The sequence below is a fragment of the Chenopodium album genome, chromosome 22 (genome assembly GCF_948465745.1).
Source record: "Chenopodium album chromosome 22, dcCheAlbu1.1, whole genome shotgun sequence".
Classification (NCBI taxonomy): Eukaryota; Viridiplantae; Streptophyta; class Magnoliopsida; order Caryophyllales; family Amaranthaceae; genus Chenopodium; species Chenopodium album.
In genome coordinates this window covers 25419965-25492053 of record NC_137855.1, presented here as the reverse complement: position 1 = coordinate 25492053, position 72089 = coordinate 25419965, and the positions used below count along the sequence as shown (strand labels likewise).

The 72089-nt window shown below is 35.1% G+C and overlaps 2 protein-coding genes across 4 annotated transcripts; both read left to right on the top strand.

Annotated features, from left to right (window-relative positions):
- Positions 1-9223: 9223 nt before the first annotated feature.
- LOC145604106 (uncharacterized) lies at positions 9224-9712 on the top strand. Its single transcript, XM_081660053.1, has one exon. It carries the CDS (start codon positions 9224-9226, stop codon positions 9710-9712), a length of 489 nt encoding a protein of 162 aa, XP_081516179.1.
- A 29752-nt stretch (positions 9713-39464) lies between these two features.
- Positions 39465-69200, top strand: LOC145603605 (glycosyltransferase BC10-like). 3 transcript variants are annotated; one of them, XM_081659546.1, is made up of 11 exons: positions 39467-39943; positions 40242-40358; positions 46054-46154; positions 46350-46421; positions 48691-48772; positions 48933-49013; positions 51632-51670; positions 57830-57895; positions 67797-67946; positions 68695-68823; positions 68954-69200. In XM_081659546.1, the coding sequence occupies exons 1-11, from the start codon at positions 39695-39697 to the stop codon at positions 68969-68971; spliced, it is 1104 nt and encodes a 367-aa protein (XP_081515672.1). In that variant the 5' UTR covers positions 39467-39694; the 3' UTR covers positions 68972-69200. The 3 variants fall into 3 exon arrangements, with proteins under 3 accessions (XP_081515673.1, XP_081515672.1, XP_081515674.1); XM_081659547.1 differs by lacking the exon at positions 48933-49013 and having other exon boundaries at positions 39465-39943; positions 46330-46421; positions 57817-57895; XM_081659548.1 differs by lacking the exon at positions 48933-49013 and having other exon boundaries at positions 39468-39943.
- Positions 69201-72089: the final 2889 nt, after the last annotated feature.

Below are 72089 nucleotides of genomic sequence, written 5' to 3'. Positions count from 1 at the left end.
GTTTGATTTCAATTGTTTTGTTGATTGTTCAAGTTTGTTAATAGTTTGATTGATTTAGTTTGATTTCAATTGATAAATATGAATTTGTTGGTTAGATTAGCTTTGATTTTGATGTTCTTAATGGATTATGAGTAGTTTGATTGCTACAGTAATGGTGAAGCATGTATGAGTAATGGATTTAAGTTAATTGGGGAAAATTGATTGAGTTGATGATGTGATTAAATTGGTTAATCAATTTTGTGCATGTGTGTGTTTGATTTAGGCTTGATCATCCTAGTTATTCACACTAGATTGCTTTGCAAGTTTGCATTGATACGGACAATTGATTTGTGGCTTGCATTTACAGTGATGTTTCCTAGCTAGAGTTTATCGTAGTTGACGCTAGTTAGACCTCTATAAAAATAGCTTAATATACTCTATTGGTTGCTGTAGGCGTCACTCGAAGTGCGCCTACGTTTAAGCATGTTGTGAATATACTTGGCACTCATAGGAAGTGGGAATTGACATATACGATTAGGGACAAGGAAAGTAGGGAGCCGCCAACAAGTTTTTAAGGAACTTGTAAACCGTTCACAGATCATTTAAGGCAACCACGATTAAGGGACAACGATAGGCAACAACGATTAACCCGTGAAGGTTACACCCATTCATAATCCATGAGGTTACTAACTCCATATGGTTCGAAACCACGAAAGGAGGATCGGGGATGATGGTACGAAGTGAGTCATGGAGTCACATTCGCCTGTATTGGCCTCTACTCGATTCTTATAATGAAAAGTATTCCTGTGATCTCAAAGGCAAACAAACAAAATATTCAATTTGCTCCAAATTATTATAAAGCTAAATTGGTTAAAGATTAATGCAACATATAATTCTAATTATTAGTGATCACTTGATTAAATAACAAGATTAAAGGAACCTAAACCAGTTGTCCGAATTATCTTATTAGGCGTGATATTCAATTACATATTCCCTTTAAACATGCAATATGGTGATCATAAATAATAATAATAAAATCATCATTAATATTGGAAGCAATATAACAATAATAGCGTTAGTCCAAATCAAATAATAATCCTCATCATGATATTAGCAATAAGAAATAATAATGAGAGTAATTAAGTGATTAATTACTCACTTTCCGCGATTCCTTGAAATTGCTACATCATGAATAAATTGTTAGTAACTTCAATAAAAATAAATCAAATGGAAATTAAATTAAATAAATAGTAGAGTTGATTTGGTCCAAACCCTCAGTTAATTCTACCTTTCACGCCTTGGTTTAAGAATAGAACTTCGGGTATTGTATGGACTCCTTAGAGTGCTTAAGGGATATAAAATGAGTGAATAGGGTGGCTAGAATTTAGGCAAGAGAAAGAGGAAAGAATATTTTGGTGTAAAAAGAGAGGATATTTTTGGTGTAGAAGAGAGGAAGAGAGAATGATTTGGTGATCAAGCTTGTTGATGATTGAAAAAGGGGAGATATGACCTCTATTTATAGGGAAAAAAGAGGGCGAATCAAGATAAGATAAGAATTCGAATCGGATAAAACTCTTGCGATAGACAGCAGTTTTTGCGGTTTTTGTTTTTATCATATCTTTTGATCCAGAAATCGGAATAAGATGAATAAGATATCGTTGGAAAGCTCATTAAGTATACTTTCTAAACCAATTTGAATCAGATTAAAATATTATTTTGAATATAAGACATGGCCGAAATAGTGGGACGGTGTCAGTTTTGGATAGAGTTTAGTATTTCTTTTATATCTTTTTCGTTATAGCTCGGAATTAATATTATAATATATCATTGGAAAGATAATTTCAAGAGCTATCCAACCATATAAGAATCAGGTAAAAACTTTGAAGCACGAAAATAATATCAGACAATCTTTGAACGTCTTTCAATTCGAATAGAATTAGGACTTTCAAAAAGAAAAATTTTATTCAATTGCAAACTCTTTAATCTTATCTTTTCAAAAATGATAATTAAGATCTTTTAGAAGCTTATACAAGCTTCCAATTAATCCTAATTGGATTAGGAATGGGATTTAAGCCTTTGGACCCTCCACATGATCATTGGGTCGTAGGTAAGGTGGGCTTTTGTTCGGTTTGAGCTCAGTTTAGTATTTTGGCCATAACTTATTCGTTATAACTCGGATTTGGGCTTATAATATAACGTTGGAAAGCTCTTTTAAAGCCCCATCCAAATATTTAACAATTGGACCCAGATTATGGACCAAAATAAACTGATCTAAACGTTTTTATAAAAAAGGACACGAAATGAATGATTTTAATGGACACGAACTGAATTATTTTGGGTTTAAAGGCACGAAAAAGAGGAAAATAAGTTATGGTTTGGTGAAATGGGTTAGGAATTGGGTTGGTTTATGAAATATATTGGGAATGAACATGGATTTAAGCACTCTAAATATTACATACTCAACCCGACCAATAATGGCGATGAAAGGCTGTTCATCATCGGGTTTGGTTTTGGGGAGACATTTTTAGGTGTTTGTAGAAACGACAGTTTCGAAAACGATAGTCAAAGTAGTCAATTGGGAAGGAGAATGATTTAAGACGTTCTGCGGTCCTAAATCACTCTGTATACGCCGATACCTGCAGAAGAATGTTAGTTCCACAAATAAAAGAGTAAAGGGATAGAATGCATATCTGACACCAGTGTATCTGTGACAAATGAGTTTGGTAGCTTCCTATGCTTGAAGGAATCCACCGGATGATACTTTCCATGCTTGAGGAAAGTCGACATATGATGTTGGCAGTTTTCTATGCTTGAAGAAACCCACCAGTTGAGATTTTCCATGCTTGAGGAAAGTCGAGAGATGACAATTTCCCATGCTTGAGGAAAACTTGTTTGATGATGAAATTGCAAGTCTCTGTGTATCGAGAACCTTGCGCCGTGAATCATCTTCGCTTGGGAGATGATCACTAAAATGATGATGGTTCGATTGTCCCCAAACGTGGGTTGTAGTTGGTTTGATTTTCCCCGAACGTGGGTTGTAAAAGGTTCGCTTGTCCCCGAAGGTGGGATGTAATTGGTTCGCTTGTCCCCGAACGTGGGCTGTAGATGATCCGCTTGTCCCCGGACGTGGGCTGTAGTTGGTCCGCTTGTCCCCGGACGTGGGCTGTAAATGGTCCGCTTGTCCCTGGTCGTGGACTGTAATTGGTCCGCTTGTCCCCGGACGTGGGCTGTAGATGGTCCGCTTGTCCCCGAACGTGGGGTGTAAATGGTCCGCTTGTCCCCAGACGTGGGCTGTAAATGGTCCGCTTGTCCCCGAACGTGGGCTTTAGATGAGACCTGCAAAATAAAATTTGCCAACGGACTCATATAGACTATGATTGACTCGACCAACTGATTTGACCAAGTTTGACTTGACACGACATGACATGTGTTTGACTTGTGATTGTGTGTGTATAAGTATGATTTAAATGTATGAGCAAACACAAGCAATCAACAATGCAAAAAGCAAAAATTTTCCGTCATTTTTGTCATGAAATGAGTGGAGGGTACCGACTTTCTCCCGAAAAAGAAAGACGTGAAAAAAAAAAGTTTTGTTTTTGAACTTCCCTCGATGAGAAAATTTTGAAAAAGTTTTTGAACTTCCCCAAAAGAAAAATATGAAAAAGGGAAGAAGTTTTGAACTTCCTCCTTGAGCAAGACGAAATGAATCGTATGGAATGAATTGCTTGTCCTGAAAATAATGTATGCATGATGCATGTTCTTAGGCCAGGAGGCTAAGGACAATTACATCATGTGACACGATAGATGAATTAACTTAGGTCATGTATCTAAGCATCATATACGGTGTAAAGAAATGATCTCGAACGTCGCTTAGGTCTAGAAGCTAAGCACGTATATAGATAAAGTGATTATTGCATAATGAACGTTGCTTAGGTCAAGGAGCTAACCACGATATGCTTTGTATGATTAAAAATCATTGACATATAAATGTTGCTCAACGCATTATGCGATGCGTGAAACAATGAACATTGTTCAGGTCAGGAAGCTAGGCAAGTAAACAATGTTTCTTCTAAAGAATGTTGTCTTGAAAGATGATGACATACACAGTGTTGAAACAAGATTTCATGATAGAGGATTCCTAAAGGGAAGATGATACGGCTATGTATGTGTGAATGAAGTGTGTAAAAGTGATACTAAGGCTAGCTGAAAAGGTTATGGTGATGGAAATAGATATGAGAAGAGTCTAGATGGTGACTCTTTGAGCTAGGTAGGCTAAATGATGTGGGTTCAAGCCCCCAAGTCTAGCTCTAAATGGGTAAGGATAAACATTGGATATTCTTTGACTCGATCATGCATAAATATGTATGTGGCCGCACCTCAATGTGAGGTTGCCTACGTATCCGTTAGGAATCAGGCCAACGTAGCTCTAACCGAACTTCGCACAAATACATGTACATCTCCAAGAGGTCTTTTGAGGGTTGTAATGTGGTTAAGCTGATGGTTTAAGGAAGAAAGGGGTAAAAAGGCTCAAGAGCCGAGAGAAGCCCCCAAGATATGCAATTGTGTATTTGAAAATTTTGAATTCGCAAGTTTTTTTTTTTTTGGTTTTTTTTTTGGGCATTTGAATCAACGTAGGCAATCCCGGATCATGCGGTTCATCACTCACTTAGCATTCATGTTTCTCAGGCACGGTACCAAGCACTCGATGAGAGACACAATTCGAGACGTGTTCATATCAAAGACATTGGAACACTTGCCTTTAGACATTGTTTTTTTTTTTATTACTTATTCTTTTTTTTTATTTGAACTTGATTTCTTACTGTTACACAAATTGCACATCTTTCCATACCTGGGTTAAGTGAATGTGGGTTGAAGAAATAAAGGCCAAACGTTAGACGAGGCTCAAAGTGGTTGATGAAGAAATGGATATGTAATTGAAATGGTTTAAGGGGAATGACAGGGTTGCAAAGGTGCCTCAAATCATTGGTGTACCTTGTGTTTAGTTCGGCAATTGATTTTTTTTTTTTTTTTTTGCGAAATGACATGATCAAGCAAAGGAAAGAAATGCTCATTGATGGAAAAGGTAAGAAACATGACACATAGACAATACACATGGATAAGGGGAACCTATGCCAAACTCATTAGGGGAAAGGGTTGAAACAAAAGAAGAAAAAAAGTATGAAATCTTGTATGGGAAACTTGTCTTTTGCTTCGTCTTCATGGATGCTTATGAATTACTTGTTATCGCCAAGAGGGACAAGAAATTTGTTATTGCTGATGCTTTGATTAGAAGAAAAGAAGGAAGGAATGACGTTCCCCTTATTCTTCCAACTCTTGCCTAGTGATTCTTGAACTCGAGTACTATATATGGAACAAAATGAGCTCACTTAATGCATTAACTCAATACTCGAATTGGAAAGGAAGAGTGTATGAAAGAATTTTCAAAACCAATGTGAAATACTCCACTCATTCCTATTACGACGGAAAACGACGCATGCATGGTCCTAGTATACGATCATAAACAATATAGTGCATTACTCGAAGACAAAGTGTATGCAACGACTCAACATGTATGATTAGGTGAGTTTATTATGACTCGTGGTATGATCGCATGGCTAGACATGAGGATGTTGTGAAAAACAAAGGACCTAAGGACCAAATAGCACGGAAGACTAAAAGACAAACTAACTTGATTAATTTTGTTCAATTTTAATGTTTATGCTATTTACTAGGTGAAAACGGTCCATTGGCAATCGTTAGTTGTAAATAAGATTAACCATAACCAAAGACAAAGAACACATGTTAAGGTTAGCACAATAATCACAAGAAACTAGGAAGACGAGTGGAATTCTAGAAGAGTTAGGAATCATGGGTATAAATAAATAAAAATCTATAATCCTATGTTATACGAGTTGACACGGATTTAAGGACTTGGCTAAGACTAGCTTGACACGAAAGAAAAAATAAAAATAAAAAGGTTGCACACTAAAAAGACACCTAAACTGGACAGGCTGTAGTATATCGGTTATATCTTTGTATCTGTGATTCTAATTGAGACGAAACCAACTCCCAATGACAGATAAAACTCGGGGCTACAGATCTATAGGTGGAACAACACGTAACTCTTTTAGAACTCCGGCTATGACCAAAACAAGTTTACTCTTATGCAGGATACGGGAATAAAAATCCGGGTTGACTCAAAATTAAAAAAATACTATGACTCGACTCTAATGAAAAAAAAAGAGAAAAAAATAAATAAAAATATGCACACATTAGCACATTGTCACGAATGATGCAATGAAGTTCGCAACCTAGAGTCAAGATCTATGTTCCACTAAGGTCAAGCTTATTTGGGTGTCAAAGGGTACCATGGTTAAGAGTTTGGACGCGTTAGCAAGGCAGCCTCCCTTGAGGGTGTATGCCAACGGGCGGCTCCACGAGTTCGTGATGAAATCAAACTCAACTCCATGGTTTGGGTGAATTTAAAAAACTCGGATGAACCCTTATTGCCATGAGCGTTTTTGGGTTGATAGAGTTTAAATCCCCCGAGCTAGCCACGTACGTAGAACACGTACTATTGTGGAAAAATAGGTAACCTAATATGCATATGCATATGTGACAATGTCAATTAAATCACAGGAATACAATTCAAGAATCTTTCAAGTCTCATCCACTCATCTCAATTAAATACCGATCACTCAAATCGATAAATAGCCAAGAATCCTCCCTCGTGGAGTCGCCAAATTGTAGGCGTCGCTCGAAGTCTGCCTACGTTAAAGCATGTTGTGAATATGCTTGGCACTCATAGGAAGTGGGAATTGAAATATACGATTAGGGACAAGGAAAGTAGGGAGCCGCCAACAAGTTTTTAAGGAACTTGTAAACCGTTCACGGATCATTTAAGGCAACCACGATTAAGGGACAACGATAGGCAACAACGATTGACCCGTGAAGGTTACACCCCATTCATAATCCATGAGATTACTAACTCCATATGGTTCGGAACCACGAAAGGAGGATCGGGGATGATGGTACGAAGTGAGTCATGGAGTCACATTCGCCCGTATTGGCCTCTACTCGATTCTTATAATGAAAAGTATTCCTGTGATCTCAAAGGCATACAAACGAAATATTCAATTTTCTCCAAACTATTATAAAGCTAAATTGGTTAAATATTAATGCAACATATAATTCTAATTATTAGTGATCACTTGATTAAATTACAAGATTAAAGGAACCTAAACCGGTTGTCCGAATTATCTTATTAGGCGTGATATTCAATTACATATTCCCTTTAAACATGCAATATGGTGATCATAAATAATAATAATAGAATCATCATTAATATTGGAAGCAATAATATAACAATAATAGCGTTAGTCCAAAACAAATAATAATCCTCATCATGATATTAGCAATAAGAAATAATAATGAGAGTAATTAAGTGATTCCTTGAAATTGCTACATTATGAATAAATTGTTAGTAACTGCAATAAAAATAAATCAAATGGAAATTAAATTAAATAAAAAGTAGAGTTGATTTGGTCCAAACCCTCAGTTAATTCTACCTTTCACGCCTTGGTTTAAGTATAGAACTTCGGGTATTGTATGGACTCCTTAGAGTGCTTAAGGGATATAAAATGAGAGAATAGGGTGGCTAGAATTTAGGCAAGAGAAAGAGGAAAGAATATTTTGGTGAAGGGAGAGAGGATATTTTTGGTGTAGAAGAGAGGAAGAGAGAATGATTTGGTGATCAAGCTTGTTGATGATTGAAAAAGGGGAGATATGACCTCTATTTATAGGGAAAAAAGAGGGGCGAATCAAGATAAGATAAGAATTCGAATCGGATAAAACTCTTGCGATAGACAGCAGTTTTTGCGGTTTTTGTTTTTATCAATCTTTTGATCCAGAAATCGGAATAAGATGAATAAGATATTGTTGGAAAGCTCTTGAAGTCTACTGTCTAACCCAATTTGAATCAGATTAAAATATTTTGTAGAATAAAAGATATGGCCGAAATAGTGGGACAGTGTCAGTTTTGGATAGAGTTTAGTATTTCTTTAATATCTTTTTCGTTATAGCTCGGAATTAATATTATAATATATCATTGGAAAGATAATTTCAAGAGCTATCCAACCATATAAAAATCAGATAAAAAATATGAAGCACGAAAATAATATCTGACAATCTTTGAACGTCTTTCAATTTGAATAGAATTAGGACTTTCAAAAAGAAAAGTTTTATTCAATTTCAAACTCTTTAATCTTATCTTTTCAAAAAGGATAATTAAGATCTTTTAGAAGCTTATAGAAGCTTCCAATTAATCCTAATTGGATTAGGAATGGGATTTAAGCCTTTGGACCCTCCACATGATCATTGGGTCGTAGGTAAGGTGGGCTTATGTTCGGTTGAGCTCAGTTTAGTATTTTGGCCATAACTTATTCGTTATAACTCGGATTTGGGCTTATAATATATCGTTGGAAAGCTCTTTTAAATCCCCATACAAATATTTAACAATTGGACCCAGATTATGGACCAAAATAAACTGATCTAAACGTTTTTATAAAAAAGGAGACGAAATGAATGATTTTAATGGAGACGAAATGAATTATTTTGGGTTTAAAGGCACGAAAAAGAGGAAAATAAGTTATAGTTTGGTGAAATGGGTTAGGAATTGGGTTGTTTTATGAAATGTATTGGGAATGAACATGGATTTAAGCACTCTAAATATTACATACTCAACCCGACCAATAATGGCGGTGAAAGGTTGTTCATCATCGGGTTTTGTTTTGGGGAGACATTTTTAGGTGTCTACAGTTGCAAATTTGACTTTCCCTCACATTGCTTGACTTAATCAATTGACTTCCCAATTGATTGAATTCATTATGATTACATGTGGATCCCAAACCCTAGCACCTTATACATTTGATTTCTTCAAGTTTATTTGTCGTGTTTGTCCTAGTTTTGAATTCACAACCCTACCTATAGACTTCGGAATAGCTTGACTTTAGACGATAGACAATAGCCCACCATTCCTTTGGGTTCGACCCTTGACTTACCATATACTTGTATAAGGTTGGTTAAGTGTTTATATTTGTTTGACCGTTGGGGAGGGTAGATAACGACCTACAGTTTCCATCGATCAGTATTTCCGTAGAGGGAGATTTGGGGGTGTTACAGTTTGAAAGTAGGCTGACTACTGATTTGCAGCTAAAGCTATGTGGACAAGTGTTTGAAACCTTAGATGAAAGAAATTCAAGTTAAAATTCAAGCGGCGAAATATCGCCAAAAGAGTTACGCGGATTTGAAGCATAGAGAGGAAGGGTTTGAGGTTGGTGACAAGGTATTGTTGAAGCTGTCACCAATGAAAGGTGTAATGAGGTTTGGGAAGAAAAGAAAGCTTAGCCCAAAATATATTGGTTTATATGAAATATTGCAAAGGATAGACAAAGTTGCTTATATGTTGGTTTTACCTATGGAGCTAAGTAAAGTACATGATGTATTTCATGTATTTCAGTTAAGAAGGTATATCCATGATAAGTCACATGTGCTACAACCTGAAACAATCGAGTTAGATCAAATCTTAACTTATGAAGAAAGACCTGTCAAGATCCATGACAATAAAGGGCATAGTACACACAATAAGGAAGTTAAGATTGTCAACGTGCTATGGTTTAACCAAGAGTATGAGGAAGCAACTTGGGAAGCTAAGGATGAAATGAAAAAGAAATAACCCGAGTTGTTTAAGGTATGTTGAGTTACAAGGACCTAACTCGTTTTCTTTAAGGGGGGTAGAATGCGGTAGAATTTTGCGCTTTTTCCCTATATTTTCCGTTTTTTGTGCTTTTTGCACATTTTTTACGGTTATTTCAAGTAATTTTGATTTCAAGGAAACATTAAAGGCAAAAGTATGACAAAAAAGTACAACAATATTATACAAAGTGAGGATAAAAGCTTGAATTTCGTTATCCATGTTTCGGGACGAAACTTCTTTTAAAGGGGGGTAGACTGTAATACCCCGTATTTTTATATGTATTTTAATTTTAAATTGGTATTGCATAACGTATTTGTAATACCCCGTATTTTAAAGTATTTTATAAATTATTTATTTGTTTATAAAATATATTTTGGTCAATAAGTATTTAATTTAATGTAGCCCATCTTCATAATAACCCAATCATCCTATTTTTTTTTATTTGGGCCAACTTTTTCATCATCCAAGTCTATAATTTTTATAAGCCCAAAATTTACCCTACTCTACTCTCTACACTATAAATACTCCTTTAATCCCCAAAAATTTCTCATACTAAAAGTCAATGGGGCAAGGTAATTATTTTCTCCCTTATTTCTCCTTTTCTTTTCTTTCTTTTTCATTTTCTTTCTTTTCTTATTTTTCCCTTCCTTTTTGCTTGTTCATTCACGTACAACCTATGAGCTCCAATTGTCGATGATGCTGCTGCTGCCGCCACCTCACACCACCGCTGCCACGTCACCACCGACGGCACCCGCCTCCGGCGATCACCCACCAGCTGTCGGCCACCACCCATGGTGGTTCCCTCTCTCTCCTCTTGTTTTAAATTTATTTTTATGTAGTATGTATTTTGAGTTTTGATTTTAATTATTGAAATATTATTAGTATGTTTTATAATTGTGTTTTAATGTTTGAAGAGTATGAATTTCATATTATAAAGAGTTTTAATTTCAGATTTTATAAAGTATTAAAAGTTAGGGTTCAAATTTATTCAAGACTTGATTTTTAGGGTTCTTGTATAAATTAATCTGGGGCTTTTATATATTCAATGTTTCTATGGATAATTTAAGTATAAAGACGTATTTTGATGAAGTTTTATAGGGTTTTTGATTAGTTTAAAGTGCTGGAATTTTATTTAAAAGTAGTATAATTGCGAATTTAATGAAAGGGTTTAATTACCAATTATAAAATAGACTAATTAGGAGTTTTTAAATAATTTTCTGATTATTATAAGTGCCTTAAAGTGAGTTTAAGTTGCTGAAAATTGTGTATACAAGGGTAATTAATATAGTATTGTTGTCCCTTTATGTAGAAGACTTAGTTCCGGAATTATTGTAGTGTATTCAGCTACTTTAGGGGCTTATTTGAGGTACGTACTGTAGGAGTTTATAGCTACTACGCAGCGGAAATAACATGAATCATATTCAATCAAGTACCTAAACCAAGGATCATTGCATAACACATAAAGAACACATAATTATACCTTTGAAGCGTGATTCCACGTGCGATCGAGCAAGAACAATGGGAGATAAAGAACCCCAAGCGTGATTCCTCTACTTGGTCCATGGGCACAAGTTAAACCTCCACTAATGCTAGTTAATCCTGATTGAACGCTTCAATCAACCTTCAACGGAGAAGAGACACAAGTTAACCACGAACCACACCATGAGCCACCATGAGGGGCGCCGCACGTACGGACGTGAAGGGGAGAGGGTAGGGCCGTGAGGAGAGGAGAGTATTTAGGGTTTTGGGATTGGTTGCCTTGATGTCAAAATCTATTGTAAGTTGATTATGACTGCTTACCTCCAACCCTAGGCATGAATCTTATTTATAGATCTCATCTCTAAATAAGAGCCCATGTCAAAAGCCCGCCAAAACCTAATTCCAATCTAACTATGCTAGCCCAATCCAATTCATGATTAGTTAATTGCTCATGAGGCCCATTAATGAGCCTCTTACTTGCATAACCCAATACCCTTGTGTGTGACCTCATAGGATCCATTCTAGAGGGCTTTGGACTATTTGAGTAATCCAAAGATCATCTCTCATAGTCTAGCAACAGAGGATGACACCCCAAAAGAACAAACTTATTATCTCCATAATAGTGATCCTTGATATATCTAGTAATTGCACTTATCGAAGACAAAACTCCTTCAATCTCCCAATTGTCTGAGACAAGTGCGCAATATTCAAATTCCTTAAGTCGATGTGTGTCGATTTGATAATATGATTGCATCTTATGTCGTGATCATATTAATCTACAAATCGTTTCTTGAAATCTGAGTTAGAATTACAAAACAAATGATTACTATGTAATCCATTTGAGCACGGCCATGCATTTTCTGAATTCTTCCTCCTCAAGGGGCCAAGACACATTCCTAATTAAATAGGTAGACTCTATCCAATCTTGTGGCAGCCAAAGTTCCCACTCAACTTTTGAAATAACCGGGAAACACCCTTTATAATCTCCAGTTACGGGCAGACGTTTGAATGTACCACAGTTATAACATCCATTGAATGAGATCAATGTTCCACTTATGTCAAATGAATCCACTAATATATCCGAAAGCTATATACCTGAACTTCAAAGTAGGTCTATTGTTCGATCATGCATCATTCATGCATATCCATGTGATTGACCGAACATCACTACGCTCCTATAGCCCATGAAACTGACTATCCAATCAATCTTAACATGCTAGTCCAATTTAAGAAATCATTTATGTCCGGTTTAATGATTCCGAACTAGGAACTTAAATAATATATGAATTTAGTTCACCTGTGGGGTTTCATTCAAAAGGTCATCAACCTAGTGAGCCCATCAATTCAAAATTATTTTGGACATTTTATTTAATCTTGAAACCACGATTAAATAAGATTGAAACTTTGTTTCAATTGATAAACATAATTCTGCAAATGAATATATTACACTTGTAATTTGTTTTTCTCCAAAAACAAATACATCTTCTTGTAGGAGTTTATAGGTACTACGCAGCGGAAATAAACATGAATCATATTCATACAGTACCTAATCCAAGGATCTAATGCATAACACATAAAGAACAAATAATTGTACCTTTGAAGCGTGATTCCACGTGCGATCGAGCAAGAACAAAGGGAGATAAAGAACCCCAAGCGTGATTCCTCTACTTGGTCCACGGGCACAAGTTAAACCTCCACTAATGCTAGTTAGTCGTGATTGAACGCTTCAATCAACCTTCAACGGAGAAGAGAGACACGAGCTAACCACAAACCACCACGACGAACACCACGAGCCACCATGAGGGGCGCCGCACGTACGGACGTGAAGGGGAGAGGGGAGGGCCGTGAGTGAGGAGAGTGTTTTAGGGTTTTGGGATTGGTTGCCTTGATGTCAAAATTCACAGTGTGTGAATTATGACTGCTTGCTACAAACCCTAGGCATGGATCTTATTTATAGATCACATCTCTAAATAAGAGCCCATGTCAAAAGCCCAAAACCCTTATCCTAAACACACTACTCTAGCCCAACACTCTACATGGTATGTCATAATCTCATGAGGCCCATTAATGGGCCTCTTACTTGTTTAACCTAATACCCTTGTTGTGTGACCTCATAGGATCCATTCTATAAGGCTTTGGGCTATATAACTAACCCAAAGATCAATTATCATATCTAGCACCAGATATTGACGACCCTATAGAATGAACTTATTATCTCCATAATAGTGATCCTCGATATATCTAGTAATTGCACTTATCGAAGACATAATTCCTTCAATCTCCCACTTGTCTGAGACAAGTGCGCAATATTCAAATTCCTTAAGTCAATATGTGTCGATTTGATAATATGATTGCATCTTATGTCGTGATCATATTAATCTACAAATCTTTCTTGAAATCTGAGTTAGAATTACAAAACAAATGGTTACAATGTAGTCCATTTGAGCACGACCATGCATTTTCTGAATTCTCCCTCTTCAAGGGGCCAAGACACATTCCTAATTAAATAGGTAGACTCAATCCAATCTTATGGCAACCAAAGCTCCCACTCAACTCATGAAGTAACCGGGAAACATCCTTTATAATCTCCAGTTACGGCCAGACGTTTGAATGTACCATAGTTAAAACAATCATTGAATGAGATCAATGTTCCACTCATGTCAAAGGAATCCACTAATATATCCGGAAGCTCTATACTTGAACTTCAAAGTAGGTCTGTAGTTCGATCATGCATCATTCATGCATATCCATGTGATTGACCGAGCATCACTACGCTCCTATAGCCCATGAAACTGCGCCATCCAATCAATCTTAACATGCTAGTCCATTATTGAAATCATTTATGTCCAGTTTAATGATTCCGAACTAGGAACTTAAATAATATATGAATTTAGTTCACCTGTGGGGTTTCATTCAAAAGGTCATCAACCTAGTGAGCCCATCAATTCATAATTATTTTGGACATTTTATTTAATCTTGAAACCATGATTAAATAAGATTGAAACTTTGTTTCAATTGATAAACATAATTCTGCAAGCTAATGTATTTACTTTTGTAATATGCTTTCTTAAAACATACACAACTAAAATTACATGACTTGCTTCAATCCAAGAACTTTAGTATGACTCTCATACCTTGGTCATGGAAGGGGTTTAGTAAGTAGAGTTCATGAGACATTCTCATAAACATGAATTTTGCAATTTCTAAATCTTATAATCATTTTCATCTCCATACACTAAGAAGTTTCCTTCGCCCTTTCGCAAAGAACTTAGGAATTTCTAATTTGTATTCCAATGTTACATTGGATTTCGATTGAAATCTGTCATCACTTGTTCTTTAAAACACGTGAATCAAATAGACGAGTATAGTCCATGACATGCATGTTGCATCCTTTGCAAATTGCATAAGGATCATCACTCAAAATCTTAATTTCATCAACCTTTCTTAAAGTATTAAATCATTAAGCAATGTGCCATGTTATATGGGATTGAAACTCCTTTCAATATAATGTTGAACCCTATAAGAATCTTATCAATATAAGCTTCTTAACCGAAACTCAAACATCCTTCGAGACCTATCTATGTAGATCTTGAATCCCAAATTTACTCATCTTCTTCTTCAAGATTTTCATATAAAATACATTACGCACCACTTGACTCTTCAAGCAATGAATAAATGATCTTTATACTAGACCAAGAAGACTTCATAGCTCCCACTAAACATCTTATACATACAAGACCTTTTCTTTATTTTACGAGAACATCAAACGATTTGATTAACTCACAAAATTAAGAACATTAACTCCCTGATGCTAACTTCAATCCATTATGGATCTTTTATGCATCCCTAGGATTATTGGATCTCTAAACTTTTGATTGTATCATATACAAATCTTATTTCATGAACAATTTCAAGAGAGTGTTTTGAAATCCATCTACCAAATCTTATAAGCTAGAAATCACTAAATATCTTTAATAGATCTTTGCAACATGACTAATGTAAAGGTTTCATCATAGTCATAGTCATACTAAGAATTTGTTGAATCCTTAACAAGTCTTTGCTTTAGTTAGAAAACATTTTTCTTTCTTGTCTGCTTTGCTTACAATGGGTTTCACCCAATTTAGGCAAATTATTCAAGTGTCATACACTTGCTTACAGACTTAGAATCTATTGCAGATTTCCTGGTTTTAACCACTTGGAGTTATAACTTGTCAAATCATCCTTATTACTTGCATAATCATCATGTTCCAAAATGAATATTTTAGAACTCTTAGTCAATATGAAATCATATTTCTTTGGCTAAGTTTTACATATGCTATTACATATGCTAGTCACCATTGTGGGTTTTTATGCAACAATTGAAACTCATACAACAACTTTGTTTAGTTTTCAATGAGAAACGACAATAGAGGATGTGCACTTGGAATGTACTACCTTCGACACATGGTTATTAATCCCATTACACTTAATGAGACCACGCGTTGTCATTTGTAACATGAGGTGAATCATGCTCATATTGTTGCTGTTACTCGATTACTTCTCGAATTTCTTCAAGATTTTCGAAATCACTTTTCTTGAACTCTTTCAAGGCTCTCGAACTTTTCGAGGTTCTTATACTCCCACTTACCTTTTGAGGAGGCATGTTTAGCATAGGGTGAACCAACCATGGTTTGAACCACGTTTGTTTGTTGCTTTTCTCAAACTCTTTTGAGATTTACACTACTCCCACTTGACCTTTTAGAACAATTTCCATAAGGGCACCAACTTGAGCAACAAACATTTTGTGCTAAGTGTGGTTTGTGTAGTAGTACCCCTTACTCTATATAGAAATCGAACGTGCATCAAACGATTTAATACATGTTTTATTCCTTGCTTTGTAGAAAGACTTAATAAGAATTTTTCTTATCCATATCACATATGAAGCCTTTGCTACATTTGATTTGACGTATGTAGTTTGTAGCTTTTCTTAAAAGTATATCCCTTGAACAATGGTTGGAAGATAGGTAATTTACATCCATTATCAAAGTATATCTCATATAGATCGATAGCTTCCTTCATAAACACTTCACAAGGTTTTTCGGAGTTTGTTGTCAAACATTTTCACAACTCTTGGATGTTTATCAAGGTCTTGGCTTAAATTCTCATTATTACAATCATATCGCAATATTTCGAATGTGTTGCCAAGTACATGTCTTGACTTTAAATTTTCACAATTACAATCATATTGTAATGTAATCATTTTCTTGTCAAGTTGATACTGAACTTCAAACTGAACATTTTGAACTTTTCAAAATCTTCACTCTTATTCTTCAACCAAGCACAAGTAGTGACCGTATCACAAATGAAGTTTCATTGTCGTCTCTAACCTTTGAACCTTTGGTTTTCTTACATCGATATGTATTTGACCTCGAGTTCACATCATCATTTCTCTAAATGGTGACTTAGTCATAATTTCAAATTAGAATGATAATTACATATATCAATAGATTCATAATCTAATGATATTGAAAGTCCATCCCTTTGGATCTTTCGCATGCAATTTTCATTTTCATTCGAATTAATTGACATATTAGAGACAATTTATATATATATAGAATTTGTTTAATTATCTTTATCATATAGAATTTTAAACCTATTAGCAATTCAAAACACATTATGACTCAAAGAAGCATGGAATAACATTTATTCCACGTTTTTGAATTTCGATGCTTAGTCATTACTAACATTGAATGGTGTTTTGATAATGGCAAGAATATATAACATTTATTTAACTCTAGCCAATTATTATTGGTGAAATACTGGTTGTACTTGTAAAGTTGCAACTTTTGCTTCCAGACTTGTAGATTCTACTTGTGAAGTTGCAACATTTGCTTCTAAACTTGTAGATTTATTCCTTCTTTAGCTAATTTCTTCCTTTAGTTCAACCAAATTGTGCAATGAGTGATCTAAACAAGACATCATATGTCCAAGAAGTAGCAATATGCTAAACCAATTTCTATAATATACTTCTTAGATTGGAACATTTCCATTATTTTACCTTCCAACTATATGAGGTAGTTTCTAATCAATTGGAATTGGTCCATTTAATTTGAAACATTTGTTGTTCATAACAACTTTTAGCACATAAGTAGTTCTAGGTTTGAGAAGTAGCAACTTGTTTGCATTTCGTGGCCTATAACTTCTTAATGCAATCCTCATATATTCCTAAACCTTTCCCTTTGAGCCACTTAGAACATTTCTCTTAGGTTCAAAATGATACTTTGCTCAACTACTTTAAGCTCTTTTCATGATTCTGCTAAGTCTATTCTATCATTATTTATATTTGAGTTTAATCAAGTATTAAACTCTATATAAAGTAGATGAAGAATACTGTTATTTGATCAACTTTTTGATCACAGTGATTTCCAATCACTTTCTTATATTCAATCATATTGAAGATAAGAGATTTTATTGGACTTGTACACTTGTCTTTTGAGGGATTGTACCTCTCATCTCATTATTTCCCTTGAAACATTTTTCAAAATGAAGATGTGTTGGTATTTTACTCAAACATTTTTGAATAAAACCAACCTTAGACATGTGACATGAATTTCTAAAACTTGCCTTTTAGAGCAATCTTAGCAAAATTGGAATATAGGTTTATGGATTATCTTTTAAATTTTTGAGAACGTTTCTCAACTTTATTTTCAATCGAGGAAATTATATATAATAATAAAATTAGAACGACATGTTACTTATAAGTAAACGCAAAATTCAATTATGTTTATTAAATTTAAAGTACCATAAGCGATTATTAAATTGGTAACTTTAAAACACTCTATTCAATTTAAGTGATCCCATCTTGAATTAAGTGATTCCAAGATCCTTTATTCGTGCAATAATTAACCAGAGTGAGGCTCTGCAATCAACCATTACATTTTCAAGGTGAGTAAACTCTTTACTGATTACAACTCTTGTAATTCTTGGTTGAATAATTAACCATCGCATGTTTAATTATTACTCTTAGCTTCAAGGTTCTAAACGCTTTAGGTAACCTTGTTGAATATAACCAATTAAAAGTGTAGATATGCGGTCCTACCCCCACTTCCCCAAGATATATTATGATGCTCTGCTGAGGGCTGACCCATCACAAACGATCAAGGTTTTCGTCGGGTTTTTAATTGGAAAAGCTGCATCAATATTACTGGGATCTAGATTTATTATGTTGTGATTAAATAGTGAACTCTAGCGCATCATCACAAAACATCAATAAAATCTAACATGCATAAAATACTGAATGCATAAATAAGACATAGCATGACCCCTAATCCTAAGAAAACTAATAAAGTAAATGCTCCCACTTGAATCATTATGGATCGTATCCACCTTGCTCCTTTGGGCCTTCACTTCATGGGCTTCTTGGATTAACTGCAACCTGTAATTCTACTCTATTCTATCTACTACTTAAATAAATAAAATAAAATTACAAAAATACTTTATCGGTTCGTAGACCGTACTAAGATTACAAAAATACATCACGATGCGCAGATCGTATTTAGCAATCTACTGGGCCATACTAGTCATTATATAGCAATAAACAACATCATATATTATAAAATTTCCACATAATAAATCACTCATCATGCTTTCCTAAACTACAACATCGAATGTTCACAATTAAGGAAACATGGCATCTAAATATCTCATATTTTAATTAAAGCAATTAGATAATATCATATATTATTCATGATCATCAATAAAATATCATATATTCTAAATTAGTCATGAGATAGAATCAAATCTTATTTTAATCTTAAAAGATAAATCATATTTATCCTCAAAGATTATCCTAACAAAGTTAGGAAATTCTATCCTAATTACTAGCCAATCACAATATTTTAAATCAATTATATCCAAAAATAATTATGGGATAATCACATTATTTAAATCAATTATTATCCTTTTGGAATATGCTCAGAATATCCTAACAAATCTTATCCAAAATTAACCACTTTAATTATGGATAATTACAAATTTAACAACTTAAATATGGATAATATCAAATATAACAACTTTTGAATATTTGATTTTATCCTAAAATAAAAGATCATATTTTTAAAATATTTTAACTTATCCAAAATAAAACTAATTTTATCCCAAAATAATTCATAATTATCTTGAAATAAATTTTCAAAAAACTGTTTTTTTTTTTTGAAAAACCGTGCGCCAGCCACCGTTGTGTGGCCAGCCGAAGCCAGCCACGGTGTACGCTGCACAGCAGCGACGCAAGGGCAGCAGCAGCACACGCAACACTTGCTCGGCACTGCTGTCGCTGCACCTGCTGTCCGAGCACCCTGCCCAGCCCCGCCCTCCCTCCTGGACCACCTGGTGCGGCAGTCGCCGTGGCAGCGCCACCCAGCCGCGACTGCCGTACCTTAAATCCTTCCTTTCCTTTTTTTTTGTTTTTTTTTTATGATTTTAATTAATTAAAACAAAACATTTTTGTTAAAATTAAATTAACTTAATGTGGTCCTTTTAATTTCAAAATTAAATCATATTCAATCTCAAAATTAGGGTTCTTCATGAATTTTAATCCCCAATTCAATTTAACTCTTAAATTAAATTATTTGATCATGAAAAATTCATAATTTATCATGAAAGCAAATAGATTAAAATCATTAATTATATAGTAAATGAATTAAATCAAAACCAAAACACAAAATTCATAATTTAGGGTTAGGGTTTCGAAAATTTTCGAAAAATTAGGGTTTGGGGGGTCGAAAAATACGAGTATAATAGGGCAAAATCGGATCTCTTCAAGGCTATTTTGAGCATTATTAAATCACATTTAATCAATTCCAAGAGTTAAATCACATTTAATATAATAATTGACCCATAATTAATTATTCTCCCTCCTAATTGAATTAAAATTGTGGATTATCAAAGAATTATTGGCAATATGCGTAAATGCAATAGGGTAACTGATACCACTGTAGGAGTTTATAGGTACTACGCAGCGGAAATAAACATGAATCATATTCATACAGTACCTAATCCAAGGATCTAATGCATAACACATAAAGAACAAATAATTGTACCTTTGAAGCGTGATTCCACGTGCGATCGAGCAAGAACAAAGGGAGATAAAGAACCCCAAGCGTGATTCCTCTACTTGGTCCACGGGCACAAGTTAAACCTCCACTAATGCTAGTTAGTCGTGATTGAACGCTTCAATCAACCTTCAACGGAGAAGAGAGACACGAGCTAACCACAAACCACCACGACGAACACCACGAGCCACCATGAGGGGCGCCGCACGTACGGACGTGAAGGGGAGAGGGGAGGGCCGTGAGTGAGGATAGTGTTTTAGGGTTTTGGGATTGGTTGCCTTGATGTCAAAATTCACAGTGTGTGAATTATGACTGCTTGCTACAAACCCTAGGCATGGATCTTATTTATAGATCACATCTCTAAATAAGAGCCCATGTCAAAAGCCCAAAACCCTTATCCTAAACACACTACTCTAGCCCAACACTCTACATGGTATGTCATAATCTCATGAGGCCCATTAATGGGCCTCTTACTTGTTTAACCCAATACCCTTGTTGTGTGACCTCATAGGATCCATTCTATAAGGCTTTGGGCTATATAACTAACCCAAAGATCAATTATCATATCTAGCACCAGATATTGACGACCCTATAGAATGAACTTATTATCTCCATAATAGTGATCCTCGATATATCTAGTAATTGCACTTATCGAAGACATAATTCCTTCACTTCTAATTACATCATTAGCCTCAATCCAGTTTCATTAGCATGTTTCTCATGCTTTGGAAATGGAAGGGGTTTAGTAAGTAGAGTTCATGAGACATTCTCATAAACATGAATTTTGCAATTTCTAAATCTTATAATCATTTTCATCTCCATACACTAAGAATTTTCCTTTGCCCTTTCGCAAGGAACTTTGGAATTTCTAATTTGTATTCCAACATCACATTTGATTTCGATTGAAATCTATTATCACTTGTTTTTAAAACATGTGAGTCAAATAGACGAGTATAGTCCATGACATGCATGATATATGCATCCTTTGCAAATTGCATAAGGATCATCATTCAAAATCTTAATTTCATCAACCTTTCTCAAAGTATTGAATCATTAAGTAATGTGCCATGTTACATGGGATTGAAACTCCTTTCAATATAGTGTTGAACTTTATAAGAATCTTATCAACATAAGCTTCTTAACCAAAACTCAAACATCCTTCGAGACCTATCTCTATAGATCTCGAATCCTAAATGTACTCATCTTCTTCTTCAAGGTTTTCATATAAAATGCATTAGCCATTACTTGATCCTTCAATAATTGCATTCTGTACTAGACCAAGAAGACTTCATAGCTCCCACTAAACATCTTGTACATACAAGACCTTTTCTTCATTTTACAAAAACATCAAACGATTTGATTAACTCGCAAAATTAAGAACATTAACTCCTTGATGCTAACTTCAATCCATTATGGATCTTTTATACATCCCTAGGATTATTGGATCTCCAAACTTTTGATTATATCATATGCAAATCTTATTTCATGAAAAATTTCAAGAAAGTGTTTTGAAATCCATCTACCAAATCTTATAAGGTAGAAATCACTAAAGTATCTTTAATAGATCTTTGCAACATGACTAATGTAAAGGTTTCATCGTAGTCATAATCATACTAAGAATCAGTTGAATCCTTTAACAAGTCTTTGGTTTAGTTAGAAAACATTTTTCTTTCTTGTCTGCTTTGCTTACAATGGGTTTCACCCAATTTAGGCAAATTATTCAAGTGTCATACACTTGCTTACAGACTTAGAATCTATTTCAGATTTCCTGGTTTAAAACCACTTGGAGTTATAACTTGTCAAATCATTTTTATTACTTGCATAATCATCATGTTCTAAAATAAATATTTTGGAACACTTAGTCAATATGAAATCATATTTCTTTGGCTAAGCTTTACGTATGCTAGTCATCATTGTGGGGTTTTATGCAACAATTGAAACTCATACAACAACTTTGTTTAATTTTAAATGAGAAACGACAATAGAGGATTTGTACTTGGAATGTACTACCTTCGACACATGGTTATTAATCCCATTACACTTAATGAGACCACGCGTTGTCATTTATAACATGAGGTAAATCATGCTCATATTGTTGTTTTTATTCGATAACTTCTCAAATTTCTTCGAGATTTTCGAAATCACTTTCTTGAACTCTTTTAAGTCTCTCGAACTTTTTAATATTCTTATACTCCCACTTGTCTTTTGAGGAGGCATATTTTGCATAGGGTGAACCAACCATGGTTTGAGCCATGTTTGTTTGTTGCTTTTCTCGAACTCTTTTGATATTCACACTACTCCCACTTAACCTTTTGGAACAATTTCCATAAGGGCACCTACTTGAGCAACAAACATTTTGTGCTAAGTATGGTTGTGTAGTAGTACCCTGTGCTCTATATAGGAATCGAATGTGCATTAAACCTTTAATACATGTTTTATTCCTTGCTTTGTAAAAAGACTTAATAAGAACTTTTCTTATCCATATCACATATGAAGCCTTTCCAACATTTGATTTGACGTATGTAGTTTGTTTAGTTTTGTAACTTATCTTAAAAGTATATCCCTTGAACAATGGTTGGAAGATAGGTAATTTACATCCATTATCAAAATATATCTCATATAGATTGATAGCTCCCTTCATAAACACTTCACAAGGTTTGCTTTCGGAGTTTGTGATGAGTGACATTTTTGGCACTCATTTGGTTCCTTTTTGGATGATTTTTATTCCATTTTATCTCTCCTTTCTTTAGTTTTCCTTAGTTTTATTCTTGTTTTCTTCATTTTATGCTTTTTGTAGTTAGTTTCTCTATTTTGTGCTTTTTCTAGTTTATTTGTTATTTTTCCCTTTTATTTGCTTTTTCTCCTTTGTTTGGAGGTTGTGATTGATTGTCCAAGGATTCCCGAGCTTCCTCTCCATGATCTTTCATTGTTTTCATGCCTTAAGCTTGTGCAAGAAGTTTCAAGTCAAAAGAGGGATCAAAGGGGCATGCTTCAAGGCCTTGTAAATGCCTTCCTCATGGCTCATTTTCTTCAAGAAATTCAAGGAAGTTGTTGCCTACCTTGTCCTCCATCATCATCATCTAGGATGCGTGCACCTCGTGAGCAAGGGCAAAGAAGAAAGGAGGAAACTGCAGATATGTGCGGGCGCACATCAGGAGTGTGCGGCCGCACATCTGTCGTGTGCGGCCGCACATCAGGTGTGTGCGGGCGCACATTCCTGGGTGTGCTCCCGTGCGCACCATTCTCTCTCCTTCGAGCGCCCGCACCTGCGTGGGTCTATTCTTGGGCGTCAAATCCGACCTTCTCCTTTGTATATATAGTTATTTCCTTCTATTTTTGGGGGAACAAGTGATAAGAGAATTAGATCATATTCTTAGCTTAGTTGAGAGCTTCTCTCTCTAGATTTAGGGGTTAGTTTTAGGAGTAGATTTTAGAGAGAGAAAGTGAAGAATTTCAATGGTGATTGAGAGATTGAAGATCCAATGGTGACAATTGTATTGGAGATCTACTCTATTATCAATGAGCATTTCTAAACTCTATCTCATTTATTGTTTTGTTTAGTATTCATGTGTTAGATTGTGTGATTTTGATTAGATTTTGATGATTGATGTTTGATTAGAGTAATTGTTCTTCTTTGATTGTTGATTTCTTTAGTTGTTGGTTGAATTGATGATGTTGCTAGAGTAGTTGTTTGGTTAGGGATTTGGTGAAGCTTGTATAATGTAATGAATTTATGTAGATTGGGGATTTTGATGGAGTTGATGATGTGATTAAATTGGTTAATTGATTATGTGCATGTGTGTGTTTGATTTAGGCTTGATCACCCTTGTTATTCACACTAGATTGCATTGTAAGTTCACATTGATACGGACCATTGATTTGTGGCTTGCATTTACACGATTGAGGTGTCTTGTGATGTTTCCTAGCTAGAGTTTATCGTAGTTGACGCTAGTTAGACCTCTAGGAGAATAGCTTGATATGCTCTTTTGGTTGCATAATTGATCTTCCCTCGCATTGCTTGACTTAGTCAACTTCCTAAACCAATTTGCATTGTTCATTGCTAATATAAGTGAATCCTAATCCCTAGCATTTTATTTGTTTGATTCCTTTGTCTTAGTAGTTGTTAGTGTCCTCTTTTACCTTTCACCTTCGACCTAGCTTAGGCACATAATTGGAAGCACTTAGACATTACCGTTCCTTTGGGTTCGACCCTTGACTTACCTCTATACTTGTATTTAGGTTTGTTGAGTGTTTATAAATTTTGTTTGGCTTAGGAGGATTAGTCCAACGACCTAATTTTCCCCACGTCAAAATGGCGCCGTTGCCGGGGAACGGTGTCTATGTTTGAGTGTTTTTGATTGCTTGAGTCTAGGTCTTTGTGTATACTTTTCTTTTATTTGATTTTTGCTTGTTTTGTATAAAATGGCATGTCTATCTTTTCCTCAATTTGACAATGAGCCTTTTTGTGAATATTTTAATAGACTAGAGGGATTTCTTGATTGTAATTGTAGTAGCCTTTGGGAGGCTTGTGAGATTTGTTATTTTGGTTTGAATGAGCAAACTAGGGATAAAGTTGAATGCATGCACAATGGTGAATTTAGAGCATTGTCAATTGATGATGCTTGGGATTTTTATGTTTGGTTTGCTATGGATGTTTATAATAGGGATAATCATGTTCCTAATATTGATGTGCAATGTCTTGATTCTTCTAATGTTAGCATGATTTCCCATGATTTGTCACATGATCCCATTAGTGAACCTAGAACACATGATTTCAACTCTATTTCCCCTTTTGTTCATGATAATGGAGTACATGCTCAAGTTGATGCTAATGGTGTGTTTCAATATTCTTCATTATTTACCATGCCTTCTTGTGATGTGCTTCGTTCCCTTGATAATGAATCTCATGTTCTTGATTTTGCCCCCACCCCCCAATGTGATGTACATGCTCATGATTTCAATGTTGATTCTTCCAATCTTGGTTGTACTTCTTCTTCTTTTGTTGAACCTCAATCTCCTACATCCTTTGAATCTCTTATTGCTACCATGGAAACTCGAATTAGGCATGTTGAGCTTAGTGATGATCTTGGGCCTAAAATGGAGTTTACTCTTAATTGTTTGAGAAGTCAATTGGAGATGATGAAAAAGAGTGAGGAGCGTTTTGAGGAGGAAAGAAGGAGAAATGAAGAGCTAAAAAGCCAATTGTCATCTTTGATGCTTGTGTGTGAAAATAACAAATCCAATGTGTGTGTTGAGGATGATGATGGTGATTTTGAGCAACCAAGAGTGTGTGAGGATACCTTTGGTGAGCATATGAGTGATGGTGAAGGAGTTGGGAGAGAAGAGAGTGTTGAATTTGAAAATCCCAACCCGCCCACCCATTGTGATGAGTCTCAAGTGTGTGAATGTGACTCTTCTATCCATGAGTATTTGGACTCGTTTGAGGTTATGTCAAATGTGTTTATTGAGTGCATAAGGAATAGCCATAACCTTTTAAACAAGTTGATTAAGAAAGCTTCATGGGAGAGAGATGATTTTGAGTTATATTTGCCTCCTTTCATGCATGGTTTTGAGACTTTAGGCTTTAAGGAAGTTGAGGGAGCTATTATTCATGAAGGTAATGGAGGAGATTATGTGGTTCCTCTTGGGAGTTGGATGTTTGAGGGAGATGGTGATCATGAGTGTTCTTCTTTTGAGGATTCTATGACTGATTTTCATGCCCTCATTGGCGATGTGAGACCTTGTGTTGAGGGAGTAGCTAACCCTTTGCCTTTTTCTCATACCCCTTTCTCTCAAAAGTTTAATCACATCCCTTATTGCCCTATTTTTCTCCCTTCCTTTGTTGGTAAGCCTATTGGGGACCCTTATGTCTATGAAGATTTGAATGTGGCTCATTTGTCTCCAATTTGGGAAAAGGGTGATGTTGCCACCCAAAAATATTTTGAGGAGAGTTTGCCTTCTTTTTCCTTTTCTTCTTCTTCTTCTTTTTCTTTTTCTTCTTATTTTGTTGAGTTTTCTTTTGATTCTTCTTCCTTCCCTTGGCATCTCTCTCCTCATAGGTGTGCACTATGCTTGTTGCATGCCTTATTTTTGTCATGTGCACACTTACTTTCCTATGAAATGTGTAGTAGTGCATTTGACAAGCTCTTGCGTGCGTTGAATTATTATTTTACTAGAGCGGTCAAGCTTGGACCTTAAGCAAGCCTTTCTCGGGAAGTAACCCGTGTTTTAGATTAGATTTTCCTTTTCTTTTTAGAATAGATTTTCTCTCATGGAAATGTTTGTGTGCCTTTTGCAAGGTACATGACTTGATATACTTTGGTGCTTCGATTTGGATCAAGAATCAAGGAAGGTTGACTCCTATTTTTACTAGCACATGGAAACAAGGTTCAATTCTTGAGAAATTAGCTATGAAAGGTTTAATTTGGTCATTTGCGGGTATTTGCACCCACCTCAAATCCGGTAATATCTTTCTTTGCTCTTTCTCTAGTGGATGATGACTTGTTGGACATATGTTGGTTTGTTGGATTGATCTCCTTGTTTTCCCCTCCCATGGATTATATGATTTATGTTTGAGTGTACTGTCTCATTCAAGCTTGGGGGAGGGTGTTCTATCATGTTTGGTGGGATTTTGATTCATATATGCTTTGCACCTTTGTATATGCTTTTCCATGTTTCTCTTATTTTGAAAAACTCCAAAAAGATTTTCCTTTCTATCAAGGCAAATTTGCAATGTGTTTTGTTTTGTTCTTGTTTTGGACATAATAACATTTGGACTTGTATAATTGAATGCTTTTCTTCCTAAATGGTAATGGTGTGCACGGTTTGAGAGTACGCTTGGTTGATTCTAGGATAAAGCATGCTAAGGTAGTTGGTTAGAACTAGTGGGAACATGAAGCCGGATTCTACTTGTTTGTGGCATGTTTGGTTGTTGCTTCCTATAGTCGATTTGACGCCAATAGTGAGTTTTTGCTACATCCGTGTGAGTTCTATGTCTTTCAAGCCTTCTACCTATACTTGTATGAGCGGCATGGATCCTTGATTTTTTGCAAACCTAATCTTGAAACTTGACTCATAGATCTTGAATCCGAGACCGAACCATTTAGGGAGGACAAAGGCACCTTTTTCGGGGTGGTATTTTTCTATTTTTAGGATAGTTTTATTCATTTTCTTTATTTTTGGGTTTACATTTGCCTCCTTGCAACCATTTGAGCCTTATCCCTTCTTTTCAAGCCACATCTTTAGATCTTTGGCCTTTTGTTTCATTTTTCTTTCTTTCTTGGTTTTTGTGAAGCAATTGATCATTCTTGATGGAGTTTGTGGTGGAGAAGTTGGAATGTTTGGTTCTTATGATAGCAAGATTGTGTTATGTCTTCTTTGTGAATAATGGCAAATGAGTATGAGTAAAAGCCGTCCTACATTATAAAAGGCATGGACAAATAAGTGCTAAGTCAAAAGAGCCGTCCAAAGTTAAAAGAGGCGAGGACAAAGCACTATTAAAAAAAAAGAAAAAAAAAGTGAAAAATGAAAAATTCAAAAATATTTTGTTGTGAGTTTTCTCCCTTTTTGAGCATTGAGGACAATGCTCCATTTAAGCTTGGGGGGAAGCGTTCTCACGCTTTTTGTGTATATGTTTGTGGTTTATAGCTTTGAATAAGCTTGGGGGTGTGAGTATTTTTGTTTGGATTGGTGTCTACTTGATTGTGATTCTAAGAAAGGGCCCGTTCTTTGCTTCACTTTTAGGAAAACCACCAAATTTCAAATTTTTAGCCTACCTTCACCCCTATTGCCTTAACGTTACAACCTTGGGGAAAGACCTTTTGACCTAAATGGTTGAGTCATTCATCGGTGGAGAGGAATGTGAGTTTTAGGAATAGGGAGAGGGAATGCAAAAGTCAAGATGTCGAGTAGCCTAAAAATTCTCTTTTTCCGGTTCCTTCGTGGAATCATTGGGATGCTCACTTGAGGTCGATTTGAAGCTATTAGGAAGAACGCGGTAAGATTGTTTGGGATGAAAGTGGATTGTGAAAGCTAGTTCCTATGCTTAGCATATTTATGTTTCAATCAACCTTGGGTATCTTGGAACGTGCACTCCCTTACTTGTTTAGAAAGATTTGCATCCACTTGTGCTTGTACATTTGCAAAAGTCCTTTCATGAACATTTGTTTTCTTTTCTTGTATTTTGTTTTCTTTTTCATGTTTTGCCTTGTTTTTATTATTATGAGAGTTATGGGTCAAACTCTTAGGATACCCTTACGAGACCTCACTCGTCCTCATAGGCGACTTTGGGGTTTAAAGGGCTTTTTGTAGCTAAAAACAACCGTGATTCCTACGACAGTGAGTCTTAGTGTATATTCTTATCTTGAGTCTTTCTTTTTCGTTTTCAATAAAATTTTCATCCTTTCTCTTTCTTGCTTTGTTTAGCTCGAGGACGAGCAAAAGTTTAGCTTGGGGGAATTTGATGAGTGACATTTTTGGCACTCATTTGGTTCCTTTTTGGATGATTTTTATTCCATTTTATCTCTCCTTTCTTTAGTTTTCCTTAGTTTTATTCTTGTTTTCTTCATTTTATGCTTTTTGTAGTTAGTTTCTCTATTTTGTGCTTTTTCTAGTTTATTTGTTATTTTTCCCTTTTATTTGCTTTTTCTCCTTTGTTTGGAGGTTGTGATTGATTGTCCAAGGATTCCCGAGCTTCCTCTCCATGATCTTTCATTGTTTTCATGCCTTAAGCTTGTGCAAGAAGTTTCAAGTCAAAAGAGGGATCAAAGGGGCATGCTTCAAGGCCTTGTAAATGCCTTCCTCATGGCTCATTTTCTTCAAGAAATTCAAGGAAGTTGTTGCCTACCTTGTCCTCCATCATCATCATCTAGGATGCGTGCACCTCGTGAGCAAGGGCAAAGAAGAAAGGAGGAAACTGCAGATATGTGCGGGCGCACATCAGGAGTGTGCGGCCGCACATCTGTCGTGTGCGGCCGCACATCAGGTGTGTGCGGGCGCACATTCCTGGGTGTGCTCCCGTGCGCACCATTCTCTCTCCTTCGAGCGCCCGCACCTGCGTGGGTCTATTCTTGGGCGTCAAATCCGACCTTCTCCTTTGTATATATAGTTATTTCCTTCTATTTTTGGGGGAACAAGTGATAAGAGAATTAGATCATATTCTTAGCTTAGTTGAGAGCTTCTCTCTCTAGATTTAGGGGTTAGTTTTAGGAGTAGATTTTAGAGAGAGAAAGTGAAGAATTTCAATGGTGATTGAGAGATTGAAGATCCAATGGTGACAATTGTATTGGAGATCTACTCTATTATCAATGAGCATTTCTAAACTCTATCTCATTTATTGTTTTGTTTAGTATTCATGTGTTAGATTGTGTGATTTTGATTAGATTTTGATGATTGATGTTTGATTAGAGTAATTGTTCTTCTTTGATTGTTGATTTCTTTAGTTGTTGGTTGAATTGATGATGTTGCTAGAGTAGTTGTTTGGTTAGGGATTTGGTGAAGCTTGTATAATGTAATGAATTTATGTAGATTGGGGATTTTGATGGAGTTGATGATGTGATTAAATTGGTTAATTGATTATGTGCATGTGTGTGTTTGATTTAGGCTTGATCACCCTTGTTATTCACACTAGATTGCATTGTAAGTTCACATTGATACGGACCATTGATTTGTGGCTTGCATTTACACGATTGAGGTGTCTTGTGATGTTTCCTAGCTAGAGTTTATCGTAGTTGACGCTAGTTAGACCTCTAGGAGAATAGCTTGATATGCTCTTTTGGTTGCATAATTGATCTTCCCTCGCATTGCTTGACTTAGTCAACTTCCTAAACCAATTTGCATTGTTCATTGCTAATATAAGTGAATCCTAATCCCTAGCATTTTATTTGTTTGATTCCTTTGTCTTAGTAGTTGTTAGTGTCCTCTTTTACCTTTCACCTTCGACCTAGCTTAGGCACATAATTGGAAGCACTTAGACATTACCGTTCCTTTGGGTTCGACCCTTGACTTACCTCTATACTTGTATTTAGGTTTGTTGAGTGTTTATAAATTTTGTTTGGCTTAGGAGGATTAGTCCAACGACCTAATTTTCCCACGTCAGTTTGTTGTAAAACGATTTTATAACTCTTGGATGTTTATCAATGTCTTGGCTTAAATTCTCATTATTACAATTATATCGTAATATTTCGAATGTGTTGCCAAGTACATGTCTTGACTTCAATTTTCACAATTACAATCATATTATAATGTAATCATTTTCTTGTCAAGTTGATACTGAACTTCATACTGAACATTTTGAATTTTTCAAAATTTGCACTCCTATGCTTCAACTAAGCATTGGTTTTCTTACATCGATATGTATTCGACCTTGAGTTCTCATCATCATTACTCTAAATGTTGACTTAGTCAAAATTTCAAATTAGAATGATATTTACATATATCAATAGATTTCACAATCTAATGATATTGAAAGTCCATCCCTTTGGATCTTTCGCATGCAATGTTCATTTTCATTCGAATTTATTGACATTTTAGAGACATTTTAGAAATAGTTTAATTAAATCTATCATATAGAACTTTAAACCTTTTTAGCAATTCAAAAACACATTATGACTCAATGAAACATAGAATAACATTTATTCTACATTTTTTAATCTTCGATGCTTAGTCATTACTAACATTGAATGATGTTTTGATAATGTCAAGAATGAATAACATTTATTTAATTCTAGCCAATTATTAGGTAAGGTGAAATACTGGTTCCACTTGTAAAGTTGCAACTTTTGCTTCTAAAGTTGTAGATTCTACTTGTGAAGTAGCAACATTTGCTTCTAAACTTGTAGATTTATTCCTCCTTTAGCTAAATTCTTCCTTTAGTTCAACCAGATTGTGCAATGAGTGATCTAAACAAGACATCAAATGTCCAAGAAATAGCAATATGCTAAATCAATTTCTATAATATACTTCTTAAATTGGAACATTTCCATTCTTTTACCTTCCAATTGTTATGAGGTAGTTTCTAATAAATTGGAGTTGGTCCATTTAATTGGAAACATTTGTTGTTCATAACAACTTTTAGCATGCAAGTAGTTTTAGGTTTGAGAAGTAGCAACTTGTTTGCATTTCTTGGCCTATAACATCTTAATGCAATCCTCATATATTCCTAAACCTTTCCCTTTGAGCCACTTAGAACATTTCTCTTAGGTTCAAAATGATACCTTGCTCAACTACTTTAAGCACTTTACATGATTTTGCTAAGTCTATTCTATCATTATTTATATTTGAGTTTAATCAAGTATTAAACTCTATATAAAGTAGATGAAGAATACTCTCATTTGATCAACTTTTGATCATAGAGATTTCCAATCATTTTCTTATATTCAATCATATTGAAGATAAGAGATTTTATTGGACTTCTATACTTGTCTTTCAGAGTGTTTGTACCTCTTCATCTCATCATAGCCCTTGAAACACTTTTCAAAATGAAGATATGTTGGTATTTTACTCAAACATTTTGAATAAAACCAACCTTAGACAAGTGACATGAATTTCTAAAACTTGCCTTTTAGAACAATCTTAGTAAAATTGGAATATAGGTTTATGGATTATCTTTTAAACTTTTGAGAACGTTTCTCAACTTCATTTTCAATCGAGGAAATTATATATAACAATAAAATTAGAACGACATGTTACTCATCAGTAAACGAAAAATTCAATTATGTTTAATAAAATTTAAAGTACCAAAAGCGAATTAAATTGGTAACTTTAAAACACTCTATTCAATTAAAGTGATCCCAACTTGAATTAAGTGATTCCAAGATCCTTTATTTGTGCAATAATTGACCGGACTGAGGCCCTGCCATCAATCATTACATTTTCAAGGTGAGTAAACTCTTTACTGATTACAACTCTTGTAACTCTTGGTTGAATAATTAACCATCACATGATTAATTATCACCCTTAGCTTCAAGGTTCGAGACTTGACTTGTACGGACTCTAAATTGGCCCGACTGGGCGGAAGAGCGCCCGACCAGGCGCGAGAGTTGGCGAAATTTATGAATGAAAATCGCCTATCGGGCGACCAAGCGCCCGATCAGGCGCGAGAATTGGATTGGAGTAGAAGAAGATCGCCTGATCGGGCGAGGGAGGCTCCCGACCGGGCGCGAGAAGCAATTTGGGGAAGCAACCCGATCGCTCGACCGGGCGAGCGTCCACCCGACCGGGCGCGACAATACGGACCCCCCTTCCGTCTTTCTTTCTTTCTCCTTTTCCTCCTTTCTTCTTCTTTCTTTCTTCATTTTTCATTTCCTCCATTGATTCTCTCTCTAAAAACCTTAAACTCTCTACCTTCTCTCTAAGATTTCTCCTCCATTTCTCACCCAAATTTAGAAATTCTTACATATTTCTAATCCTCTCTTCATCCTCTACATTTCTATACCAAAATTTTACATTTTCCACAAAATTAAATTTTGACCCACTACTCCAATGGCGGCGAAACGCGCAAGAAACTTGCTCGGAGGTAGTTCAAGCGGGTCATCTCAACAATATGACCCGGCTCTACAACTTCCCCAGTGGCCGAAGATCAAAATCGCGACGCCGGAGCAAAAGGAAAAACTGGAGGTTGTATACGGACGCGAGGTAATTCCCTCACGGTGGTTACACCGTCCCACGTTAGAAGCTTTAGGAATTTATGGTTTTGTTAGAAGATTTTTGAATGATATTGGTATGCGAAAATTTGTTGATATGCATTATTCTACATACCGTGAATTAACATGTGAATTCTTGTCTTCTTCAATTGTACAAAATCATAAAAGTGGTCCGAAATTAATTTTTAGGCTTAATAATAGAAATATCACTTTATCTTATGTGGAATTTTGTAAATTATTTGAGTTAGAACATGATTTGGATCGTCAATGGCATGCTGAATTTAAAATGGAAGATGTGTATTTTGTTTTGACTGGAATTGCTAATGTAAATGCACAACATGTTAGTGCCAAAACGATTCACCACCTTGTCCCCAAAATATGGCAAAGATTTGCCGGTGTCTGTTTTTTAGGTAGGAACGAACCCCATAACTGTCAGACCAATGAACTTGCTGTAATTGGCCATTATATGTTTGGGTTCGGGAAATTGAACATAGCTAGATATATTATCCACCACCTTAGCAGACATGCCACGGCTAGCAACACTGTCACCACCCCCATCCGTCTTGGTGGCCTTATCACTAGGATAGCCATCAAGAAAGCCGATTTTGTAGAGAACGGACCCCACCGCATGACCAACATGGGAGCTGACACCTACATTACCTCTAGGTACCTTGAGGAGCTGGGGAGGTTGAGGGTAGATGGGAACCAGGTCACCCATTGGTGAGTTAGGGCAGGGACCGAGCACCCCTTACCTATTTTTCCTTTGCCCAACCCAGACCTGACCGTTTTTCCAACAGGGTAGGAGTCCTACACCTATGCCCTGTTAGTTGCCCATGCTAGGGGAGAGGTACCACCACAGCCCCAGCCACAGCCTCCACCAGTAGTTGAGCCTATCCCGCAGCCACCCTCACCACCCCGACAGTCCTACTCTATTCCCCACGGTGACTCTGACTCAGTTTGGGATTTTCAGAGTATAGGTCAAGCCTTAGGTCGTATAGAGCATAACCAGACTGACATGAGACGGATGCTTGGGTCCGTCGACCATAGGCTAGGCTACCTACAGTGGAACTAGGGTGGAGGGCTCTACCCTATTTATGATGATTATGCTCGTCGGGGCAACATTCCTGACGATGCTATTTACCCAGACTGGTTCCAGCCACCACCCCAGGGATACGATTGGGATCCCACTGCCCATGGTGTTTACACAGATTATTCCTCATTCCATGGGTACGGCCAAGACATTCCTTTTGGGGGAGGACCGGGGGGAGTTGCCATGCTAACTATTTTGGTGGTAGCTCTTTTGGTGCAGATGGTGCAGGTAGCAGCGGTGGAGCAGGTGGGTCCACACGGATGGACCAAGATGAGGAGGACTAGCCAGCTGGGCTAGCCTCGAACCAATGAGGACATTGTCTGATCTTGGCTTGGGGGAGATTTTTGGATTTGGTATATATTTCTTCTTCCTTTTTCTTTTATTTATTTATTTTTGGTGTGTTTTGTTAATTTAGATTTATTGCTTTCTAGTTTAGTTTTATTGCTTTCCTTATATGAAAAATACAAAAAAATTGAAAAATAAAAAATAAATAAAAAAATACGTTCCAATGAATTGTAAATCATGCTTCCCTGTGCCCCATACTTGAGAAAAATTATTTTGATTTTTGGTATTTGATAATGAGCATTGTGGATTTGTTTATCATGATTTGAAGTTTAATTGCTTGGATTCCTAAACATGCGTCAATTTTGTCCAACTACTTGTGAATATAGTGCTTGACTAGTTGATTTGGTTAGGAATGTGTGATTAGTTCCTGGTATGTCAATGAATTTGAGTATTGGTTTGCAACTATGAGTAGTGTTTCATGACTCAATATTATGCACATGTGAAGGACGAAGGCGTTCATTCTTTTAGGTAGCCTTCAGATCTATTTAGATACATTTGTTCCCTTCTTGCTACCCATGTTGTTGCCTTGACTTTTTGTTGTTTATTAGCCACATTACAAGCCATGTTTGCCCCATTGGTTACTAGTCCCAAGCTCGGCTTGGGGGAGCTATTAGTGAGTGAGGTGAGGGAGTTTGTAGTGTGCACATTATTTGCACAAATTGGGTGGGTTTTGAGAAGTTATTTGTTCTTGATCATATTTTTGTTTTGATGAGTTTAAAAGTTGTTTATATTTGAGAAAAATAAAAGTGTGATGAAAAATAAGAAGTTCAAAAAAAAAAGTGAGAAATTGAAAAAAAAAGAAAGTAAACTTCTATGAAAATGAAAAAAAAGAGCAAAAAGAAAAAAAAAAGTGTTTGATGTTCAAATTATATAAGTGAAGGTTGATCAAAAGAAAAGAAAAGAGAAAAAGAGTTTGAGTTTCAATGTAAATATTTGAGTTTGAGTTCGAAATTTGTTATTCACTCTAGTTCTTTATTATCATATTTTTATGAGTGAATTTTTGTAAGTATTGGGTTTGATTTTTATGATTGGAGTATATTTGGTGGATTGTTGTTGGAGTTGGTTATGTTGGAGATGTGTAGGATCATTATTTTTTATCATGGGTTTATTAGGATATGGCTCCCTTTTAGCATAGCTTCTCTCTCATGTATTCTCAAATTTATCCTACCCTTTTACCCTAGCCTTACATTAAAAGCTTTAAAGACCTTCCGACCTTGTGCATAGAGTTGTGTAGATGTGAAAGTGTTGCCTATCAATGCAAGTTATGACTTGACATATTCCGAGTCGACTATTAGGTTGAGTGTATGTCTTTTTAAACACACGAGTGTTGTGAGTTTGGGAGGGCATTGTTCACAATAAAGGGGTGGATGGAGAGCGATCGAGTACATCTTTTACTCGCCACATAAATGAGAGTTGAGTGTGTGAGCACTAGTCTCGATTCCTATATGCTCTTGTGGTTTGCTCTATTTGACAATTGTTGGTGAGGAAGGGTGATTGGATGAATAAGATTGGTTGATGTTGAAGCATGTTCATTTGATTTGCCTTGAATCGTTTGTGCTTGATTTTTATATTGGGGTGAGGCATGTTTTATATGTTCATTGAGGAGCTCTTTGCTTAGGGACAAGCAAAGGTTTGGCTTGGGGGAGTTTGATATGTTCACTTTATATAGAGATTTACCCCCGTCCCTTGGTCGTAATTAGTAGTGTTTTTGGCTCTTTCGAGCCACTTTTATTATTAATTGGTGTTTTCCAGTGTTTTCGTAGTTTTGTTTGAGTTTTGTAGGAAATTGGATACTTGGAGCATTTTCCCGGATTTTCGAGGAGCATCTACGAGCGTTGGAAGGCCACGACCACTCTTGATAGCCCAAGACTGATTGGAAGTAGCAAATCGGTGACTAAGGGCTCGGTTTTGGAAACACGAGGCGTTTGGGCCAAGTAGGAAGGCCCAAGGAAGGGAATTCGGGGCCCAATTAAGGTTTTGGGCGCCCAAAAAGACCCGCTCGGACCACCAGGGGGCCGCCCGAAGGCGCGCCCGGCCGGGCGGGGCGAGGAAGTTAAAGTGAAGAACCCGCGCCTGGAGCACACGCCTGGCCGGGCGCGAGAAAGGGGAGGCTCAAGAAAGGCGGGCCCGGTCGGGCGGCCTCTTACCCGACCGGGCGCGTGTGTTTGAGAGGGTGATCATTAAGCTCCGATTAGTTTGTTTTAGCTTATAATTCTTGCTTAGTATTAATGTAATTTTATTAGGCAAGATTGGACACTTCTTTTTACTTCTCTACACTCTAGTATTATTTTCTTCTCTCTCTACTTAGACTTTCTCTCTCTAGAAATTTATTTTCTCTTGTTCCTAAAACTCCATTGTAATTCTGCCGTCTTGGTATGATTTCTCTTTTATTAATCTCTGTATTTTTATTCATTCAATTCCTTATGTCTTGTTTACTTACTTTGTTTTGTTTAGCTTTAATCATGTCTGAGTAGTTCTCTTTCTAGGGTTTATGGGGATCCAATAAATAATATGAATGGGTAATTTATGATTATTAATTGTTCATGCTTAATTGGTTTCCTATTGATTGTTTAAATGCTATCCAATTAGATTTGGCTAGGTTTAATTGTATGAGTTTAGCAATATTGATTCGAGATTCGAGAGATGAGAATTGATGTTTAGGCTTAGTTTCAATAGGCAGATTAATTTATAAATGGTTAGGTCGAGATTCAAGAGATGAGATTTAATACCGGTAAATTAACTCTGTGATTGTAATACGTAGCGAAAGCCCTTTATGATCTGATTAATTAATGCATTGATGATTGATTATTATGTTTTACCCTGAAATATTGTTTATTAGTGAACCTATGCCCTAGGCTTTATTATTATTGATTTCTTCCCTATTTATTCTCCTTACTCATATCCTTCGTAGTATAGTTTATAATCACAAAAATATTGGTTGCTTTGATAATTTGAATTATATTAATTAATTAGGAGTAGAAAGACTTGTTTCCCTGTGGATTCGACCCTACTTCCCTATCTGCATAAGCTAGTGGACTTAGGTAATTATTTTTGATTAGGTGATACGACTTTAGCCTGTCACTGTGTGTCTTTGATATTTGCCTTAGCCGTTTTCACGGTGGCGGTAATATCTTAGATCTTCCTATTATGGGTTTTTAAAAGTGTAAAACAGGTATTTTAAAGGACATGAATTTCTAGGGTGTTACAGTATTTGAATAATTCGAAAGAATTTTTTATGGTATTTCATTAATTTGAATAGATTATTTTAATTAAAAGTTTATTTTTAATTATTTAACAATCTTGACTAAATTTATTTCATGATTTGGAAACTTTGGGGCATGTGTTTTGTAAAAGGAATTTCTAGGGTGTTATACCTAAACTATCGCTTGGCTACTAAGGCAAGAGAAAACTAAAAAAGTGCTAAAGAGAGTTTAAAGAAAATGAAAAGTTTTTATTGTTTGATTCGTTGATGTGTTTTCTTAAAAGTTCTTCCTATGTTCATAGACAAAAGCCTTTTGAAAATATGTCCGTGATCTCCTTTCAACCGCTAGACAATTTTTTTCTTCTTGGCGGCAAGCCGACAACAATATCTTTTTAATTTACCTTTAAGTGACTAAAGACCAAATTTTTCCTTGATTGTGGGCTGATTAATTGGGCCTGGTGTTATATTCATCATCGCAGACTCTTTAGTATTAATAGGTCAAACATCCTACATTGGGTGAAGCTTTTGGTCAACTTCCTTTAAAAATTCAAAGTCCACAAAAGTCAACAAAATTTTAAATTTGGGTTTAACGGTATTGTTTAGTTCATATGGGATTTAAATTCCTACAAGAATTTGTATTTCACAAGAAATAATTCCTTAAGTGAATTCCTAGAAATTTTCTAAATACGTTTGGTTGGTAATATGAGAAGTTGAAAATCCCATGAATATTGATTCATCAAAGGGGCTTAGTTGATGTGTGATTGTGTATTGATGATGAGATATCATACATCTCTCGGAACTTTCTATCGTTAGTATTTTTAATTTTTATTTTTGTTATTTAGGTATCCGATATCAAGTAGGATATAATGTTAGTATAATTCGGTTACAAGAAGATAGTTAAGCACAAAGATCATATTTATTGCAAAACTTTATCTTTACAAATTAGGAACTTAGGATAGATTAGTTTTCCTAGTTGTTTAGGTTTCGTCAAATATGATGTTTAAGCTAATAATTTAGCTATGATGATGTTTAATGAAAAAGGATGAATGAATGATTGATAGATTTTAAATTATATAAAGTTTTACATAACTTTGTATTTGTGTAATCTTGCCTTGTTTAGGTTTTAAGATCGTATTGTTCATTGTTTATTGATAGTGTGTCAAGATCCCAACTTTTTAACCAAGATTGAAGCTTGTATCCAATAAAATCCAAGTCATTACTTCCTCCGTTCCTAAATTAAAAGCCTCTTTCTCTTCATTATGTGAGTAATAAATGCTACAAAGTGGCTTTATATTAAGTGACGGAGGGAGTATTATTTAAATTCCCATATTTTATAGGAAGTTTAAATTTCCATGAATTTTTACTTACCTTCTATTTCCTTTTTTTTTTATATCAACCAAACATGTACCACATTATTAAGGCCCTGTTTGATTCACCTTAATTTTGCTGAACTGAAATTATTTTTACTGAACTGAACTTAATTTTACTGAACTGAAATTATTTTTACTGAACTGAAATTATTTTTACTGATTTTCTATTATAACTCTTCTGTAAGAAAACTGAATTTTACTGAACTGAAATTATTTTTACTGAACTGAAATTATTTTTACTTCATATTAATTTTTTAAGGTGAGGAGAAAAGGGCCTAACTCCCATGAATTCCCTATTTCCCATTCTATATCTTTTGGTGGTTGTATGTCTAACATCATAGTTAGTAGACTAATCAAACAATTGACTAATTTTCCTTTTTTTTTTTTTTGAATAGCGACTAATTTTCCTTTAAACAAACGCCTTTTGTTTTATTGTGTTTTTTTTTTTTTTTTTTTTGGTTCCTTGATTCCAATTTACGCCATTTAAGTACTTTTTTTTTTTGAAGGGTATCTGGCACACTTTAAAAACTTTTAGCAATCATTATTACTCTTGTTGGCGTTATAATAATTACTTTACTGAATCATGTGATGACTTCCTACATTGTAAATGAATTAAACTACTTATTAAAAATATTGTTTTTTTGGTAAGAAATCAAACTCTCAGTCTCCCACTTACTATGAAAATTTTGGTCTTTTGAATTAAATTTGTGTGAGATTATAGATCTGGAAACTTGCTACAAATTAGATGATGAAGCGAAGAACAACAAGTTTCCAGATTAGATCTTCTCATCACCATAAATGGAAGAGGCGGTTGTTCTTTGTGATTCTGCTGTGTCTTTGCATTGGGAGCTTTGTTTTGCTTGAAATTAATCGACCCACCATCAATTTGCTCATGCCCTTTCCGAATTTCTTTGCCCAAAAGCCGAAGATTGCTTTCCTGTTTATTGCTCGCAATCGCCTTCCTCTTGATTTCGTCTGGGATTCCTTTTTTCGGGTAAGTTTCTTATTTCGCTGAAAGCATTGTTAATTAGTTATTACTTTGAAAGCAAGGATAGTTCAGGTAGTTAGTGCTTCCTTCCGGTTTCAGGGATTCTGTGATCGATTCTCATTGTTAATTAGTTTTGAACATAAGGTATTACTTTGAGAGCGAGGGATAGCTCAGGTAGTTAGTGCTTCCCTCCAGTTTCAGGGCATTCTGGGATCAATTCTCATTACCCGCCCTCCTTGTGGAAAGGAAAAATAAAAAATAACTAATAATTTGGGAATGTAATTTTGTGGTTACCTGTTTGCAGGGTGACAAGGATAAAAGGTTTTCAGTCTTTGTTCATTCAAGACCCGGATTCCTGTTCAATAAAGCAACAACAAAGTCCCTGTATTTTCTAAATCGTCAAGTTAATGATAGTATACAGGTACCTTATATCTTTGTGAATCTTGAGCTGATATCTTGCAATCCTGTGAAAAAAACATGTTATTTGAATGAGTGAGAATTCTGAGAAATTTAGGAGGGTAGGTAATCAATTTTACAGCTCTATTGTTTACTGTTGCTTTCTTCTTTTATTAATTAGTGATTATCAACAATAATAAAATGTCGCGGCTAAATGGGATTGAAGTGACAGTAGTTGCTAATATAAGCGCCATCTTATCGTGGTTTAGTATCTAGAGATTGGAAATACAGTTTCTTATATTGCGTCTTAACAAGCAAATATAAATTGAATGTGTCAGAGGCTGTCTTGCCCCATTACATCCAAATAGCAATAGTTTATTCAAGTGATGTTTTGGCTATATTGCAATACTTTAACTCAGCAATCTGCCCTTTAATGCAATGAACATAAGGAAGTGTTGCACAGGAAATATTATTTGATAATGATTAAATTGATTTTAGTGACTACTTTACTTATCTTTGGGCATAAAAATTGACAAGGAGAAAAAAATTACAAAGGAGTAAGGCTCAGTGAATGGAAAGAGATAATAAGTAGATTTCTAATCATATTGTACATGGAGGAGAATCTTGGGCGAGCCCCCACAAGTATGATTCCAGAAGAAAATTCAAACGGTACTCTCAAAGTCTCAGCATGGTTGTAGCTAACATGTGAGTGAGCACCCAACTAATATTATGTAATACATTCGGATAGATTAAGCAAAGTAATAGAGTAATAAGAAAGTTTGAGGAAGAAAGCTTGAATCTTTGATATTTGACCAAAAGTATCTTAAAATAATAGGTTCAGCTTATCATTCTCCGCTAGTTACTAGAGAGTAGAGCAGAAATACTTGCGTGGACCTGGTTCACAATAATATTATTGTGGACCCGAGGTTTATACACACGCAACTGACATTATATTGAACATAGTGACCTTTATTTTTAACATAGTAACCTTATTTTTAACATAGTAACCTTTATTAAAAGTTGCATAATGTTTAATACAATTGTGAACTTGAAGTACGACGTTATGACCCTTATTGTAACATAGTGACCTTTATTATTAATATTGACCTTATAAAATATTTTATTAAAAAAATTAACCTCTTATAACCTATATATTACCGAAATGACTTTTATTTTCAACATAGTGACCTTTATTTTATTATAGTGACTTTTTTTTGTATTAATAAAACAACCATAGTTTCTATAATGTTAGTGGTCCACAATTAATTAGTGTGAACCAGGTCCATTTAAGAATTTGTAAGAGTAGAGACCACTAATCTCCTTAACTCATCTCACAAACTACCTATTTCATCAATAGCTCTCTTCCGTTTTTATATGTACACTTTCAATCCCTAGGATGACTCTAGGTGGCAGGCGGCAGCTGGTTTGTCTGCTACTGCTTAGTCCACTAGTGCCAATTGGTTGCTGCTCTAATTGCTGGGCCACCTCTGCCACTGTAGGTTCGTTGCTGTTCTTCTTAGTGGCCTTGCCACATCCTCACCAGGAATATGTTAGGAGGACTTTAGTCCGCTACTGCAATTGGTTTCTGCTCTTCCGAGTGGCCTTACCATATCTTCACAAGAATATGGTAGGAGGACCACTAGAGGGATCCCCCGTTCCATTGTACCTTCCTTGCCATAGAGTTTCACCTTGTCCTCAAGGAGGAATGATGGAAACCAATCTTGAATAATCTATGGTTTCTCCCGGCCTCAATGGGTGTCAGGCCTTTCATTTAATCATGACTTCTGTGTGAAAATCGAGTTCCCATTAATGTTTTTGGCGCACTTCCGGGGCCTCCTCTAGCTGGGAAACCCTGTGTAATCTGAACACCTCCTTTGTGAAAACATCAACATATCTAAGTCCAATAAAATGAGCGTACTTGGATAGTCGATCCACCACTACCAATATAGTGTCTATCCCTTAGGACCAGGGTGGACCCCTTCCACAAAGGTAAGTAAAATGTCCTCCCAAATAGTCATAGGATTAGGAAAAGGTTTAAAAAGCCTTGCCGGTCTCAATTGAGAGTTCTTAATTTTGTTGACACACAGCGTATTTCTCTCAAATTCCCCCATTGCCTTTTGCATTCCCAACTAAAACCACGCGTACGACATCCACAAGTATGTCAGTATGTCTTCATTTCCCCAGAATGACCCCTCGTCGGAGTGTCATGATACTTTTGCAAAAGAATCGTAATAAAGGAAGATCCCCTAGTTTCACTATACACACTTTATATGACCTTACCATTTTCTAATGTGAACCTAACCTTTACCAAACCCTGCATCTTGTCAATTTCTTGTTGTTATTTGTCCCACTGAGAAATTAGTGTGCTCACGGCACCTTTACCTTCTGCCACCTTTCGGGATAGTACATCAACCACTCTACTTGAAGAGCCAGACTTATATTGGATTTTGAAACTGAAGCCCATCAATTTACGCACCCACTTTTGATAATATGCCATCACTTCATGTTGTCGAGTGATGAAGCGAAGGCTTTGTTAATCAATTTTCACAATAAAGTGTTGGCTCATTAAGAAATGTTTCAAATGAATGACTGCAAATCTTATGGCCATAAGTTCCTTCTCATATATGGACTTATTTTGAACCCAAACCCCTAGTAGCTTACTGTAAAATGCAATCAGTCTGTTTTTCTACATTCGCACAACCCCTAGGCCATTGCCGACACATTTGTCTCGTTTACAAATGCAATCAGTCGGGCATCGCTAGGACAGGTCCCGAAATGATGGCTTCCTTCAGCTTCTCAAATGCCTATCCTTGGTGGTTGCATCCGTCTACCCATAATTATCTATTTTAAGTTATTTTGTCCAGCCATAATTTGACCATAACTAGCGACGAATTTCCAATCAACCTATGGAAACTACGAAGCTCCCTTTAATTCTTTGGAATGGGCCAATTAATCATGTATCTAATTTTTTTAAGTCCATCGCCATGTCTTCTGAAGAAATTACGTGGCTCAAATAAGCCACTTTCCCTTTGCCAAACTGACATTAGCAAAGAGCTTACGTTCCTCCAATTTTTCGAGCACTTATTTCATGTATTCCTTATGGGCTTCTTCATCTTCTCTATACACCAAAATATCATCGAAAAAGACAGATATGGATTTTCTCAAAAATGGTCAAAACACATTGTTCATCACAAAGCCTTTCACGGGTTCTAAATGCCATCTTATGGGTATCCTTAGTTTCACCAAAATTTGGTGATCTTCGGCTTTCAAATCTAATTATGAAAAAATAGCAACTCCGAATAACTCATCTAGCAGCTCATCGATGACGAGTACTTATCGATGATGAGTACTTATCGGAGAAAGTTTTCTTGTCAAGGGCTTGATAGTCCACACATAATCGCCGTGACCCATCCTTCTTCTCTAGTAAGAGCGGACTTGTAAAGGGCTTGTAGATGGTTTGATGATTCTGGCGTCTAGCATATCTCAATAAGCTTTTCATTTGTGTCTTTTTGGATTTGCGGGAATCGAGTTTCCATTCTTGAGTGTTATAGCATGCTCGTGCCTCATATGGGCGGCAACCCAGATGGGGTGCTGGAATCGGGCAACGTTCTCTTAAAAACTCGCCTTCCTCCATTAGTCCATTCTAAAGAGCTCCACTAGTACACCCCCATTTTTTTTGTTCGGAGGGACTCACCTAACTTCTTGAGCCATCGGACCTTAGTCTTTTTTAATCTCCAATCCGCACACTCCTCTTCCTTTTACCATCTCCTCGTTGCCCAATGAATTTCTGATGGCGAGTTTTAATTCCTCCACCCTTCCGACGGAAATGAAGTTATGCTTTGTCTCCGAATCCACCATAACAATCACCCCGACCAAATTAATGGTGGTTATGGGGATTAAAGTGTCCACGCGGGTGGTACAATTGAGCTCTTCCTTCGTCGGATCTGCCTGCTCTTCCTCCGTTTGATCCACCTACTTCTTGCACCTATTCCCAGTTCTCCAACGTTCATCACATCTAAAACACAAACCTTTGTCTTCTTTTCCTGCAATTCTTTTTTACGGATGCCTTTTTTCTCCCTTAAGCCCTAACCCTTAGAGAATTAGATGATCTGGCTGGCCCATGTTGACCGACCCTTGGCAGGGTTCATTGAAAATCCTTATGCCACTTTTATAAGTGGTGGTGTTAGGTTGCCCATACTCTCAGCAGTCCCTTAAGCAACCACTATGATAGGCCTCACCTTTCCTGGCCCACAACTTCCTCTTCTCCAACCTGTCTCCTTTCGTAACCAACTCCATAGTTTGTTCAAGATTATACAGATCAAGTAATCGGACCTCTGTCTTGATTTTCTCCTCATCGACCCAACATTAAGCTTTCCAGCACGTCTTCGAGAGGAGAGGCCAACTCTAAGAACATCCTCTTACTGTCCAACTTGGATGGCTGCTACCCTGCGGCCGGATGGTGTAGCACACGACACCTGTCTGTTATTTAAATTTCTATTACACATAAGAGTGAAGTGGGAAACATAATTTTGAAATTAAGGATACTTAAGTTTATATGATTGGAGCCTGGTAATAGGCTAATGGTGACAGTCCTTCCAGCTCAACAAGTTACAACTCAGACAGTCACAGCAAGCAGCTTACAGCAGCAGCAGCAGCAGCATTAGCTGATTTCATCAAATCAGTATTTGAAGAATCTGATGCAGAATAGCTTCTGGAAGAAAGTTATAATTAACTCCCTGAAATCTCGGGCTGACATGGCAGAAAGTTTGTTATAAAAAGTCTTGTAATAATATTTGTCCTAGATGCTTATTTCATTGTAACGAATCACAACTTTTGTGTGATATTTTCTCTACCTAATTTTCTCTACCTAATTTTCTCTCAATTTTCATCTTCCTTTTTCTCTCAGAATCTTTTTTTGTAATGTTCTGTTTGATTGAATTTGCTGTTTGATTGATGACTTGGAGTCAGCATTTAAGTACAGGGTAAAATGTGTGCTGGTTTAACAAAACACGTATGCACAGATGTTAAAGCTATTTCCCATGGCTTTTTAAATTAGCTGAAGGGTATCTGTGATATCTATCCTCACCTGGTCATGATTAACTCCACAGCCCATTTTTTTTCTTACCTGTCTCTTAAGAATGGTTCAAAACAAAAGTGCACTTTACCTTTGTGCAACGGACTAGCGTGAACCAACACAAATCAAGGGTCGAAAGGTTGAATATTCGATTAAAGCTTCAAGCTTGCGAAAATGATAAATATGGCTTTAGGCCATAACTCTCCATATGTTTCCTTACAATTTTCTGAATGCCTCTTCCTTGCTAGGCCACTCCAAAATATACTACAACTACAACATAAAAATGGCAAATAAGCCTTAATTAATACAAGTACTACTATTGGCATATTACTACTTTAAGCTAGTGCAACAAAATACTAAAGCTGCTGGTGTCCCCTGCTGCTCTCTGCTCTTCCAACGGTGCTAAGGCTTGTTGTTGTTGTTGTTGTTATTGAGTTGTTGTTTGCCTCTGCCTTCTGCTGTACACAAAAGTCACGGGTGGGTTAGGGTGTATTGCACTTTGTCACAGTGATAAACTACATAGTTAGATGCATGCATGCAACTAGACTAAGGTTTGAGTCTTGTTAGCTCTGAGTTTTCTTTTCCATACATTTTTTCTTACCCATCTCCTGTCAATTGGAATCTGTTATGAGTTTTATTTCTCCAGGTAGATTGGGGAGAAGCTAGCATGATTCAGGCAGAGCGAATTTTGCTTAAAAGTGCACTTGTTGATCCTGCTAATGAACGATTTATTTTCCTGTCCGATAGGTGAGCATTAATCTATTTGAGGTTCATTTATTTTATCCTGCACGTGTATGTGTATGTATTCTAATCACACCGACCGTTAGTTGTTAACTAGACCACAATTGATGGATATTGTTGTTTTATTAGGTGCTTATCATAGTGCTTTATTATTAGTCTTCTCTTTCTAACAATATTTCAGCTATTTGATCTTTTTTTCAGCTGTGTACCACTATACAACTTTAGTTATACGTATGATTATATCATGTCAACGTCTACCAGTTTTGTTGACAGGTAAGATTTGTTGGTTCATCTTTTGAATTGCGTTTAGTTTAATTTACCATTTTAACTAAAATTGTTCATGTCAATATTACCAAATAATTCATCTAGAAATTAGATAAGTGGAATCTCTCTTTTTCGTCATAGAACTTTGTTGCAAAGTAGACTAAAACTATGAAAATCTTGATAAGATCGAATTTTCAAAAACACTATAGAGCTTTGTTCACCATCTAGTATAGTCCAATCTAACAAATGTAATCACAAGGCAGATACTACACATGGACTTTTGCTTTCCCTCACTTAATCCCTTTCCATTCTCTTCTCAAATTTCCATTGCTATTATTCAGTTTATCAAGGATTAGACCCACAAGCTGTCTTACTAGTAAAAGGTTATCCTGAAACGTAATCCTTGTGATTCTCAGTCCGAATCATATGTAGCTCAGGCAGTAGTTCCTCAGGAAATACATTATATCGTTAAGCACAGATTTCCAAGCCTTGAAAGGATCAATTGCAGGCCAAATCTAACAATACTCTTAGGTGATTTTATCTATTATTTTCCACACTATTGTTTCTGGAACTCTTTGCCAGAAATCTCCACCCAGCCGCCACCAAGCTCCTCTATCACATGTGGTGGCTCTGGTCTCTCGGAGCTAATCTTATTAATCTATTTCTATTTCTGGAAATTCTCGTAGAGATTGGAACGAACTCATAGAGAGTACTAGGGTACTGCACCTTGTCACCCAACTTAGAGTAGTGAAGGAAACTCATCGGCAATGAGCTAAAATGCAGCCTCACTTAATCACCACTTATGGAACAACTATTGTTACTGCTAGAGATTATTACAGAAAACAGAGTGATTCTAGCAGAGAAGAGAGATAACAGCCAAAATGAGATAGATTGTATTGCAAGTCAGAGAAACCTCAATACAACTCCTTTCTTTCGAGAGGAAAGGATGCTCTCCCAAGGAATGAAATCCACAATAATCTCTAGATACATTCCCCCTTCACAAACCTCCCTTAAATACTCAAAAATAACTAACAAGCCGAAATAACAAACTCAGCACACAAAATAAGGACTAACAAACTATTTCCAGATTACCAAGAATACCCCTCCCTGTAACTAACTGTCCTGCTCACTGTCCAGCTTGGGCCTTCTCCGAACATATGTGAAATGCACCACTGGTCTGCCTGATCTCTTGCAGTTTTTTCCCTTTCCTAGTGCATCACTTTTAAGTCCGATGATGGCAATCATTTACCTCTCCTCCACATTTAACTAGATAAAATTGAAAAAATCATCTAATTGAAGAATCCAATCCTTTGAATTCTTCACTGCGAAATCCTAGCAATCTTGAAGAAAACATATGGCCTTGGATAGATTCTTTTGTCAAAATTAGGATTTTAGTAAAATGGTTTCACCAATCTCCGTTGGAAAAATTGATGACCTAAGATTTTGAGAAAAAAAGACTTACACTTGCTACAGTTCTTGGAGTTTTAAATAGGAGCGCATAATAAAATACAAAAAAAAAAAATAAAAAAATAAATATCAATAGGTTAAGAGCACTATTACCAAGATGATGTATTTGATTTAGGCAACTTTAAAAAAAGAAAAAAATACAAATGCGGAAAATAGTAACTTTGATTTATTCTCAAAAGGAATTGCATGTTGCATCCAACAAAAACCAAATTAAAGAATCAATGAGTTCAAGTTGTTCAAATGATTCAATTGGCCACAACTTTATAGAATTTAATCACCAAATATTACGAGAAGCACAAACTGCATATATTTTTAAATTTACTTCACAGCTAAATGTATCTGTCTAGCCCATATGACTATTTACAAGGACTAAAACTAAGATCTACTAAGATGACAAGTCCCTAACTCTTAACATCTTAAGGAAATCAACTTAGCTTGCTTAAGATTGACTAATCAGGTCTCATGCCATCTAAAGAAATCAGAAAAACAATATTCCTAATTGCTTATGACATGAATTCTATTGCAATGGATAATCTTGTAAACCAATTCCAAGCATAGTAGTTCTAAAATATGAAGAGTCCAAACGAGATTATTACTCAACTAATTGAGCCAGCTACCGTGCTTTACTTCCAAACTACGTATTTGTTAGTTTCATACAACTCACAACCTTTGTATTAAAGCCAACATAAACAGAGCTTTAAGACTAATGCAATATTCTTACGAAAAAGACCAAGTATATCGTCGACTGCTTCTGCATTAGGTTTATGAAAAGAAAGCTATTAAATTTTGTTTTGTTTGATGGTATTGATAGTTTTGCTGACACTAAGGATGGACGTTACAATCCAAAGATGCAACCTGTTATTCCTGTTACAAATTGGCGTAAAGGCTCTCAGGTGTGATTTTTATGAACTTAGTGGTTTGAATATGCTTGTAGTATTTACTTCGGTAAAGTAATGTTTTTTATTTATTTATTATTTTATTTTTGTGTTATTTTTTATTTTATTCATTTTTTTTTGTGTTATTTATTCATTTTTTTTGGGCGGTGGGGGATAGTGGGTTATACTGAACAGGAAACATGCAGAAATTATCGTAAAAGACGAAACTGTTTTTCCTGTATTTCAGCAGCATTGCAAGGTAGATAAAAACTTTTCAGATTTTGTCTATGAATATGGGATATATTATCATGTTCATCCATCAAATTATATATATTTAGGGTCAAATGAGAAGTTTCTTAAAATGAGAAGAATGAGAAGGATTTTATGTGCATAATTTTTGCACTGAATGTGCGTATTTTTTGAACTGAATGTGCCAATTTTTTTTTATTTTTTTTTTATTTTATTGATTTTCCATGTGCATATTATTTATGCATAATGTGTACAGAGTTTCATTTTTGCAGAAACTTAGAAAAGTAGCAGGTTGAATGTTATTTATGTAAATGTAACTGAATATGAAAAGTTATTGACTCAAATGTGCAGATCATTAATACTAAAGCTGCATATTTTTAAAATTAAATTAAATGTGCATATTGTTGAATCTTCTCCGAATGAGCTAAGTATGTCTGTTTAAAATTAAAACTTCCAGTGATTAATTGGTGATGTTTACAATCCGTCATTGTTAAGCTATAAGATGGATCATTTCTCGGGTAGGACATCTATCTTTATACATTCCGAGTGGTATGCATAAAATATTTGGCGCTACGAGTTCGGAAATGCAATTTGTGAAATCTAGATATTCCTAACATCGAGTTCGTTGTTCATGACCACAAGTCCTTTATCATCTTTGATTAATAATTTAAAGTTAGAACTTTAAACAATCTTCAATAGAGGAGAGAAGATTAGTCGAGCAAAACTAGAAAACCAATGGGGAAAATAAGTGAAAAATGAATGTGCATAAATTTTGAGTTAAATGTGCATAATATTTGGACTAAATGTGCATTTCGCATAGGTGCAATGTGAATCGTTGATCTTATTTGGACGTTCAAGATTACTTCTCATTCTTCTTATTATAAGATCCTTCTCATTGGATCACAACCCTATATATATGTATATATATACATATATACATATATATGTATATATACATATATGTATATATGTATAGATACATATATGTATATATACATATATGTATATATACATATATGTATATATACATATATGTATATATGTATATATACATATATGTATATATGTATATATACATATATGTATATATACACATATATATTACTATATATTAAGGTGCGATTCATTTAGAGACTGATTATTTTCTTAATTCTAGTTTCCTTTTGTCACAGTAGTCCAACATTTAAGGTGTAAGAGTGTAATAATAATAGCCTATGATGCTTGGACTATTAAGAGTGCCATGCTTGGTGTAGATCCAAGAGTTAATAAAAAGATAATTCTTAACGCAGACTTGTGAGAATAGTTAGTAATTGTCAAAAATTTACAGAAACCATTAACACAGAGGAGAACTAAGTTAAGTATTCTTGCTAAAATACTAGTCATTGACCGTTATACCAGAATCTTTTAGTCCAAACTATATGTGTTTTGATGATGTAAACTAACTTAAGCCAAAGAAAATAAAGCATGTGTTAGACCATTATTAACATGAAAAATACCATCTTTTCCTTATACGACAGTGGTGTATGATACCAAAGAGCAGCTCTAGTAAGTAAATTAAATCACACCTAGGATAAATGTAAGGCCCCACCCACAAAACGAAGTGATACCAAAATCTCTAGGTTTCTTTGAAAAAACTTTTGTGAGGCATTATGAAGGTGGAAAAATTAGTTGAGATCAGTAGATCTAGCTATGAATGGGCATTATCACAAATTCAAAATGTATTCACGCTGGATATTCCATTGAAAGTTTTATAAATACCTGACACTGACACCATTCTTATATTTTATGACATTGTTTAAAAGAGGCATTAGGGTATTGGTCTCTGTGGACTTGTGGAGTGATTACTAGGCTGAAACATATGATGCATTGCAATTTTGAAAATTATTAACTCTGCTTAATTAGGTGACTTATATGGAGGGATGTTAAGTGATTTTAAGGAGCAAAAGCTAATTTTAAGAGGCAATTAAGCCAATGATGTTGTGAATAATGAATGAAGTTATCTACTTTACTTGTTGAAAGTTAAGGCTCATCATAGATTGATTTCATATTCTTAAACATTCAAACTTTGACTAGTATATGGAACTTTTTATGTAGACAAAGCCATGTAAAACCTTGCATAGAATAAAAACAACACTAATTCTAGATTACCAAGTAAGTCCACTCTAAGCTTTTAATTTGAAATTTAATTGGGATAAACTAAGCATTTTGTAACATAGTGTATCCAAAAGACCAAAACAAAGCTTTTTAAAGTCACATTATAAAAGTATGAAAAAACCACTTGGGGTTTCAACATAAATAATATTTTATACGTAGCAATTCCATCAAGTGTCTTTGAACCATGCAACATATTACACAAATTCAAGCCCAACAAGTGAGTCCATTCCAAATCCCATTGTGTAGGTAAATTAAATGAGCTAAAGGTGGCACAACATCAGCCATCATTCTAAGGAAAGCTTGTCAAGATTTTGCGGTTCTCTTAGGCCCTAGATTTGAAATTTGGTTCTCATCAATTTTAGGTTGTTTTTGTTCCCCATTTTCATTGTGGTTTTTTTAAGGGAAATGATTAGGTATTTTGGTATATTCCAACTTAAGGCTTGTGGTTCTTACAAATGTTTCCTCTTGATGCAGAGAAAGTCACTTCCAGAATTTTGGCGTCATCAACCCTTTGTAAGAGCAATCCTAGCTGTCTTGCTTCTTTTCTCTTCTTGTTACATTGTGTGTTTTTTGTTATCTTTGTGTTTATTCTCCATCCCTCTCACCCCGCGTAGCTTTGGGTGGGTGTGTTTGTGTGTCTACATGGTGGGTTGTAGGTGTATGTTTGTGTGCATGATGTACTTTTCTTTGTTTTGTTCATAATAAGGTAAATAAATTAATGTTATAATGATGTGTTTTTGTGGGACATGGAGTTTTTCTTTCAAATTTTGGTTTGCTTAATCCATGGTTCAAAATAAACAACAGTCCTACTTGTTTTGTAGCCGATTTTAGTTTAGCAAATTGAAGTTTTCAGTTTGTAATGGATAACTTTACAACATGATGTCAACTAGTTCAATTGGTGTTGAAGTGTCTGCAAATGCTTTAGCATTTAGGGTTTGATGTAAGCTAACCAATAGGTTTTTAAATATTGTTCATGCTTTGGGTAAATCAACCCAAATTATTTTATCTGACAAAGGCAACTATCCAACACCACTAAAAAAATAATTTTTGATAATCTGCTTAAACTCTTGAACAATTCTTAATGTAAGAACTTTTATTAAATGTAATAACTATTTTCTCTTTTGCATTTTATACGTAACATATTGACTTTTGCTACTATTAACATGTTTTTGTTTAATCATATTTAGTGATTGATATGTAACGTAAAATATAGTTATATGAGATCTTGTTAATTTTGTGTTATTGTTTAATTCATAGGAAAATTTAACAAGAATAATCAAACCTTTGCCTCATTCTCCCAAAATAATCCAACCTTTCGATTAACCCTGAATAATTTTAATTTTACTATGTAATTTCTTCCAGCAATCCTAGCCGGTCACCTTAATGTAGGCGTCCTTTGAAGTGCGCATCGTTAAACATGTTGTGAATATGCTTGACACTCCTAGGAAGTGGGAATTGACATATACGATAGTGACAACGATTAGGGACAAGGAGAGTAGGGAGCCGCGAACAAGTTTTTAAGGAACTTGTAAACAGTTCATGGATCACTATAAGGCAGTTACGAAAAGGGACAATGATAGGCAAAACCGAGATTGACCCGTGAAGGTTACACCTCATTCATAATCCATGAGATTACTAACTCAATATGGTTCGGAACCACGAAAGGAGGATCGGGGATGATGGTACGAAGTGAGTCATGGAGTCAAGTTTGCCTGTATTATCCTCTACTCGATTCTTATTATGAAAAGTATTCCTGCGATCTCAAAGGCATGCAAACGAATATTCAATTTGCACCAAACTATTATTAGGCTAAATTGATTAAATATTAATGCGACATATAATTTTACAATATTGTGATCACTTGATTAAACAACAAGATTAAAAAGAAGCCTACACTTGTTGTCTAAATTATCTTATTAGGCGTGATATTTAATTATATATTCTCTTCAAACATGCAATATGGTGATCATAAAATAATAATAGAATAAACATTAATATAAGAAACAATTTAACATTAATAACGTTAGTCAAATCAAATCATAATAATAACCCTAATCATGATACTAGTAATAAGAATAGTAAAAAGAGTAATTCAGTTGTTAATTACTCACTTTCCGCGTTTCCTTGAGTTGCTACATCATGAATAAATTGTTAGTAATTTCAATAAATAATAAATAAAAAGTAGAGTTGATTTGGTCCAAACCCTCAGTTAATTATACCTTTCACGCCATGGTTTAAGGACGGAACCTCGGGTTAAGTATGGACTCCTTGGAGTGCTTAAGGGAAGTATTATGGAAGAATATGGTGGTTAGAGTTTAGTCTAGAGCAAGAGAGAGAGAGAAGAAAGAATTATTTGATGTATAAAAGAGGAAGACATAATGATTTCGGTTTAGGGAGAAAGAGAATAATTTTTGGTGCCGCTAAACTGCAGAAATGAGGCACGTATTTATAGAGGAAATGAGTTGAAGGATCACACAAAACCCTAGAAAAGATAAAAACCCTAATTTGCCTGCCGCGACAAGGTCACTGGTTGCCGTTACACGGTACATAATATTGTGTCGCGGTGCGCAGTTTTGCCCCAAATATGGATAAATCGTATGAAGAGTTGTACGCGAAGAGTACACAAAATTGGGCCGAGTTTAGTGCTTTGCTCATATCTTCTTCATTTTAAATCAGAATTGGGGCTTAAGATATATCGTTGGAAAGCCTATTGAAAGGCCTAATTGGATAAAAAATATATAGCCACGAAATCAGTTTCTCTCGGTTTTGTGATGTGGATACGAAAAGTGGAAAGTAAGTTATGGTGTGGGGAAATGGGCTAAGAATTGAGTTGATTGATGAAACGTATTGAATTGTAATATGGATTAAGCACTCCAAAGAGTAGATACTCAACCCGACCAATAATGACGGTGAAAGGTTGTTCATCATCGGGTTTAGTTTTGGGGAGATATTTTTAGGTGTCTACATAAGCCCCCACTTTGACTGAGTTTGTAGAAACGTCAGTTTCGAGAACGATAGTCAAAGTTGTCGATTGGGACGGAGAATGATTTAAGATGTTGTGCGATACATGATGAAAAATGTTTGTTCCACATATAAAAAAGGTAAGGGATAGAATGCGTATTTGACACCAGTGTATCGGTGGCAAATAAATTTGGTAGTTTTCTATGCTTGAAGAAATGATATTTGTTGTGATACTTTCCATGCTTAATGTTGATAGGTGATATAATCGCTGACTTCTTCGCCTTGAGAGGTGGCAACGACCGACAATTTTCCATGCCTGAGTAAAAGCTTGTCTGATGATGAGATTGCATGTCTCTGTGTATCGAGAACCTTGCGCCATAAATCGTCTTCGCTTGGGAGATGATCACTAAAATGATGATGGTTTGCTTGTCTCCAAACGTGGGCTGTAAGTGGTTCGTTTGTCCCCGAACGTGGGCTGTAGGTAGTTCGCTTGTCCCCAAACGTGGGTTGTAGGTGGTTCGCTTGTCCCCATATGTGGGCTTACCAAAGGACTCGTATAGACTATGATTGAATTGACCAACTGACTTGACTAAGCTTCACTTGACATGACATGACATGTGTATGACTTGTGGTTATGTGTGTATGTGTATTGAGTGAGTGTGCACAGAAAAGCAAAAATGCAAAAGCAAAAATTATCCGTCATTTTTGTCATGAGTGGAGGGTACTGACTTTCTCCCGAAAAAGAAGACGTGAAAAATGAAGTTTCGTTTTTGAACTTCCCTCGATGAAAGTTTTGAAAAAGTTTTTGAACTTCCCCAAAAGAAAAATATGAAAAAGGAAAATAAGTTTAAAACTTTCTCGTTGAGCAAAGCGAAATGAATTGCATGGATTTTCTTCTTGTCAGATGTATGGCCAGGAGGCTAAGGACAATTACATCATGTGACACGATAGATGAAGGAACTTAGGTCATGGAGCTAAGCATCATATATAGTGTAAAGAAACGATCTTGAACGTCGCTTAGGTCTAGAAGCTAAACACGTATGAAGTGATTGCTGAGTTTTGCATAATGAATGTTGCTTAGGTCAAGGAGCTAAGCACAATATGCGATGCATGAAACGATGATTATTGCTTATGTCTGGAAGCTAAGCCAGTATACAATGTTTCTTTCGATGTTGTCTTGAAAGATGATGAAACATGCACAGTGTTGAAACAAGATTTTATGATAGAGTGTTTCTATAGGGAAGGTGCAAGGGTCAGCCTAGGCCATTAATCACATATGCTGAGTTGGAATTCTGTTATGAGTTTGTTATGTGGGTTTGGGGTAGTGTGGTAATTGTGGGAAATAGTTTGTTATTCCTCTTAGATGTGGAAGATGCTAGTAACTGCTTATATATAGGATTTTTGTAATAAGAAGAGGCATGTTGAATGAAATTAAGTGAGTTTGTTGGAGAAAATCCTTCCTCTCAAAAGAAGGAGAGTTGTATTGATTAATTAATCTGATTATCAATACATCATATCAGTTTGGCCTCTATTTTTTTGTGTGTGTGTTTTGTGTATACCTTGTTCTGTTCCAGTTCCTAGCACAAGGGTGATATGGCTATGTATGTGTGAGTGAAGTGTGTGAATGTGATATTAAGGTTGGCTACAAAGGTTGTGGTGATGAAAGTAGATGTGAGAAAAGTCAAAGATGATGACTTTTTAAGGTGGGTAAGCTAAGTGATGTGAGTTCAAGCCCCCAAGTCTAGCTCTATATGGGTAAGGATAAGCATTGAAAATGACTCGGTCATGCATGAATATGAATATGAATGTGGCCGCACCTCGATGTGAGGTTGCCTACGTATCCGTTAGGAATCAGGCCGAACGTAGCTCTAACTGAAATTTGCCCAAGTGTATGTACATCTCAAAAAGGGCTTTTGAGGGTTGTAATGTGGCTAAGCTAATAGGTGAAGATGAAAGGGTAAAAAGCTCAAGACCCAAGGTAAGCCCCCCAAGGTGTGTAATTGTGAATTTGAAACTTTTGAATTCGCAAGTTTTATTTCTCACATTTTTTTTTTCTTTTTAATTCTTTTGAATCAATGTAGGCAATCTCGGATCATGCGGTCCATCACTCATTTAGTTTTTATGTTTCTCAGGCACGGTACCAAGCACTCGATGAGAGACACAATTTGAGACATGTTCATATCAAAGATATTGGAACACTTGCCCTTAGACATTGTTTATTGTTACTTTGCTGCACTTTTTTTTTGTTGATTGTTATACAAATTACACACCTTCCTATCCCATGTGGGTTGAATAAATAAGGTCAATCGTTAGACGAGGCTCAAAGGGGAATGACAGGGTTGCAAAGGTGCCTTAAATCATTGGCGTACCTTGTGTTTTCGGCATTTTTTTTTTTTGTTGTTTTAGAAATGCTATGGTAGAGATTCAAAGGAAATTTGCTCATTTTATTTATGGAAATGGTGAATAAACAAAAACAATGATCAAATAATAAAAAGGGAAATCTATGCTAGACTTAAATGGGAAAAAGGAAATGAATAAAAAAAAAAAAAACAAGATAATGAAACCCTACACCAAGGGCTCGCTGTGCGCCTATCTTCATTGCTGTTTATCATCTCTTGCTGCCTGGAGGGACTAGATGTTTGTTGGCATCAACTAGATCTTTAATAACGTCCTTCAAACTCCAACATTGCTCTTTAGTGTGGCCCCTTCCTTGATGGAACTTGTAGTGGGCATTAGGATTCCATTTGGCGCTTCTTTCTTCTGGTTTTGGCTTTGGAAATGGCCCATAGGTGTAATCAAGCCTTAGCCGTAAAGGCGATCAAAGGCCGCATGATAAGTCATACCTAAAGGAATGTAAGTTTTCCTTTTCTTGGGCAATAGAGCATCAAGAGCTAATACTTCATTGAGATTTGAATTTTGGTTTATCTGGAGAATTTTTCTAGGAGTCTATCCTTCATATCTAAAGGAGTGGAAGGATGTTCCACATAGGTAAAATTCCTCATAAATCTTGCTCATCCACTCTTTTAATTTATCAAGGGTAGCAACAATGACCTTGTTTTATTCCACGGTAGTGACCCTAGAGGTAAGGGTTTGCATCATGGAAGATAGTGCCTCGATGGATTTGTTGATGTTCTCAATATCTTCTTTAGTGGCCATTGGAATGAACTGAATGTAGTTTGAAGGCGATAAGTGGTGTTGAGGTGGCAAAGTTTTCTTTGAACGCCTCTTAGGTTTAACTTAGTATTTATTAGGAAAATATAACTTATTTGGAAAACATAACTTAGCACTTTAGTAGACTATTAATTTCATTATATAGGTAAATCATTAAAAATCACCTATAGAAAAAACTTCTAAACCAAGTTCTTACCTCAATCGATGTGATGTGATCTGCAATCAATGATTCGTATCCATTCCTACGACACTAAATGTTGTCCAAATCTGTATCTAAACTATGGATAAATCTCTACAATCAATTATATGATTTTCTTGATTTAACTTTATTACAACCTTGAAATGTGGATTTAGACTGATATTGAGAATTATTGATAAAGAACCTGATTTTGGAGTTGGATTACTATCGTGGACTTTTGCACGAGATTAAGCTGGTGCATGTCTTGCGAACACATTATTGTTATCTTGGTGTACAAATTTGTACCAATCAGGTGACAGATTCTTGGATTTTACCTGATATTATGTAGAATTGCAATGCAGCCAGTTGATACATCTAAGGAACACAACTGCATACCAGATGAACATTATGTTCAAACGTTGCTTGCTGTAAGTATCCCAATTTCAGAATTGTCTTGCAAGTTTATTATCTTTGGAAAATTTTCTGGCATTGCTTTAAACTTGATTTTCTAAATTTAGAATTATGATTATCTAGTGCTTTTTTGTTTTAAATTTGTACTACCTCCGTTTCTTTTCATTGGCAACGGTTAGACATTTTCCACTCACACTTTATATCAAATCGTTGCAAAATAAAAAGTAACGCAGGTAGTATTTTTGTCGGACTATGCCAAAATTAGGTAATTATAATTGTCTAATTTTGCGGGTCTGCTATATGAAAGTTCTGTACGTTTTCGTTTTTAAACCATTATTGAAAGTTCTTTGCACTTATACTTTATTCAAATTTAAAAACATTTTTCCACTCGTTATCTTGTTATCAAAATGATGAGTTAAGGAGAAGTAAAAAGCAAGTCAACTTGTTATAAAATGATGAGTGGGTGTAAGGAAAAGTTAAATGCAAGTTGGTGCAAGTTAAGTAGGAGAGTCAGTGAAGTGTATGTCGGTATGTGTAAGATCAATGTTATTAAAATTGCGATTCGGATCGTAGAATTGTACGATTCTAATCCACCTAAACAATGTAAATCGTCGGTAGAATCGATATATTGTAGAATCACTCATAGAATCGGTAAATCGGTTAAAATCGGTGGAATCGGTACCAATTCTACGATTCCATACTGATTCTAACGATTCAACTCCTGCAAAAAGTCTGATTTTCCGTAACTTGTAACTTTTGATTGTGAAGTCGGAATTGGGCTTATAATTTATCGTTGGAAAGCTCCACCAGGTCTACTTTCTAATAAAATTGGTCTTGTACCCATATCAATATTTTATGTTATAGCTTAAACAGTGTAAGGGTAATGATAATCAATGACTTATAAATTATTTAATATAAATCATAATAAAGCTAATGAAACATTAATTTAAATAACTTTTAAAATTCTATCCAACCATTTAAATTTTGTGGGCATAAGAATGTATTCATGAGTCTTATGCACTTCACGTTGGGCATATAAAAAACACTTTTATAACATAAGTTTATTGCAGCTGTCATTCTTTAGATATCGTGTTATAATGAACTAACTTGACACTTAGTTTTCTATTATCATTGGATTTTTTATTAGGGGAAACTATTTTACGAGTCAACAATGTTATTATTATTATTATTTTTTTTTTTCATAATTAACAACATTTGTCTCATGCTCTTGTGGTTAAAAATGTGTACCAACAATTTGACTTTATAGTTTATAGTGTACTATTTGAGTTATGCGCGTGCAAAATTACTTCTAAAACTACTTTATGCTTGCATAGTTGCATTATTGATATTATGTTATCAAAAATATATACTTCCTCCGCCACGCATTATGTGCAACAAAGTTGCTTGCACAAACTCCAAGAAGAAATTTGTTAAGTGTAAATTAGTTTATGAGAGAGAAAACAAGCCCATGTGATTAAGGAAATGAAATGCATGTGGGACCGTTACTTTTGGAGCAAAAACCTGAACAGCTTTATAAAAAAAGGGAGGGAACTTTAAATTTTCAGAATTTTTAAAATTTCAGCCAAATTTAAAGTTTGGCTCCACCAGCCATATTAAGTACCAAAAGAGCACTATAAATACACTACTACAGTCAAGGAGTTTCCCTCTCTCTTCATAAATTACAACCACCATAAATACACTACCAAGTTAGCATTAAATACAATCAGTTTACAAAAATACAAAATCAGCATTATAATCATGGTTTAGTGGGTGGTCAAAGCAGCATCATTTGAAGGGTCAATCTTCAGCACGTACTTAGCTTCTTTAGTTCATCAACTGCCAAAAAAAAAGACTAAAAAATGGAAGAAGAAGATTTTGATCAGTTTTATGGGTTGGATCAATTATTGATGGAAGAAGTGGGATTACAACATCAAGATAACAACACACATGCACAAAATGTGGCACAAGTAAGTAGCAGAAAACAGCTAACACTAAATGGAAAAAGAAGTATTGTTGATGACATTTTATCAACACTACAAGATGATAATTTACCAAGAGGTGCACAAACCAAATTAGCAAGAAAACATGGTGTTCACAGAAGCACAATCAGCAGAGTTTATGCAGATGTAAAGAAACAAAAAGAGAAGGGTGGGCTGATAGATGTCAGAACCAAAAAATTGGGCAAAACAGGTCCTAAACCAAGGGAGTTCTCTGATGAATGGCTGCAATCAGTTCCACTGAGGCTAAGAACAACAGAAAGAAAATATGCAGCAGCCTTAAAAGTATCCCATGTCACCATTCATAGGCTGAAAAAAAGAGGGAAACTAAGAGTGCACACTAGCACCAACCATCCAGCTTTAAGTGATAACCATAAGGTGGCAAGGCTGCAATGGGTATTAAGCCATCTCACCCCTGCTACACCAACTGAAAATGCAACATTTGAGGACATGCATCATGTCATCCACATAGATGAAAAGTGGTTTTATTTGAGCCCGGAAACAAGGAGGTTCTACTTGTTACCAAAAGAAGAAGACCCACACAGATTTCAACAATCCAAAAGGTTTAAGATTAAGGTCATGTTTATGGCAGTCATTGGACACCCAATTCGTGACAGAAATGGTGTTGTCATTCATGATGGAAAATATGGGATTTTCCCTTTTGTGGTGAAGGAACCAGCCAAGAAATCAAGCAAGAATAGGCAAGCAGGGACTCTTGTCACAAAAGCAATGCAAAATGTGAATAAAGATGCAATCAGAGAAATGCTCCTCAACAAAGTCATACCAGCCATCATTTCAAAGTGGCCCTCATGCATGGATAAAAATATATGCATACAATGGGACAATGCAAGGCCACACAAAATCCCCCAAGATGAGGAGTTTATGGCAACAACAACACAACAAGATCTTAATGTTTTAGATTTGGGTCTTTTCAACACAATCCAATCAATTCAATATGAACATTTTCCAACCAATGTGGATGAGTTAATTGAGAAAGTTGAAGAGGCATTTGCTACATTTGATGCTAATGCAAACAAATACATTTGGCTGTCATTGCAAAGCTGTATGACTGAAATTTTGAAGAAAGATGGTGGGAACAATTACATATTGCAGCATATGAAGAAAAGAGTATTGGACAGACAAGGCATTCTTCCAGAGAGGTTGGAAGTACCATATGAATTGGTTCAATCTGCTGTGAAGTACCTGAATGATAGGTTCAGGCCTGCACATCAACAACCACCAGTTAATGATCATGAAATGGAAGTTGATGCAGATTAGGAAATTTCAGTGTGTGTAAAGTGCAAAGTAAGTTTTTGGATTTAGGGCCTACAATCAGACTGCCACACATAACCATATGTAAGGGACTCAAACACACTTGTGGTTATGTGTAACTTTTGAGTAGTTTTTTTTTTTTTTTTTTTTTTTTTGTCCTTTTTTTCTTTTATGTGTCAATGTATTTCATGTCAGGCAGTTAGAATAGGTCCCTTTTGTAAGGCAACTATGGTGTATCACTTGAAAAGAATGAATCATTCAATGAAAAACTTTTGAGTTGCTAATGTTATTGCATTGTGTGTTTCAAATAAGGGTTCAAAACCTATGGTTTCAAAAATTCCATCAGATGGTTTACACTTTAATCACCACATACAAACCAAATATGGTTACCTCAACACCAATGTCATACAACATAGGTGGAGCAAATCCATAATGCAATATGTTAATCATGTGAGTCCCTTCATCATATGGACCACACAATGCACACCTAAATGAAATGAGGGGGACTCTATACATAGGATCCAAAAAGACTCCAATTCAGTGGAACATGATGCACACATAGTGATCTCTCAATAGTGATCATTGAGATCACAGCCCAAAAATAACATAAAGTCATCATTCACCCATCAGCAAACCCATCAAACAACTAGGGACTCAAAACGCAACCACAGGCAGTAGGGTACTCACAACACCACCAACAAGATACCAATAACATTAGCAACAGGATACCAAAAAAATAAACAAGGTACCAACAAAATCAGCCAACTACTTGCAAAACAATCATGCCAAACGCATGTAAGAAAATTCTAGGTGACTTCAAAGACAATCTGACAAAGAGCACTTCACACCCCACATCATATAAAACATACACTCCTTAATAAATTCCAACAATGGATATTTCAACCAATTAACACCAACACAAACCAATTTCAGCAATTATATGCGCTGCACATTAAAATAAAAAGAAGATTAAGGTTAAGAAACCGTTACGCTGCACGCTATCAGTTGGAGGGATGAAATTTGCGGTCCAGATCTTTTACAAATCCAAGGAGACAAGGATCAAATTTCTCCTCATCAACGACAATCCCAGATCGGACCCTCTTGGACCCGAGTTTGGCCTCTTCAGAAGGGAAAATCATCTTGGGGGGAGGGTCGGACAATTTGAAGCCGTACAACTCTTCTTCCTCCGGGGTTTCATCTGGTTTTCCAGCCACCGTTGAAGTTTCATCTTCTTCAACTAGTTTCGCCCCTTTTCCCCTTAATCTCCTCATCACAACAGAAGAAACCCTTTTCAATTTTTTAGGCTTAGGTTTTGGCCTAGGCAAAGTCTTCATCCAAGCACAGTACTCAGCATCGGTCATATCATCCACACCATTTTCGTCGTCCTCAATTGATTTAAGGACCGTACTAAGAGCCTCGAAAGATTTCTCGGATAACACCTTCTTAGCTTCCTCAGATTTGTAAAAACGCTTGGGTGAAGAAGATTTACCCTCCAATGACTTAATCAGTTTCGCTAGGACCTTCGTTTCATGGTCGTCCTCACTTTCGAAAAAGGCATCGTACATAGGGGTAAGATCTGCCATTTTTAGGAGTTTGAAAGGAAATTGAAAGAGTTTGAAAGAAAATTGAAGAGTGAGAAAGGAAAATGAAAGAGTTTGAAAGAAAATTGAAGAGTGAGAAACGAAATGGGTGGAGAAGATGAACAGTTGAAGCAAATCGCTGAGAAGAGGGAGAAAGAAGGGTTTCTGGAATTTGGGGGAAAACTTAGGGTTTGTGGAATGTGGGATGCAAATGGGTTTTGACGGTTGAATTCGATTTTGTTAGGTGGGGATGAATTAATTTTGGTGGGAATGATTAAGTATAATAAGTTATGTTATAATTTAAGTAAATCTAATTATGAAAATTGATTGTATTTAGTGAGAGTAAAGTGAGGGCAGAAATGTAATTTCACTAAAAAAAACTTACTCAAAAAGGAAATTTATCATTTGTTGCACATAATGTGAAACATCCGTTTTTGGTAATTGTTGCACATAATGCGTGGCGGAGGAAGTATTATTATCATTCTCATTGCTTGAAAATTATGTATGTATTTATTAGTTACATTTTGAAGCCTAATTTTACAATTTTGTAGAATCGTACAATTCTACGATTCGATTTTACCGATTCGATTCTACCCCACTCACCGATTCTAGGTAGAATATCAATTCTGATAACTATGTAGATAAAGTAAGAGAGTATGTGTAACACCCCAATAATTCTCCCTTTTTCAAATCACTTACTTTAAATAAAATAGTGGAGAACCATTGACATGTTACCGCCACGTGTTAAAACGTTAAGGCTTTATCAAAGTATCGCAGCGGAAAAATCAAACTTAAGTATTTAAAATAACACAATTTAGAAAACGAATAAGTCAAAGCTTACAAATTGGAACCATATAAGGCCCTTATTTAAAACCAAACCAATATTAAAAATCCAAAACATAAACGAAATAGCAAAGCATAAATAAGTTCAACACAAGAATCGAATACTCTCAATCACACCAATCCCTTGACAATGCGTTTGTCAAATCCCTTAACTTCACATCATCAAGCTAACCTGTGCATACTGCTCCCCAATAATACAAGTGTAATAATTGGATCATCACAGGGTCATTGAAAGGCGAAGGCCATGACCAAAAGAAAACACACACAAAAGCACGCAATCAGCAAAGCTGAGTACATACAAGCTACAACGTACCAAACCTAGCATGCTCAATTAATTAAAGTAATTAAACATACAACACGAATTCATTAATCAAGTCTCCACACTTAGACAATTCAATTGACTCAACATACTTACTAACCAATTCCAAACACTTGACTCATCATATTCAATTTAATAAATTTAATTTAGTTTGGAGTAAGCAATAGACCAGGTTGTCCAATCCAGGTCCCAAATGACCATTTGAAATAAAAGTTTAGCGCGATGCAAGAATGGGCGCGACTCCATTCTCACAAAGTTAGTCTAGGATCCCATCTAACTTTCATTATAAAATAAAATGTAAATACCAAAAGAGAAGAGGACATGTTGATCAAACAAGCCTCGAAAAGCCACGGGCTACCACCGTGTACCCCAACCCATAATTGTCAATACTCTAGAAGTGCACGCTTTCCAGAGTTTTATTGCTCATCCATGTTTCACTTTACGTGATTACAATTTTAATTAATAGCCGACTCAATCAAGAAGACCATACATAACAATCATACATCAATTCGTTTTTAATCTTATTTAAGACAATGGTGATCACATCACAAATTAACCTTTAATTCCATTAAACTTCCAAATTATCCAAAATTGTTGAACATAGTCAACTCACCTAGCCATTTCGGCTTAATCCACCTTTACTCAACATACTAACAAGTTATGATTGAGTAATAAATAAATAATAATAACCTTGTGGAATAATTAATAAATTCATTCCACTTAAACCATTCAATTCCAATCCTTTAATAAACCAAATGTGGTTAACAAACCAATCCAATAAAATTATGCTTGTATCAACATTCCATACAAACATTTTATCCAATATAATTCAACATGTTTGCACCCATAATTCCATACAAACATAATCAATTCACCAAAACATGTTTCATAAACATAAACACATGAATTAAATCAATGTGTAACCAAACAATTTCCATCCAAGTGTTCCCTAATCATGAAACTAAGTTCTTTCCTTTTGGTACCTAAACATGATACTACTTATAACGAAGTAGACATGTACGTACCTCATACAAACAATCCATTTGAGCCACTTTTAATCACTTAAAATTCTCCTAGGGAATAATCACTTCCTAGAAAACAACCAACAATTAATATTACTATCCCAAGTAATTTCCAACAATATAATATGATGAAAAACTTATTAAAATAAATAAAACATATATTTATATGCTTAATTAACTTTAAAAATAATTAATTTTATTAATCAAACTCAAGGATAAAATTTTAAAAATAAAAAACTTCGTTAAAAATGAAAAACTGCCCGAAAATCATATTTAGAGGCAGAATTTGGCCACGAGAGGGTGCTGCTCACTACCAAAGGTAGTGAGTCTTTCTTAAAACATCGTTTCCACATGGAAAACACTACTTTTTTGTCAAAATCGGATGAGTTCAGAACCTGATCGGGATTAAAACGGGATTAATATTAACGAACCGAAATCTAAACATTAAAATACGAATTTACGTGTTCAAAATAATCTGGAAACTAATTAGTAATATAATCACCAAAATTTCAAAACATCATTACTATAAAAGCCCTAAATCAATTGTTCATAAAAACCCTAAAATCATGATTTTCAATAAATTGAAACCCTAGGTTTATAATTCATAAAATATGAAATTTATAACATAAATATAATCTGAAATTTATAATCTTTATACCATTAAAATATAATTTAATACTAAAAATATAATCTTTATACTAAAATCAAAACCCAAAACAATTAAAATAACATTAAGCAAAATAATGAAACAAAGGAGGATGAAAATAAGACTAACCTTTTTGTGTGGGAAATTTTGGGGATGTATGGGGTATTTATAGGAGAGAGAGTGGTGTAGGGTTAGTTTTAAGATTGGGCCTCATAAAATTAATGGGCCAATTAAGAAAAGAAAGTGGGTTTGGTTTGTTTGCTGGATATAAATTAGTGAAGAAAGGTTCATAAAAAGTTCTTTGTAATAAAATCGTTCATCAAACCCAAAAATAATTTGAAACTTTTGAAATTAAATCCGAAAAAAATACAAATAAATATTATGAATAAAATATAATTTCATTACTAATATATTTAAAAATACGGGGGATTACAGTATGAAGGTGTAAATATTTTTGGGTAAGTGGTGTATGATGGTAAAGATGATATGCCAAAATCGGATGAGTGAGTAGAATAAAAAATCATTAGTAAGAAGCTAGTAGGGAAAAATAAGACAGAGGTACTATGTTATGTTTGGTTATATATACTATTTCTTCCGTTCTTTTATTATTGCACCACTTGCCTTTTAAGGAAATTTCCCAAAGTTTCATTTAAAGAAACAAAATATGTGTGTTCACACTTTAAATATCCATTACACCTTTACTTTTAACACTTGATTCTTTACTTTTTGTTTACATCATATGGATTTTTTTTGTACTTTTACCCTTCTCTTTCTTCATTTTTCCCACTACCAAAAAATTTATGCCTAACATGTATGGTGCAATAATAAAAAAAACGGAGGAAGTATAATGTTTGTAGATAGATGGTTGTACAATATGTACTAAAAATGGTTGCCCTTTTTTTTTTCTTTTCCTTTTTCAAGTTGTCATTTTTCTCTATGTTTTCTCCTCATCACATTCATCTATAATTCTTTATTTTTCTTTCTCCATTTAACACTAACACACAAATTTTGTCTAGGAGTCCATGTCAAGACATTTGTTGCGTATAATATAAAACGTAGGTAGTACTTACTTTCAGTGCATTTCCTCAATTCTCAATATATTTTGCAATATGTAGGGGAGAGTAAATAGTGTGAGGTACCACAAAATCTTGTAGAGTACCTGCAAACCATGTAAATGAGAAAATAAATTTATAATAAGGGTATATTAGGTATTTACATGTTTGAAAGGAAATGTTGGATTGCCTTAGTCGGAAATGATGTTATATTTGTGAAAGGTAATTGTTGCAAAAAAACGGGGGAATGGAATCATAATGTTATTATGTACGGGTTTTTCACCATATGCCCTTGAGTTTTTCGTTAATTCACAATATATATATCCTTGAACTTTTTTTAATTCATCATATACCCCCGAATTTCCACAAAAATACACCATATACCCTTGATGACTAATGATTGTTAATTTTGTCAATCATTAGGGTTATTTATGAATCGAAACTATCCTAAATACATTATGTTACCCCTAAACCACCCACATTCCTTTTTCCCACCCCAAAACCGCCTTTTTTTTTTTTTTTTTTTTTTTTTTTTTTTTTTTTTCACATCCTTACAATCAATCATACGGATGTGATTATGGAGATTTGGAGTGGTTTTGGGGGCTAGAGAAAGGAGAGGAGTTGTTTTGGAATGAGGGGGAGAGATCTGAGATGGTTTCGATGTATAATTAACCAAATTCCACTCATCTTATTTAATTAGGAGTATATGGTGAATTTTTATAACAGCTTACGGGTCTATGGTAAATTTGAAAATTTTCATGGGTATATGGTGAATAAATAAAAAACTTAGGGCTATTTGGTGAAAAAACCGTATTATGTATGATGTCATTGGATTAGTTTAAATGTAAAGTTTTGCACTTAGGCCGCCTACAAGCTTGAAGGTCAAATTTTAAATATGATCAAAGCAGTCTAAATGGCGTTCTTGTGGTTTGGTCAATAAATTCTACTTGTGCCATTTTTGAACAATTCAGCCAATTAATGTAGGACTTAAAATGTTAATTACTGGAATAATTAACACATTTTAACTTTTTCTGTTTGCTTGCTGTGGGCTGATATGCTCCCATTATTTATTAGGAAGTTCATAATATGGAAGTGTTTAAATGGTTATTAAGTGAATTTTTTTTGTTATTGTTATTAGTAGTATTATTATAATAATAGTAAAGAATACTCATTTTAATGTAATTCAGCAAGAAGGCCTTGAAGGAGAGATAACAAGAAGATCTTTGATACATACGGCTTGGGATCTTCCAGCTTCTAAAGACCATGAAAGACGTGGATGGCATCCTGTGACATATAAATTTTCAGATGCAACCCCTGAATTGATTCTCTCCATTAAGGTATGCTTCTTCCTATTTTACGGCAGCATACTGTTTTGTTTAAAACCAACACTCGTTCTACTATTCCCTCCTTTTCCTTCCATGTATTTTTATAATGGACTCATGCTTTATTTTATTTGTGTTTGTCAAACTGTTAGAGTTAGGCTACCTAGTGAGGAGGACTATTTATTGCACACTAATGATTCACTCATATAGTCATATTGATTTTTGTTATCATAAGAAGGATACACTTATATGGTTGTACCTGATAATCTCATTGAATCTAGGAGACTGCAATCACCATATTATAGACTAGTAATATGGTGTATAAGGTTATGGGAGATTTGGCATAGTGCCAGTTGCAACATTAATCTTATCAAGTGTTTTATATATATATATATATATATATATATATATATATATATATATATTACTGAGTCTTAGGGTTGGCTTGGAATGGGGGTATTTTTATTATGGGGGTGATAAAAGTAAGTAAAGAAAGTGTAGATGAATTTAGGTTATGAGGAAAAATGAGGTTGTGATGGTGTAATTGCAAGGAAAAAGCAAGCATAATTAATACTTGTTTATATTACCCTCATTCCAAGCATGTCCTTGATGAGAATGCCTAGGGTTAACTTCATTGCGATTAATATAATAATATGTAGAAAACTTAACTGCAAGTTCATCCCTTGCATCACAATTAAACATTGTACTACCAAATGTTGGTTATGTTGGAAAGTGATGATTAAAATTCTTGGAAACACTGCAGGAAATAGATAACATCTACTATGAGACTGAAAATCGAAGAGAATGGTGCAGTAACAAGGGTAAACCGTCCCCTTGCTTCCTCTTTGCAAGAAAGTTCACTCGGCCTGCAGCCCTTCGTCTGCTTAATTTGGTAGGCAAAAACAATCGCACATAATTGAAACTGTTGGATTTGATGCATAGTTCTTTGAAATTTTATCTTCATTTCTTATTGTCATTGCCTGCTGTTAATTGTCCAACTTTCCCCGTGTTGTCGAACACAGTCTCTGCTTGGTTCATAGAGGAGGATTTTTGATGCCTGCACGTAAAATATTGGGAACTTATCATATATGTGGAGCAATAAGTAGATAGTGAAAGGCAATGTAACCAAACACCTCAGGCACAAAGAGTACGGGGAAAAAAAAGAGCTAAGAGGGTAACTAGTAGCTTATATCATGTATCATAGGAATTTATAATCTAAAATCCCAGTTAATTTTTATTTTTTAATTTAATATCTCACATGTTTCCTCAGTTTCGTGTTTTGTTTTTGTTTATGTTATTTGTTTTTGTTTATGTTTTCTGTTTTTTGTTTTTTTTTTTTTAAAAAAAAAAAAAAAAATTTGTTTCCAGTTTATAAAATAAGGGGAATAGAAGAGGAATTGAGAGAGAGAATTGATTAGTCTATTATTACATTAAGTAGGGGAGATATATATACATATAGCATAGCTAGGGTTTTCTTAGAAAACATTTAACCCTAAACCTAGAATGTTCCAGATAGGAATATAATGGGCATCCACACAATATTTCGTAACACTCTCCCTTGTATGTCCATTGTCGAAGATTGTGCCTCATGAAAACCTTACTACGAAAAACCCTTTGGAATAAAAACACTGTGAAGGAAAAAGAGTACATCATTTTTCGTAAAACGCTTGCAATGCTACATCATTAAAAACCTTACCAGGAAAACCCAATGTGGGACAAAACCATGGTCAAGGAAAAAAGCGTGCATCGCGTATTTTCTCCCCCCTAATAAATATATACCGTGAAATCTTCTAGTGCAATAAATCCGACGTGAGATGGTTAGGTAACTTCTCCGATGTAGAAGAACACCATTTCTTATTGATCTTTTCAAATTGAGCTTGAATCTTCAAATAATCTTCACGCGAACAAGTGAGCCTTTTTCAATTTTACCATAAACATGTGTTTGTCCACATCTCATTTAAAATCCTAGTTTAAAGTTGCCTTCATCATTACACTTATGACTTCTTCTGAAGGTCGATCGACATGTTTAGTAGAAATTGATGATCAATAATAGATCATAATTTATAACAACACATTAGCTATCCATTTTACAAGATTTAGTGATATCTACCCACTTACATCACTCATGATTCTTCTAGACTATAAGAAATTATTCTCGTTGAAAAATATCTCAATGCTATTCTTTGGAAATTTCACATTTGATATGAGAGTTCGCCAATGAATATAAAGACTGATTGAATCCACATACTCAAACTTCAAGTTGAGATATCAATGGAGCTTGATAATAATTGCAATATTTAAGATATAAAATTTGAGTTGTGTCCAATTAATTTCCCGGATAAACAAATTTAGTTTATTTGGGGGTATAATTGTCTTTTCAAGTACCAGTGGAGGGGTACATGCATCTTTTCATGTACTAGTTGAGGGCTACTTGTGTAATAACTTCACCAAACAGTAAATGCAAGTTGCAAACAGTAATTGGACAGCTTACCAATAGTACTGAATAAATGACCAAGCTTTTTCAACATATTTATAGAAATGCCCACTATATTAACAAAAATTCGTTTATCTGGCACATAAACTTGTATTTGCTGATAAAATTTGCAGGGCTAGGTTTTTGAATACGCCGTATATAAGTTTTGCAGGAACTCTTCTTACATGATTCATAACATTCTATTAAATCGACGTCATTAATAATTTTATTACAACTATAAGCCCATTGGAACATAAAAGTGTGTCTTAATATACCTTGAACAAACTTTCACATATACCACAATTATGGTATGGAAACTACTTATGCATGCATGCAATATGAGATAAAGAAATGATGATAAGATATTAAAAAGTATATACTGCATCTAACAACTTCCTATACACACAATAAGGAATCCGTTATACTATGACTCACATATTCACATGGACATAGGACTCAAGTAATGAAAGAAACTGTACAGCGTGGATTGAAAAATTTATATTTCATTGGACTTTGTGTCCATGATAAACTTATGACCATTATCATTATGTCGACATCAAAATGTACATATATTTCAGATCCCTTATTCACTAGTCCATTCGATTATGGATATGCATTTTATTCAACGGTTCCATTGTGTACCGCATGCTATTTTACTATGATATATCTGGTACCATCATAAATTTTCTTGCATCATAGACCATCTATTGTAATAATTCAGATATCTATACCACTTTTGGGTTATTTCATACACTATGGTATTTATATACTATTAAATTAAGGCGTGGTCAATCGGGTTTGCAGTTCAGTTTTGGGTTTGGTTTATCGGTTTTTGGTTTGTAACGGGTGGATTTTTAACGGGTTAGAATTATGATTGGGGCAATTCTGATCGTTTAAAAATAATTTCGGGTTGGTTCTGTTTGGTTCATTTTCATTATAGTTTCTTTTCGAGTCTGATTCTAATCGGGTCGGGTTATAATTGGTTCGGGTCATGATCGGTTCGTATTAAATTCGGTCGGTTTAAAAATGGAGTTTGTCAGTTTAAAGCGGATTTTGGGTCAAAACATATCGGGTTCTAATCGGGTCGGGTTCTAATCGGTTCAGATCATAATCGGTTCGAGTTGAACTCATTCGGTTTGACAACTGGTTTTGCCAGTTTTAAACTGGTTTCATTAACATATATCTTCCAATATGTCCACAACATTCTTTAATTAGTTATAACAGTAGATCATACATAGTATTAATTAGTTGTTTAGCTTTATGTCCATTTTTTGTATAACGATTTTTATGATAAAATAATAATAACAAATCTAGACTTAGCTTTTGATTCAGATTTTTTTAAAAATACAATATATTGTTCCATAAGCCATTACTCATTGTAGACACCTAAAAATGTCTCCCCAAAACCAAATTCGATGATGAACAACCTTTCACCGCCATTAGTTGGTTGGGTTGAGTATTTAACCCTGGGAGTGCTTAAAATTCATATTCGATCAAATTCAGTTCATAAAATAGCCCACGGATCAGTCTTGATGTTTAGTCAAAGCATTGTTTCTTTTTATTTTGGCCCTAACCTTTTTATTTTATTTATTTCATTTATTATTTTAGCCCAATTAATAATAATAAATCAGAAATGGCCCAAAGTTATCAATCGGCACTAAAAATGTTGAACGAAATTTGGGTTA

Excerpts from the sequence above, each read along its gene's own strand:
- LOC145603605 (XM_081659546.1), top strand. The coding sequence starts at position 39,695 with ATGATGAAGCGAAGAACAACAAGTTTCCAGATTAGATCTTCTCATCAC. Across the intron at positions 49,014-51,631 it reads TATTTCAGCAGCATTGCAAG|AGAAAGTCACTTCCAGAATT; the intron begins GTAGATAAAAAC and ends CTCTTGATGCAG. Across the intron at positions 57,896-67,796 it reads ATGTTCAAACGTTGCTTGCT|CAAGAAGGCCTTGAAGGAGA; the intron begins GTAAGTATCCCA and ends AATGTAATTCAG.
- LOC145604106 (XM_081660053.1), top strand. The coding sequence starts at position 9,224 with ATGAAAGAAATTCAAGTTAAAATTCAAGCGGCGAAATATCGCCAAAAG.